At 43.9% G+C, this 72,089-nt stretch overlaps 1 protein-coding gene and 1 pseudogene across 2 annotated transcripts; both read right to left on the reverse strand.

The window, feature by feature from the left end:
* Positions 1–22,958: 22,958 nt before the first annotated feature.
* On the reverse strand, positions 22,959–54,122 carry DCTN6 (dynactin subunit 6). 2 transcript variants are annotated; one of them, XM_003938088.4, is made up of 7 exons: positions 54,022–54,122; positions 46,090–46,154; positions 31,865–31,970; positions 29,561–29,649; positions 27,390–27,437; positions 25,902–26,044; positions 22,959–23,428 (listed from the first exon to the last, which is right to left on the reverse strand). In XM_003938088.4, the coding sequence occupies exons 1-7, from the start codon at positions 54,042–54,044 to the stop codon at positions 23,330–23,332; spliced, it is 573 nt and encodes a 190-aa protein (XP_003938137.1). In that variant the 5' UTR covers positions 54,045–54,122; the 3' UTR covers positions 22,959–23,329. The 2 variants fall into 2 exon arrangements, with proteins under 2 accessions (XP_003938137.1, XP_074240012.1); XM_074383911.1 differs by lacking the exon at positions 54,022–54,122 and adding an exon at positions 52,695–53,636.
* Positions 31,979–41,962, reverse strand: LOC141580841 (large ribosomal subunit protein uL13 pseudogene; annotated as a pseudogene).
* Positions 54,123–72,089: the final 17,967 nt, after the last annotated feature.

Below are 72,089 nucleotides of genomic sequence, written 5' to 3' on the forward strand. Positions count from 1 at the left end.
TTAGAAACTCTACTCTCACCTGAAATTTACTGAGGATCTGTATAACAATATTAATAAATAGCAATTGTTGGCTGGGTGCAGTGACTTATCTGTGTAATTTCAGCACTTTGGGAGGCTGGGGCAGGAGGATTCCTTGAGGCCAAGAGTAGTCCCAGCTACTAGGGAAGCTGAGGCAGGAAGATTGCTGGAGCCCAGGATGGAAGTTGCAGGCTGTGGTAAGCTGAGATCACACCACTGCACACCAGCCTGGGTGACAGAGCAAGACTCTGCCTCAAAAAAGAAAAAAAAAAAAGTGTAGATACTAAGCAGACATTTTTTCTGAGCATGGCTTTGATCTTTTGGTAGGAACATTCCAGGAGAAAAACAAGAAAAAAGCTTCTTAAGGATCTGCTGTTCCTTGGCTGAAGGGTCAGGTATCAGGCTCATTGATGAAGGTCATGACGTTTAGCAGTTAGGGGGAAAAAGCCCTCTTCTCACTATCAGAAGAGCCACATGGCGTGTGTCAGCCAGTTGATATCCTGACTCCTTCAAGCTTAAGTACCTCTAAAAACTACCATTTGTCAGGTGGAAATTTTACTTAACCCAAGAAATAAGCAACAATATGTGATAGAGCCATAGAGTTCTGCAGCTACATTCAGATCATTTGCAGAATCATGTCTATTACAATTCTGAACTATGTACAAATAGACTTTTTAATGCATGGATCACATACAGTAGTCACCTCTAAAGATTTTTAATGTAGAAAAGTGATGGGGTGGGACTGGAGAATTTAACAATCATATTAACAACTGTACAAGTCATTGTCTCATTTTTCTACTTTTCATAATCATCATATAACTATATGTATGTTAGTATTAATGCTTATTTCTTCGGTTAAATAAAAATTCCAAAGGACACAGGGCAGATTTTGGAAGTTCTTAATCATGAATGAATCAAGATAGGGTAGTGATTAGCCTAAGATAAATCCCAAGAAAATTACAATCATTTGGGGGATTGAGACCAAATGTGAATTAAAATAATAATAATAATAATAAGGATGCTGGGCGTGGTGGCTCATGCCTGTAATCCCAGCACTTTGGGAGGCCGAGGCAAGCAGATCACTTGAGGTCAGGAGTTTGAGACCAGCCTGGCCAACATGGTGAAACCCCATCTCTACTAAAAATACAAAAGTTAGCCGGGCATGGTTGTGTTCCTGTAATCGCAGCTACTTGGGAGGCTCAGGCAGGAGAATTACTTGAACGCAGGAGGCGGAGGTTGCAGTGAGCTGAGATTGCACCATTGCACTCTGGCCTGGGAGACAGGAGTGAAACTCTGTCTCAAAAAAAAAAAAAAAAGAGAAAAGAAAAAAGAAATAATAAAATGAATATTTAATCCTCAAATTTGCTTTGAAAAATTCGTATTTTCTATTCAATTACTGATAGAAATTGACCATGTCCATATTCCCTCTGAGTTAGTCTGTTTGTGTTGTCATAAAGGAATACCTGAGGCTGGGTGATTTATAAATAAAAGAGGTACATTTTGGTTTGTGGTACCAACATCTGCTTGGATTCTGGTGAGGCCCCGGGGAGCTTACAATCACGGTGGACAACAAGGAGAAGGCAGGGTAACTTGGGAAGAGCGGGAGCAAGAAAGGCAGGGGGAAGGTGACACACTTTTTTTTTTTCTTTTTTAGACAGGGTCGTGCCATGTTGCCTCTGCTGGAGTGCAGTGGCGCAATCATAGCTCACTGCAGCCTCAAACTCCTGGGCTCAAGCCATTCTCCCATCTCAGCCTCCCAAAATGCTAGGATTATAAACACGAGCCAGTCCATATTCTTTTAAACAACCAACTCTCACGTAAACTCAGAGCAAGAACTCATTCATTACTACGAGGAGGGCACCAAGCATTCATGAAGGATGCACCTCCATGATCCAACACTTCCCACTGGGCTGCCTCTCCAACACCGGAGGTCAAATTTCACTATGCGATTTGGAAGGGACAAACATCCAAACCATATCGACCTTCCTTTTCTTACCAATTCGTAAGACAGAATATACTCCATCTGTTATTCCTCCCCTCACCCCAAATCCTCTTACTCTTATTAGGGCAGGGTTGCCAAATAATAACTATACATATACATATAATTATGTGTATATATATATAATTTATGTGTATATATATATATGTGAGACGGAGTCTTGATCTGTTGCCCAGGCTGGAGTACAATGGCGCAATCTTGGCTCACTGCAACCTCTGCCTCCTGGGTTCAAGCGATTCTCCTGCCTCCACCCCATGAGTAGCTGGGATTATAGGTGCCTGCCAATACATCCCGCTAATTTTTGTATTTTTAGGAGAGGCAGAGTATCGCCATGTTGCCCAGGCTGGTTTTGAACTCCTGACCTCAGGTGATCTGTCTGCCTTGGATTCCCAAAGTGCTGGGATTACAGGCGTGAGCCATTGTGCCTGGCCAACCAAATAATAATATTTGATTGTAGTTTCTGGTGAAAAAGAGAATTAGATAACTATATAGGCTGAGGGCACATCCAACAGATGTAGCCCAAGGGTAAGGTCATGTTTATAGGGAAATCTGTAAGATCTCATCTAGACATTTTTATTTTGACAATTCATTCCCTTATTTGAAGAGAGTAGTTTTCCAATGCCTCATGGCTGTAATATCAACATTTCTTCTTTTTTCCTCCTTTCTTTCTATGAATGGAATAATCCTAAAACCTTGGGAGGCTGAGGTGGGAGCACTGCTTGGGGTCAGAAGTTCGAGACCAACCTGGGCAACACAGCAAGACCCCATGTCTACCAAAAATTTTAAAATTAGCCAGGCATGATGGCAAGTGCCTATAGTCAAAGCTACTTGAGAGGCTGAGGTGGGAGGATCCCTTGAGACCAGGAGTTTGAGGCTACAGTGAGCTATGATCACATCACTGCACTCTAGCATGGGCAACAGAGGCAGACCATGTCTCTAAAACGAACCAACCAATGAACAAACAAAACAAAACAAAACAAAAAAGAAAAATCTCGACCGAACTCACAGAATTAGAGCCATTTTTATTCTGAATTGCTTTTTGGTTCTAATTGAGTTATTGAGTGCTTACTATGTACTATGCTGGGATACCTGGGGAAAGGCAAGGCTTTTCCACACTACCTTCTGATATTGTCTTGGTTAATCAAAGAATAAAATGGAACTGGGCATGGTGCCTCATGCCTATAATCTCAGCACTTTGGATCACTTGAGCCTTGGAGCTCAAGACCAGACCAGGCAACATAGCAAGGCTCCCTCACTACCAAAAATTTAAAAATTAGCCAGGCACGGTAGTGCACACTTATGGTCCCAGCTAGCTGGGAGGCTGAGGTAGGAGGACTGCTTGAACCCAGGAGTTTGAGGCTGCAGGGAGCTAAGATCGCACCACTGTACTACAACCTAGGTCACAGAGTGAGACCCTGTCTCAACAACAACAACAACAACAACAACAAAAAGAATGAAAGAGTCTAAGGATTTGAAGGGAGGCAAGAGGGAAGAGCTACTAGAGAGAATATAAAGAGAGCCTTGGCCTTTACGTCCAGATGAAATCTTGCTGGTTTTTTTTTTTTTTTTTTTTTTTTTGAGACAGAGTTTCACTCTTACTGCCCAGGCTGGAGTGCAATGGTGTGATCTCGGCCACTGCAATCTTTGTCTCCTAGGTTTAAGCACTGGCTAATTCTTTTTTTTTTTATAAGTAGAGACAAGGTTTCACCATTGCTGGCTAGGCTGTTCTCGAACTCCTTACCTCAGGTGATCCACCCGCCTTAGTGTCCCAAAGTGTTGGGACTACAGGCGTGAGCCACGGTGCCTGGCCTCTTGCTTTTTCTAAGGTCTGCATTTGTGCTATTGGTGCAAACCCCTGTCTGTTGTAGCAAGTGGGATTCCCTCTCCACGCCCCACACTTGGGCATTGCTAGGAGACTCTGGGACAGCTCTTGGGCCTTAGAGGTGTACAAGTTGGTTCCTGAGGGCAGTAATCTCAGATCCAGGTGTGCAGTGATAAGAGGAAAATCCTGTTTGGTTGGATTCTGCAGCCTCTCTGACCTACACTGGAAATAGTTTCGGAGGACCTTCTAGCTGAAAGCTTCCTTTATGTGTGATGAGAACAATAGCCTTACTCTTTTTTCTTATTTGTCATGGCTACCAAAAATCACAGAGATATTTCTCAGACCAATATACTGGGGACCTTATTGCCTCCAAATTTTTCAGGCAGAGAAGAAAGAACTAAACTTATGGTGAAAACATACTGTGAGTTTAATTATTGTTTGTTTTACTGAAAGACAAGCCTCAAAAGTTCCTGGGTGAAAAGAAGAATGCAGCCGGGCGTGATGGCTCACTCACGTCTGTAATCCCAGCACTTTGAGAGACCTAGGTGGGAGAATTATTTGATCCCAGGAGCTCGAGACCAGCCAGGGCAACATAGCAAAACCTCGTATCTATTAAAAAAAAAAAAAACAGGCCGGGCACGGTGGCTTGTGCCTGTCATCCCAGCACTTTGGGAGGCCAAAGCAGGTGGATCACGAGGTCAAGAGATCGAGACCAGCCTGGTCAACATGGTGAAACCCCGTCTCTACTAAAAATACACAAAATCAGCTGGGCATGGTGGTGTGTGCCTGTAATCCCAGCTACTCAGAGGAGGCTGAGGCAGGAGAATTGCCTGAACCCAGAAGGCGGAGGTTGCGGTGAGCCGAGATCTCGCCATTGCACTCCAGCCTGGGTAACAAGAGCAAAACTCCGTCTCAAAAAAAAAAAAAAAAAAAAAAAAAAAAAAACCAGGAATGGGCTCACACTGTCCAGTAGAACTTGAGGTTGGACTGGGCTGGAGGGTCCACCCAATGGTGTCTTGTTTCAGAATTGTTTTAAAACCTTAAGAATGGATGCACTGGAAACAGTGGCTCCAGCCTGTAATCCCAGCACTTTGGGAGGCTGAAGCAGGAGGATCACTTGAGGCTAAGAGTTTGAGACCAGCCTGGGCAACACAGTGAGACCTTGTCTCAGAAATTAAAATAAAAAAAAAAGAATGGGTGTAGCTGCAACTTCATTTGGTGACACAGCCTGGGTGAGAAGTATAACACTGGCTGTGAAATACTATTAGCCACCATTTATCAGCACCTCCTGTGTTCCAGGTTTTCTGCTAGCTGCTTTGTGTATCTTGTCTCAAAGTCAGATCATCTCATAATCAGTCACAGTGGTTAGTCAGTCCTCAGGGCTAGCACATCCACTTCTCCACATTCCCTGTTGCTCTGTTCATTTCTTTCTTTCTTTTTTTTTAGGCAGAGTTTTGCTCTTGTAGCCCAGGCTGGAGTGCAATCATGCGATCTCAGCTCACTACAACCTCCACCTCCTGGGTTCAAGCAATTCTCTTGCCTCAGACTCCCGAGTAGCTGGGATTACAGGCATGCACCACCATGCCCGGCTAATTTTTGTATTTTTAATATAGACGGGGTTTCTCCATGTTGATCAGGCTGGTCTCGAACTCCCAAAGTGCTGGGCTTATAGGCATAAGCCACTGTACCCAGCCCGCTCTGTTCATTTCTACTTTATTAACCTTGATGTATACACATTCTCAATCTTAAGCCACTGCAAATTACTGTTAGAAAGAGGAAGCATACAAATAAGGGAAACAAATGTTTGGCATGATTTTCTAAAGAGTGATCAATTGTGAAGGCTTTGTTTTTTCTTAAATTCTAAAGAATAGGAGGTGTATGTGTACTTCTTACTGGGAAGAAAACCACCACCATTCTTGTTATTCTGCTAATATTTACTTGTTGAAACAGTGGGATTTTATGCAAACAAAACAGAAAAGTCTTTATTTGGGCAGGGCAGAGGCTAAGGCCTTTTCTCTGTTACTAAGAATGGGTTGAGCATCCCTAATCTGAAAAATGCAAAATTCAAAATGCTCCAAAATCTAAAACTTTTTGAGCGCCAACATGATACTCAGAGGAATGGAGCATTTTGGATTTTGGATTTTTGGATTAGGGATGCTCAACTGGTAATTACATAATGTAAATATTTAAAAAACAAAAAAACAAAAACACTCTCAAATTCAAAACACTTCTGGTCCCAAGCATTTCAGAGAAGAGATACTCAACCTGTATTCTGGAAGAAGGCTTTGTCATTTCCATCACTGCCCATGGATCGTGATGGACTTGTGGGTGTCAAGTCTTCTAGAATGAAATCTGACTCACTCTCCTTTTCAATATAAATAATGTGTAGTCAAAGACACATAATCTTTTTACTTATCCTCAGGAACAATGTATGTAGGTATGTGTGTGTATAAATATGTAAACCAAAAATAGTATTCTAAGCCAATTGATGGACCCTTTCTCCCTGGCCAAGGGCATTCCAAAGTTAACCTGAAAACATAGTTCAGGGCATGACAGGAAGTGGATGTGTTAGACATGCCTCCTTATTCCCTCCTCCCTTTTGGAATTCAGGACCAGTTGACCAGCAATTAACATCACACAGAGAACTGAAGACTGATAGGACAGACTCTTTAAGTCTGATAAGAAGTATTTACAATCTATTCTCTCTGAAGCCTGCTACCCACAGGCTTCATCTACATGATAAAACCTTCAGCTCTACAACCCCTTATCTTCACCCAGACATTCCAGGTCTTTAGATAAGAACTCTTTCAACCAATTGCCAATCAGAAAAATCTTTAAATCTGCCCTTTAAATCTGCCTATTTAAACCACCTGGAATGCCATCCCCACCTTCCAGTCGTCCTACCTTTCCAGACCAAACCACGTCTTACATGTGTTGATTGATGTCTCATTTCTCCCTAAAATGTATAAAATCAAGTTGTATCCTGACTACCTTGGGCACATGTTCTTAGGATCTCCAGGTTCTGTGTCACAGGCCGTTCATTGGTCAGTCATATTTGGCTCAGAATAAATTATCAGGCCTCCATGTGCAAGCCTGGACCCAGAAAGCCTAAAGTCCTGCCTGCCTCAACCAATTACTGCCCCCCAGCCCCCACTACTGCCACCCCCCGACCCTGCCCCCCACCCCCACCTGTGTTCACCATTATATCTGATCGCCCAGCAGAGCTTCCCCCAGACATAAGCTTCCTCTCACCCCACGCTGCCATCTTAACTGTTATTACGATAATGTGAACACTCCTTACCCCACTCTACCATCTTAACTACTCTTATCTCACCACCATTGTAACTGAACTTACTGTAATGTATATTCCTTGCCCCTACTCCCACCACTGTAGCTGATTTTACTCTGTAACTTTCCACTGCCCACCCAAACCTATAAAACCAACTCCTATGCGACTGCCCTTTGCCAATGCCCTTTTTGGCCTTAGCCCACCTGCACCCAAGTGAATAAACAGCCATGTTGCTCACACAAAGCCTGTTTAGGGGTCTCTTCATTCAAAGCACACATTTTTAATATAAATCTATTCAAATATTTTGCTGAGTTGGACTCCTTTTGTTGACAAATATGTAGTGTATATGTAATCATTTCTTTTTTTATTTTTTTCTTTTATTTTTCAAGACAGTGTCTCACTGCACTGCCCAGGCTGGGGTGCAGTGGCATGATCTTGGCTCACTATAGCCTTGACCTCCTGGACTCAATTGATCCTCTCACCTCAGCCTTCTGAGGTAGCTGGGACTACAGGCTTACACCACGACGCCTGGCTAATTTTTGTATTTTTAGTAGAGACAGGGTTTCACCATGTTGCCCAAGCTGGTCTCAAACTCCTGGGCTCAAGTGATCCTCCTGCCTTGGCCTCCCAAAGTGCTGGGATTACAGGTGTGAGCCACCACTGTGCTTGGCCTGCATCATTTCTTTAAGCTGTTTCATTTCTCCTGAGTAGCCCTACAAAGTTATGCAAAATAGTTATGCACAATAATCTAATTGAAATATAAACTCTTTTTTTTTTTTTTTTGAGACGGAGTTTCCCTCTTGTTACCCAGGCTGGAGTGCAATGGTACGATCTCAGCTCACCGCAACCTCCGCCTCCTGGGTTCAGGCAATTCTCCTGCCTCAGCCTCCTGAGTAGCTGGGATTACAGGCACGCGCCACCATGCCCAGCTAATTTTTTGTATTTTTAGTAGAGACGGGGTTTCACCATGTTGACCGGGATGGTCTCGATCTCTCGACCTCATGATCCACCCGCCTCGGCCTCCCAAAGTGCTGGGATTACAGGCTTGAGCCACCGCGCCCGGCCTGAAATATAAACTCTTTAAAGAAAATTTAGATTTCCAGAGGAGGACAGCTGTTCATTGACAAGAACTCCTGTCACTGGGAAGCCATTTTTGAGGGGCCTTCCAAAATCTGAGAGAGACCACATGACACCCTCCCTGGAAGAGCAGGAAAAGCTGCTGTCAGCTGACAACTGGCTCCCATCCCTTGGGTGGGATTAAGTCCTGCCGTGCTCCCCCTGGGGCTGGGAACTTAGCTCCTATCCTGGTTATACCATCTTTGGGAGAGACTTTGGGAATATCAGTGTATGCTGGCCCTCAGAAATCAGGGGTATTGACTCACAAGTCCTCTCACAAGTTTCCAGGTGCCTCCAGGTAAGGTTTAAAAGAAACTACACTTTGGGAAGCCAAATCAGGAGGATTGCTTGAGCCCTGGAGTTTGAGATCATCCTGGGCAATATAGTGAAACTTCACTTCTACAAAAACCTTGAAAAATTATCCAGGCATGTGGCACACACTTGTAGTCCTAGGTACTCAGGAAGCTAAGGTGGGAGGATTGCTTGAGCCCAGGAGGTGGAGGCAGCAGTGATTCATTGCACCTAGGTGACAGAGTGAGACTCTGTCTCAATAAATCAAATTAAATTAAATTATGGGTAAGAAAAACACTAGCAGAAACACCATCTAGTAAGGTGGGGCAGGGCATGGTGGCTCACGCCTATAGTCCCAGTACTTTGAGAGGCCAAGGCCAGCAGATTGTTTCAGCTCAGGAGTTCAAGAGCAGCCTGGGATACATGGTGAAACCCCATCTCTACTAAAAATACAAAAATTAGCTGGATGTGTGGAGTGTGCCTGTAATCTCAGCTACTCAGGAGGCTAAGGTAGGAGAATCGCTTGAACCCGGGAGACGGAGGTTGAAATGAGCCAAGATCACAGCACTGCACTCCAGCCTGGGCAACAGAGCAAGATTTCCTTTCAAATAAAAAAAAAAAAGAAGGGAAGAAAGAAAAGAAAAAAGATGGGGGTTGGGCGTGGTGGCTCACGCCTGTAATCCCAGCACTTTGGGAGGCCGAAGTGGGCGGATCACAAGGTCAAGAGATTGAGACCATCCTGGCCAACATGGTGAAACCCCCTCTCTATAAAAGAAAAAGAACAAAGATAATGTACTAAAGTGGTATTGATAGTTATCTCTTTATGCTGGAACTGTGAATGTGTTTTCTTTTTCTTTCCCTTTTTCCCAAATTTCATGTACTGAATGCAACTTATATTTACAATAAAACTAAAATCTATAAAAATAAATTTTCTTTTTTTTTTTTTTCTGAGACGGAGTTTCGCTCTTGTTACCCAGGCTGGAGTGCAATGGCACGATCTCGGCTCACCGCAACCTCCGCCTCCTGGGTTCAGGCAATTCTCCTGCCTCAGCCTCCCGAGTAGCTGGGATTACAGGCACGCGCCACCATGCCCAGCTAATTTTTTGCACCTTTAGTAGAGACGGGGTTTCACCATGTTGACCAGGCTGGTCTCCATCTCTTGACCTCGTGATCCACCAGCCTCGGCCTCCCAAAGTGCTGGGATTACAGGCTTGAGCCACCGCGCCCGGCCTAAAAATAAATTTTCTAGCTTTGTTTTGCAAATTCAAATGTAATTATTTTTATCCTTGGTGAGGTATGTGCCACCCGGGAAACTTAGTTTTTCAGAGATTTTGAGGTCTGGCCTGGGGTGTCAATGCACAGCCAAGGTCAAGGGCTTCCACAGACTCTCTCATATCTGGGTGTAACTTCTGTGAGGTCCATGGCAAATGGGACCCCAGACTAGAATAATCACAGCTGAAGGGAGTGCTCACAGTCACCCACTGTACTGAGCGTCCTTGGCATAACTAACTCCACCTTAGAAAAAGACTCCATTTTATATTTCACAGCGCACTCTGCCAACAAGGACAAGATGTTTTGTGTAAAAACAAATAAAAAGATAAAGACTGCATCTAACCAGATTAAGACACAAACAGGCCCACTCTTCCACAATCAGTTCCCGCGAGAGGACTCTGTAACTTTAAAAGGTCAGGCCTTCAGCAGCTAGAAATGGCTGTTTTAGCTGGATCAACTGGCGGTCACTCGTGATAAGAACTTCGCACCTTCCTCTGAAGGCTCTGTCACCTCAAACACTCTTCACTGAAAGACCGACTGGGCCCATGCCCAGACTCCTCTTCTCTCCGCTCCCCCTGGTCTGATCCATTAACCCTTTCTCCTATCTCTTTTTCCTGAAATTCGAGAATACTTAGACAAGCTAATTCCTTTTCAGATGAGTGGAGTTGGAACTCGGATGATGTCTCTCAGCTCCTGCCCGTCTTTCCCGGGAGCTGCCCCTGCTCAGGAGCAGCAGTGGTGCTTGCAATACAGGACTGCACTCCCTCGATCCTGAGTTTCGAATTGGGGCTGTGGGATGCTAAGTCAGTTCTGCAGGGCAAGGAACAGAGGACGCATAAAGCCGGGAGCTGAGGGCCACCACGGTGGGTCTTGTGCATGCGTAAGCAGCGACCAAATGTGACTGCTGAGAGAACAATGGAGCAGACAGATTCCAGAGAGAACCAAAGTCCTGGTGGTGAGGCGGCTTCCCGGTCCAGTGCTCTGCGGGGCTGGCTGCCCTCTGTGCTTTTGGAATCCATTAGCTATCTCCAAAGCCTTCCAGAAAAGGCCTTTTTGCTTAAACTAGTTTGAAGTAGTGTTTTTACCTCTTGACCCCCAAATCCTTAATGAGGAAAAATGGTAACCAAGGCAAAATTCCTAACTTAATAAGCAATAATTAACACCGAGATAGAAATGTAAATGGAAGCAAACATTAAGGATGTATTAGCCAACGTTCCCTGTTAACATTTTAGAGAAATCATTCCTAGCTTTTTGAGGATGGCAGCAGTTCGATTTTTTTTTTTTTTTTTTTTTTTTTTTTGAGATAGGGTCTGGCTCTGTCACTCAGGCTGGAGTGCAGTGGTGCGATCTCAGCTCACTGCAGCCTCAATCTCCCAGGCTCAAGCCATCTTTCTGCCTCCGCCTCCTGAGCAGCTGGGACTACAGATGCCCACACCCGGCTAATTTTTTGTATTTTTAGTAGAGACAGGGTTTCAATGTGTTAGCCATGATGGTCTTGATCTCCTGACCAAAGTTTTGGGATTTCAGGCCTGAGCCAGTGTGCCTGGACTTTTTTTTTTTTTTGACAGGGCTTGCTCTGTCATCCAGCTGGAGTGCAGTGGTGTGATCACTGCTCACTGCAGCCTCAACATCCCAGACTCAAGCAATCCTCTTGCCTCAGCCTCCCGAGTAGCTGGGACTATAGGCAGGTAACAGGATGCCTGCTAATTTTTGTATTTTTTTGTAGAAAGGGCTCTTCCTATGTGACCCAGGCTGGTCTTGAACTCCTGGGTTCCACTGATCCTCCTGTCTTGGCGTCCCAAAGTGCTGCAATTACAGGCATGAGCCACTGTACCAGGTCAGTTATAAACTTCTTTATAAAGGAAAAGATTATTGTTACTCTGTAAATTTACTTTCTTTACCTGATAGCTCAATTAGAATTATTAATGATGCTATCATTTGTTCAGTAAATATAAAATTTTAATATTTCAGCCATTAAAATATAGGATTGTATAAAACTAGTTGAAATTTTATTAACATGTCCATAATTAGTTCACCAAAATGAATTTTACCTTGTGAACATTATTAAAATACTTTCCAAATGCAAATTATGATGTGTGCTCCAAACTTCATAAATGTCCTGTTAAGATGGATTATGGATAGTGCACATAGAAACTGAAGAACTTCTGTGGGTTACCCTTGGGTTGCCTCTACCGAACTTGTAATTTATCAAAGAAGGGCAAAGTAGGTGTCAATGAAAAGAGTCAAACTCTGCAAAATATTTGAGGAGATTTATTCTGAGCCAAATCTGAGTGACCTGAGAACATGTGGTCAGGGTGCAGCTTGGTTTTATACATTGTAGGGAGGCATGAGATAGCAATCAGATACATTTAAGAAATACGTTAGTGGCCAGGCACGGTGGTTCACGTCTGTAATCCCAGCACCCTGGGAGGCTGAGGCAGGCAGTTCCCTGAGGTCAGGAGTTCGAGAGCAGCCTGACCAACATGGTGAAACTCCGTATCTACTAAAAATACAAAATTAGCCGGGTGTGGATGTGCATGCCTGCAACCCAGCAACTCGGGAGGCTGAGGCAGGAGAATTGCTTGAACCCAAAAGGCGGAGGGCACAGTGAGCTGAGATTGTGCCATTGCACTGCAGCCTGGGCAACAAGAGCGAAACTCCACAAGAAAGAATAGAAAGAAAAGAAGGAAGGAAGGAAGGAAAGAGGGAAGGGAAGAAAGGAAAGAAAACAAAGAAAAGAAGGAAAGAAAGAAAAGGAAAAGAAGGAAAGAAGAAAGACAGACAGACTTTAGTTTGGTCCAGAAAGACACAAAAGTAGTGGCTCCCGGGCTAGAAGTAAATTTAAATATTTTCTGGTTGACAGTTGGTTGAGTTTGTCTAAAGACCTGGGATCAATAGAAAGGAAATGTTCAGGTTAGAATAAAAAATTGTGGAAATCAAAGTCCTCTTGAAGTCTTCAAGTGGCTGCCCTGAGACACAATAGATGACAAATGTTTCCTATTCAGATGTTTAAAAGGGGCTAGAGTTTTAGTTAATCTCTTCAAGATTGGGAGGATCTGGAAGAAAAAGATCTAGCTATGCTAATAGAGATTCTTCACAGATGCAAATTTTCCCCCAGAAAGAATAGCTTTGCCAGGTCATATCAAGATACAGCAAAGAAACGTGTTTTGGGTAAAATATTTTGATTTTCTTCCTTGTCTTGTGATGTTATGCCTGAGTCAGGTCGGAAAGTAAGTCATGATATAGAGGGTTAAATAAAACACAGCTGATGAGAATTAATGGTTTGTAGGGCATGACTCCCCAGGTCTCTTACATAGGAATTTGGGCAAGATTAAAAAAAAAAAAAATCAAAGCTTAGTCTTCATAGGTATTCAAGTCAGACTGTCTGTATTTGAATCCAGGCTGTACTACTCACCACTTAACCCTGGGCAAGTTATTATATTTGATCCCCTGATACGATTTCCCCATTGGAGAATCAGATATTAGTGGTATCTAATCATAAGGTTTTTGTGAGCTTTTAGTAAGACAATCCATTTAAAGAACCTAGGAAAATGCCTCGCACACAGTAGGTAACCATAAATTTCTTATCTCGATGATTAGTATAGAACATTAGTAACTATTGTTAAATTGCTTCTTTTGGTTGAAAGACCCTTTTCCTGCTGGGTGCAGTGGCTCACACTTGTAATCCCAGCACTTTGGGAGGCTGAGGCAGGGGGATCACCTGAGGACAGGAGTTTGAGACCAGCCTGACCAACATGGAGAAACCCTGTCTCTACTAAAAATACAAAGTTATCCGGGTGTGGTGGTACATATCTGTAGTCCGAGCTACTCGGGAGGCTGAGGCAAGAGAATCACTGGAACCCGGGAGGCAGAGGTTATGCTGAGCCAAGGTTGTGCCATTGCACTCCAGCCCGGGCAACAAGAGCGAAACTCTGTCTCAAAAAAAAGAGACCCTTTTCCAGACTTTTATTAGTCAGGGCTCTCTAGCAGGACAGAACAGGATAGATGTATATACAAAAGGGATTTTATTAAGGAGAATCGACTCACACGATCACCAGGTAGAGTCCCATGATAGGCCGCCTGCAAGTTGAGGAGCAAGGAAGGTAGTGGTGGTTCAGTCTGAGTCTCAAAACCTCAAAAGTAGGGAAGCTGACAGTGCAGCCTTCAGTCTGTGGCCAAAGGCCTGAGAGTGCCTGGCAAACCACTGGCGTAAGTCCAAGTGTCCAAAAGCTGAAGAACGAGGTCAGGAAGCATCCAGCCCGGGAGAAAGATGGAGGCCAGAAGACTCAGCAAGTCTGCTCTTTCATCTTCTCCTGCCTGCTTTATTCAGCTGGCAGCTGATTAGATGGTAGTTACCCAATTAAACCTCTTTCCTTGATAAATTACCCAGTCTCAGGTGTGTCTTTTTTTTTTTTTTTTTTTTTTTTGAGACAGAGTTTCTATCTTGTTACCCAGGCTGGAGTGCAATGGCGCGATCTCGGCTCACCGCAACCTCCACCTCCTGGGTTCAGGCAATTCTCCTACCTTAGCCTCCAGAGTAGCTGGGATTACAGGCACGCACCACCATGCCCAGCTAATGTTTTGTATTTTTAGTAGAGATGGGTTTTCACCATGTTGACCAGGATGGTCTCGATCTCTTGACCTCATGATCCACCCGCCTCGGCCTCCCAAAGTGCTGGGATTACAGGCGTGATCCACCGCGCCCAGCTCAGATATGTCTTTATTAGCAGCACGAGAACAGACTAAAACCTCTTCTGTGAAACTTCCCTCCTTTCTCAAAGTGAGTATCCTCTCTGGGTTCCCTCACCATTCCTACACACTGAATTGGAATCAGCTGTTTAGCTGGGCTAATTGAGAGGCTGAGGTGGAAGGATCATGTGAGCCTGGGAAGTCAAGGCTCCAGTGAGCCATGATCGTGACACTGTACTTCTACCTGAGCCACAGAGTGAGACCCTTTCTCAAAACAACAATAACAAAAATGCCGTCTGGGATTCAGTATGGTCATTTTTTTTTTCTGATTACGAAGTCTATTGAACATGATGGGCCAGGTGCAGTGGCTCACACCTGTAATCCCAGCACTTTGGGAGGCCGAGGCGAGAGGTTGAGGTTGGGAGTTTGAGACCAGCCAGACCAACATGTAGAAACTCCGTCTCTACTAAAAGTACAAAATTAGCCGGGCATGATGGCACATGCCTGTAATCCCAGCAATTTAGGAGGATGAGGCCTGAGAATTGCACAAACCTGGGAGGTGGAGGCTGTGGTGCGCCAAGATTGTGCCATTGCACGCCAGCGGGTCAGCAAGAGCAAAACGCCATCTCAAAAAAAAAAAAAAAGAAAGAAAGAAAAGAAAAGAAAAAAGAAAAAGAACATGATGGCAAAAGTTTGCTGGTTATAGAGAACCTAAAGTGGAAGTCTTCCCTTTCATGCTAAGCATTTAAGCAAAATATATTACACATCTACAGCTGTGCCAGGTAGCTTTAAGTAAAAAGGGAACACATTTTAGGCACAGTTGCAGGACAAGTTGAAAGACTTGAAATTGTTCTTTAACAGAACAATTTATGTGTCCCCACCTAAATCTCATCTTGAATTGCAGCTCCCACAATTCCTACATGTTTTGGGAGGAACCTGGAGGGAGGTGATTGAATCATGGGGGTGAGTCTTTCCTGTGCTGCTCTTGTGATAGTAAGTCAGTCTCAAGAAATCTGATGGTTTTAAAAACAGGAGTTTCAGGTGGGCGCAGTGGCTCACACCTGTAATCCCAACACTTTGAGAGGCCGAGGCAGGCGGTTCATGAGGTCAGGAGATTGAGACCATCTTGGCCAACATGGAGAAAACCCATCTCTACTAAAAAAAAATACAAAAAAAATTAGGTGGGCATGGTGGCATTCGCCTGTAGTCCCAGCTACTCAGGAGGCTGAGGCAGGAGAATCACTTGAACCTGGGAAGTGGAGGTTGCAGTGAGCTGAGAGCCTGCCACTACACTTTAGCCTGGGCAAAAAAGCAAAACTCCATCTGAAAAAAAAAAGGGAGTTTCCCTGCACAAGCCTTCTTCTCTTGTCTGCTGCCACGTGAGACGTGCCTTTCACCTTCTGCCATGATTGTGAGGCCTTCCAGCCATATGCAACATGTTAAGTCCAATAAACCTCTTTCTTTTGTAAATTGACCAGTCTTGGGTATGTCTTTATCAGCAGTGTAAAAACAGACTAATACAGATAGAATAATGATGATTAAGTTCTAAAAAATCTGTTCTGTTACAATCAAGCACAGCTAGCCTACAGATAAAGGACTTTCAAGTGTAATCTTCACAAAACTGAGGATATTTATTTGAAAGTATACATGTGTCACTGACACTCAGGATATGTTGCGGCCCAGGCAATTCACTTCCTTATACCACTGTTTGGCAGCTCCTGGAACTGTACTTTAGAAATCCTGATTCTTGGCCGGGCAAGGTGGCTCACGTGTGTAATCCCAGCACTTTGGGAGGCTGAGGCGGGTGGATCATGAGGTCAAGAGATCGAGACCATCCTGGTCGATGTGGTGAAACCCCGTCTCTATTAAAAATACAAAAAATTAGCTGGGCATGGTGGCATGTGCCTGTAGTCCCAGCTACTCAGGAGGCTGAGGCAGGAGAATTGCCTGAACCCAGAAAGCAGAGGTTGTGGTAAGCCAAGATCGTGCCATTGCACTCCAGCCTGGGTAACAAGAGCACAACTCTGTCTCAAAAAAAAAAAAAAAAAAAGGGCCGGGCGTGGTGGCTCAAGCCTGTAATTCCAGCACTTTGGGAGGCTGAAGCGGGTGGATCATGAGGTCAAGAGATCGAGACCATCCTGGTCAACATGGTGAAACCCCGTCACTACTAAAAATACAAAAAAATTAGCTGGGCATGGTGGCGCGTGCCTATAATCCCAGCTACTCAGGAGGCTGAGGCAGAAGAATTGCCTGAACCCAGGAGGCGGAGGATGTGGTGAGCCGAGATTGCGCCATTGCACTCTAGCCTGGGTAACAAGAGTGTAACTCCTTCTCAAAAAAAAAAAAAAAAAAAAAAGAAAGAAATCCTGATTCTTCTTTTTTTTTTTTTTTTTTACAGAGATGAGGTCTCACTATGTTGGCCAGGCTGGTCTCAAACTCCTGGGCTCAAACAATCCACCCAACTCGGCCTCCTAAAGTGCTGGGATTACAGGCATGAGCCACTGCACCTGCCACAGTCAGAATCTATACTTGGTTCAAGAAAAAAGTCAGCTATGTGGGGCTTCATAAAATTTTAATATATATCTTTAAATTTTTATTTTTAATTTAAAACATAAACAGGTGTATCTACCCGCCATTCCTTTGATGTCAGGCTAAGACCTTTTCTTTGAGTGTGGGTCTGATAATGGGGGCTGCACAGAGGACATTGATTAGCACAGCAAGTAGCATTATCAATTTCAGCTTCAGTAGAATGAGGACTCAAGACTCTTCTGAAGCAAAATGAGGGCAAAGTCCTATATTTTGACACTTCTCTCTCTCTCCCAAACATTCATGGTTGCTTTGCCCACACCTAATTTCACAGCATTTTTTTCTTTAATAACATGTCTTTATCAGATCTTTCCCAAGTTTTCAATTTATTTTCATAGAGATTACTCTCTTCACACTCATAATTGTTTGATTTTGGTAATATTGAATTAAATTACATAGCTATTAAGTACAACTTGCATAAACAAGTTTTGGAACAAATTCAACTAATTTTTTTTTTTTTTTTTTTTTTTTTTTTTTTTTTTTTTGAGATGGAGTCTTGCTCTGTTGCCCAGGTGGGAGTGCAGCTCTGCAATCTCAGCTCACTGCAACCTCCACCTCCTGGGCTTGAGTGATTTTCCTGCCTCAGCCTCCTGAGTTGCTGGGATTACAGGGGCCCATGACCATGCCCCACTAACTTTTGTCTACTTAGTAGAGACAGGGTTTTATCATATTGGCCAGGCTGGTCATGGACTGGCATCAAGTGATCCACCCACCTCACCCTCCCAAAGTTCTGGGATTACAGGTATAAGCCACCACACCCAGACAAATACAACTGATTTTTAGGAAAACATACAACTCAAGGAGGGCAGTGATTAGCCCACTAAGAAGCAGACGACTTCCTAGTAGGGGAAATTTGGGCTCTGAGCATCAGCCATTAAGTCTGGCTCAAAAGTCTGAACTATACAGGTAGCTAATGAAAACTAAGTTCGTTTAAGAAATGGAAAATCTAGGCAGGGCGTGGTGGCTCACACCAGTAATCCCAGCACGTTGGGAGGCTGAGGCAGGAGGGTTACTTGAGCCCAGGAGTTCAAGACCAGCCTGGTCAACATGGTGAGTCCCTATCACTAAAAATTTTAAAAAGAAGAAAAGAAAATCTAAATTCAGGAATCTAGCACCACTCGAACTTGCATGAAGGTGAGCAATACTGAAACCCTGTGAGAGGAACGCTGACAACGAAGGCTTGGCCAATCCATTCTTGGCCAGGATTCTAGCAGGCCTGACAACGCTTCTCTTCTCAGAGCCTGATCCTGTATTTGCATGTATTTAGTATCATGAACCTAGTCCCAGCTAAAGGGTCTAAAATATTAAATACAACACCCTTTAAAGTAGACAGGAAAGGAACTGCTCCTAGTTTTTTGTTTTGTTTTGTTTTTTGAGATGGAGTTTCGCTCTTGTTACCCAGGCTGGAGTGCAATGGCGTGATCTCGGCTCACCGCAACCTCTGCCTCCAGGGTTCAGACAATTCTCCTGCCTCAGCCTCCCAAGTAGCTGGGATTACAGGCACACACCACCATGACCAGCTAATTTTTTGTATTTTTAGTAGAGATGGGGTTTTACCATGTAGACCAGGATGGTCTTGATCTCTTGATCTCGTGATCCACCCGCCTCAGCTTCCCAAAGTGCTGGGATTACAGGTGTGAGCCACCACGCCTGGCTGCTCCTAGTTTTTAAAAATAAAGTATTAAAGTCTAAAGGATCCTTAAAATGGGTCAGAAGGAGCGATGACTCATGCCTGTAATACCAGCACTTTGGGAGGCCCAGGCAGACAGATAACTTGAGCCCAGGAGTTTGAGACCATCCTGGGCAATATAGGGAGACTCCCATCTCCACAAAAAAATTAAAAATTTACCTGGGCTTGGTAGCACAAGCCTGTGGTCCCAGCTACTCGGGAGGCTGAGGCAGGAGGATTGCTTAAGCCCAGGAGGTTGAGGCTGCAGTGAGTAGTGTTCACACCCCTGCACTCCAGCCTGGGCAACAGAGCCAGGCCCTGTTTTCAAATAAAAATAAATGAAATTCTCCAAGAGCACCCATTTGCTACATACTGTTAGGGGGACTAGCCTGTCTACTGGCGCCCTCTTGTGTTAAAACAGCAGGTCTACATGGGGATTATGAAGCTTGAAATGCATGTGTGTCTGAGATCTTCATTCACCTTGGATTGTACATATAAATTGGCCCCAAAATGATTAGAGTGGTGTTGCTTGATGTGGGCCCATGGAATCAGAAGTGTTTTCTCCTCATCTCCTGAATTGTGTAAAATGAAATTATTTATATATATACATTTTTTTTGTTTGTTTGAGATGGAGTTTCACTCTTGTTACCCAGGCTGGAGTGCAATGGCGCAATCTCGGTTCACCGCAACCTCCGCCTCCTGGGTTCAGGCAATTCTCCTGCCTCAGCCTCCTGAGTAGCTGGGATTACAGGCATGTGCCACCATGCCCAGCTAATGTTTTGTATTTTTAGTAGAGATGGGGTTTCACCATGTTGAGCAGGATGGTCTCGATATCTTGACCTCGTGATCCACCCGCCTCGGCCTCCCAAAGTGCTGGGATTACAGGCTTGAGCCACCATGCCCGGCCTTAATATATTACTTTTACCAGTATAACACACACAAAAATACAGACCAAAACATCACCGCAAATTACCACTACAGTTAATTAGTTGTAACAAGCAGACCCAGACTGGGCACAATGGCTCACACCTGTAATCCCAGCACTTTGGGAAGCTGAGACAAGAGGACTGCTTGAGGGCATGCATTCAAGACCAGCCTGGGCCATATAGCAAGACCTGCTCCTCTACAAAAATATGGAAGATTCAGCTGGGCATGATGGCACAGGCCTGTAGTCCTAGTGTCTTAAAAGGCTAAGGCAGGAGAACTGTGTGAGTCCGGGTGTTTGAGACTGCAGTGAGCTATGATCGTGCCACTTGCACTCCAGCCAGGGCAAGACAGCAAGACACTGTCTCTTTTTTTTTTTTTTTGAGACAGTTTCACTCTTGTTACCCAGGCTGGAGTGCAATGACGCAATCTCGGCTCACCGCAACCTCCGCCTCCTGGGTTCAGGCAATTCTCCTGCCTCAGCCTCCTGAGTAGCTGGGATTACAGACACGTGCCACCACGCCCAGCTAATGTTTTGTATTTTTAGTAGAGACGGGGTTTCACCATGTTGATCAGGATGGTGTCGATCTCTTGACCTCGTGATCCACCCGCCTCGGCCTCCCAAAATGCTGGGATTACAGGCTTGAGCCACCGCGCCCGGCCTAAGACACTGTCTCTTTAAAAAAATAAACAAACTGGCCGGAAGTGGTAGCTCATGCCTGTAATCCCAGCACTTTGGGAGGCCGAGGCAGGTGGATCACGAGGTCAAGAGATCGAGACCATCCTGGTCAACATGGTGAAACCTCATCTCTACTAAAAATAGAAAAATTAGCTGGGCGTAGCGGCACGCACCTGTAGTCCCAGCTACTCGGGAGGCTGAGGCAGGAGAATTGCTTGAACCCAGGAGGCGGAGGTTGCGGTGAGCTGAGATCGTGCCACTGCAGTCCAGCGTGGGTAACAAGAGCAAAACTCTATCTCAAAAAACAAACAAACAAACAAACAAACAAAAAACCAAGCAGACCCAATTTAAAGTTTTGTATAAATGACCTGGAGCCCCAGCATGGGGTCCCCCTTTGGGTAATTCTTATTGAATTCAATGGGAAGATCAAAGAACTCTTTTTAAATTTCCCTATTGTTTTGCCTTGTAGGGGTGAAGAGTACTTTCCCACAGCCCTCCGAAGTTTCAATTAATCTGAGTCTATGAAATGAACTGAGAAGAGATTAAGAGGAGAAAAGGCACACACATTTAGTACATGTGTTACTGGAAAGGGATCCCAATCCAGACCCCAAGAGAGGCTTCTTGGATCTCGCACAAGAAAGAATTCAGGATGAGTCTATAGAGGAAAGTGAAAGCAAGTTTATCAAGAAAGTAGGCCGGGCGCGGTGGCTCAAGCCTGTAATCCCAGCACTTTGGGAGGCCAAGGCGGGTGGATCACAAGGTCGAGAGATCGAGACCAACCTGGTCAACATGGTGAAACCCTGTCTCTACTAAAAATACAAAAAATTAGCTGGGCATGGTGGCACGTGCCTATAATCCCATCTACTTGGGAGGCTGAGGCAGGAGAATTGCCTGAACCCAGGAGGCGGAGGTTGCGGTGAGCCGAGATCGCGCCATTGCACTCCAGCCTGGGTAACAAGAGCGAAACTTCGTCTCAAAAAAAAAAAAAAAAAAAAAGTAAAGGACTTTGGGAGGCCGAGGCAGGTGGATCACAAGGTCAGGAGTTCAAGACCAGCCTGGCCAAAATGGTGAAACCCCATCTCTACTAAAAACACAAAATCAGCCGGGTGCGGTGGCAGGTGCCTGTAATCTCGAGAGGCTGAGGCAGGAGAATCGCTTGAACCCAGAGCACAGAGGTTGCAGTGAGCTGAGATCTTGCCACTGCACTCCAGCCTGGGCAACAGACTGACTCCATATCAAAAAAAAAAAAAAAAAAAAAAAGAAGAAGAAGAAGAAGAAGAAAGTAAAGGAATAAAAAGGAAAAAAGAATGGCCACACCATAGGCAGAGCAGCATCATGGGATTTCTTGATTATGTACTAAACAAGAGGTGGATTATTCATGAGTTTTCTGGGATGGGGTGGACAATTCTTAAAACTGAAGGTTCTTCCCCTTTTTAAACCAGAGGTAATTTTCTGATGTTGTCATGGCATCTATAAACTGTCATGGCACTGGTAGGAGTGTATTTTAGCATGCTAATGCATTATAATTAGTGTATAAGGAGCAGTGAGGATGACCAGAGGTCACTTTGGCCACCATAAGCCAGGCATGGTGGCTTATGCCTGTAGTCCGAGCTACTTAAGAGGTTGAGGGCCGGGCGCGGTGGCTCAAGCCTCTAATCCCAGCACTTTGGGAGGCCGAGGCGGGTGGATCACGAGGTCGAGAGATTGAGACCGTCCTGGTCAACATGGTGAAACCCCGTCTCTACTAAAAATACTAAAAAAAAAAATTAGCTGGGCATGGTGGCACGTGCCTGTAATCCCACCCACTCAGGAGGCTGAGGCAGGAGAATTGCCTGAACCCAGGAGGCGGAGGTTGCGGTGAGCCGAGATCGCGCCATTGCACTCCAGCCTGGGTAACAAGAGGGAAACTCTGTGTCAAAAAAAAAAAAAACAAAAAAGAGGTTGAGACAGGAGGATCACTTGAGCTTGAGGAGGTCAAGTGATCCATGTGAGCCAAGATTGTGCCACTGCACTTCAGTCTGGGTAACACGTAACATCCTTGTCTCTAAAATAAATAAATTAAAATTAAATTTTGAGAAAATATCTTAGTGTTTTACTAACTTAGTATTAGTCAATATCTACTAATTAAAAAGCTGAGAAGTATGTTCCAGTAAATATATACACTTGAATTATTTTAAAAATTTGGAATTATAAAATACTCAACATTTTGCTCACTACATAATTAGATAAACAGAATAATAAAGTTCAATGATTAGTGATTAGTGTGATGCTAAAATATTAATAATTTAATGAATTTATATAAATTTCAAAATCTCTTTTAGTTTCATTGTCCTCAGAAGCCCAAGAATGCCACTAATTTGTATTCTACTGAGGACATCTTTCCCTGATTATTTTTGTTTTACCAAAAAGAAAAAACTGTGTTTTTCTTAAAAACAAAATGAAGTCTAAATTAATCAATAGCTACTAAAATTTCACCTGAAATTTTAAACAGTTACAAATCCATAAGAGGAAAAGTTTAACACATTAGCTTTAATACAACTAGTACATAATAAAAATTAAGAGAAAAGATTAATTCAAGTAGAAAAACTGATTAAAGTATGCTCATTAAAGATTGTTATCAGCATTTTTATTCAGTTTAGTCTATGCTAGAATGTAAATACATGACAATATGTCCTTTCTTGTCATGGGTAGTCTTTTACATAACTAAAATTTGTGGCTAGCAGTTTATATAACGAAAGAAAAGCTAAATCTGTAAATTATCAGAAAAGAAGCAAAGATATAGGAAAATAATACATTTTATATAAATTATAAAGGACAGTTACAATGAAAATCCATTACTTTCCTCTCAACCCAATTTTACAAAATAAAGTCAACATGTATTATCCCGTGAGTTGCTAAGAGTACATAAACACTGTGGCCCATTCAAAAGACAGTGGTCAAAGACAAAAATGTTATCTTCATGTCATCTACTGTTCTTAGTTCTTTACTGGAGTTGAGCTTCCTTTCATAGTCTTCTTTAGGTGGTGGTAATTTGGCAAGATTTTCATCAAGAAATCCAGCTGTAGTGTCTGGGGCTAAAAAGATAAGACAATTAAGACTGACTGGTAGAAAGCAAAGTCAAAAGTACCACGCAGGAACCAGGCGTGCTGGCTCATGCCTGTAATCTCAACACTGGGAGGCCCAGACAGGAGGATGATTTGAGCCCAGGAGCTCCAGACCAGCCTGAGCAACATAGGGAGATCCCATCACTACAAAAAATTTAAAAATTAGCTGTGTGTGGTGGCATGCCCCCTGTAGTCATAGCTACTTGGGAGGCTGAGGTGGAAACAGGGTGGTGGGGGTTGGAGGTTGATTGTTAGAGCCCAGGAGGTTGAGGCTGCAGTGAGCCATGATTGCACCACTGTACTCCAGCTTGGGTGACAGAGCCAGACTCTGTTTCCAAAAAAAAAAAAAAAAAGTTGCAATGGTTATTAATAAGCTGTGGAATTATAGGTGACTTTCACTGATCATTTTGGCTTACTTGCTTGTTTTTTTTTTTTAATTTACAATGAACACATACTAAGTTTGGTTACAAGAAAAAGCCAACAGACTTTATATATTTATATAAAAATATACAGAAATCAGTTTTCAAACTCGCTTTTGTAGATTTCATCCTGGCTTCTGAAAAGTTAAAAGTTCCAACACAGAAGACCACGTAAGTAAAACACCCAGAGTATTTTGTTTTCCACATGACTTACAGAGCCACACAGCTGTGGTGTACTTGGATACACCTGTCTAATCTTCACTCTTCATATACCAGTATTGCCCAAATTTTCCTGATTGTAAAACTCACCACAGTACTTGTGAAAAATACGGATTTTTAGGCTCCTGCCCTAGCACAGTGACTCAATAAGTCTGGGGAATCTTTATTTTTAATAAAAACCTCTATGTAATCCTTATGATCAGTGAAATTTGGAAGATAATATTGTGTACTATGAAATATTAAATTTTGGATATTCTTGCTCACTTAATTCTAAACTCCCTTCCCCACACCAACTTCGTTTCCCAGTCTTCAGTCATTTTTGCTGTTATGTAGAAAGACGGTAAAAAAATGACTGGATTTATCTTATTTCCTTTTTAGTCTATAGAGTAACACTTGCTTATTATAATAATAATAATGAAGCCAAACATTACAGAAGTAGAGTAACCCAGAAATAACTGGAGTTTTGATTTCTGATAAAATATGGCTAAGAATCAGAGGCAAAGCTATAAATGTCTTGAAACTACTCTTTTTTTTTTTTTTCTTTTTTTGAGACAAAGTCTCACTCTGTCACTCAGGCTGGAGTGCAGTTATACAAACAGAGCTTACTGGAGCCATAACCTCCTGGGCTCAAGCGATCCTCCCACTTCAGGCTCTCAAGTAGCTGGGACTACAGGTGAATGCCACCATGCCCAGCTCATTATTTTTTATTCTTTGTAGAGATGGAGTCTCACCATGTTTCCCAGGCTGGTCTTGAACTCCCTTCTGGGCTCAAGTGATCCTGCCTTGGCCTCCCACAGTGCCTGAAACTATTTAGTGGAAGGAAAAGGAGACTAGGTAACTAAAGGAATATATATTGAATGTGCCCAGCAACGAGGCTCAAAACTGCCATACAAATGTCTTATGTCCAAAGGAAGCCCAAATCTCCTTTTTTTCATCTCCTACTCTAATATTAAACTCCAAATATGCATTCTGCATTATTCTGGATCTGGGTTTGTAGGAGGAGATAATTTCTCAAGCCAGAAAAATATCCAAACACACTTGCTTATTCACAAGCTGTGTTTATTATGAAGCTATGACAATAAACTAAATAGACACACTCCAGTCAGAGGCACAGCATAAACGTAGTATGGTCATTCCTTACCCTTGAAGACTGATATTTTAGGAGTAAATCAATATGGCTTGTACAATTTGTTGACGGATTGTCAGTGAAAACACACAAGATCAAGAGTAACATTTCTGGACCTTTTCTAATAGCTGATTTGTCATCAACATCCTTTTATATATTTTTGATATTAACTTAAAGACTGAATAATTGAACTGTAATTAAATTCTGGTTTTAGGGATTGAACTGCAATTAAATCCTGGTTTTCGGGATGTTTCTCACTGTTTCATTTTTATTTATTTATTTTTTTGAGTTGGGGTCTCTGTTGCTTAGGTTAGAATACGGTGGCATGATCATGGCTCATAGTAACCTCACACTCATGTGTTATCTTCCCACCTCAGCCTCCTCAGTAGCTGGGACTATAGTCGTGCTCCACCATACCTGGCTAAGTTTTTCTAGTTTTTGTAGAGAGAGTCTCACTATGTCGCCCAGGCTGGTCTTAAATTCCTGGCCTCAAGTCATCCTCTTGCCCCAGCCTCCCAAAGTGCTAGGATTGTAGGCATGAGTCACTGAGCCTGGCCTCTTTGTTTTATTTTAATTGCGTTCTTCTTAAATAGCGTACTGCTGCTTCATGAAGACAATTACATTCCATTTTGGGAAAATCAGCAGATAGAACTCTATTTTTAAAGAGAGGTTCTAGTACCTGTGGTCGCTCAGTCTGCACCCGACGAAGGCAGTCTGCACCATAGATCACTGTATTCTCAGGGATGACTTCAAAAGTATTTAGGTTGCAACAAGCCCCAATGATGCAGCCACTTGTCAATATTACATTTCTGCCTACATATGCTGCAATAAAAACACAGAAAGAATTGCAACTTAAGACATCAAATGATAACAACACTTTTATTTCCTAAGATGATTTAGGTATAAAAGTGTAAACTGGCCGGGCTCAGTGGCTCAAGCCTGTAATCCTAGCACTTTGGGAGGCTGAGGCGGGTGGATCACGAGGTCAAGAGATCGAGACCATCCTGGTCAACATGGTGAAATCCCGTCTCTACTAAAAATACAAAAAAATTAGCTGCGCATGGTGGCGCATGCCTGTAATCCCAGCTACTCAGGAGGCTGAGGCAGGAGAATTGCCTGAACCCAGGAGGCGGAGGTTGCGGTGAGCCGAGATCGCGCCATTGCACTCCAGCCTGGGTAACAAGAGCGAAACTCCGTCTCAAAAAAAAAAAGTGTAAACTGGCCTTAAGAAAAAAGTTAAAGAAAATACTCTGTTTGGAGTTTATATGGACAACACAGAGGCAGGCAGTACATGCCAGGGTGAGATGGATTCAAAATGGAGCTCTGCTGCCATCTGTGTGACCTGGGGAAAGTCACTGCAAAGTCTCTAAGCTCAAGTTTATCTATAAAACGAAGAGGCCACTCTACTTCACAGTTGAAGGAATAATGAGATAACAGATGTAAAGTGCTGACCACAGGTTTGATGCACGGTAAGCATACAATTAAAAATGCCCGTGATGAAAGCAGGGATATTAACTGATGATCCAATTTAAAATAAAAGCCATTAAGTAGATTAACAAAAAGTATAATTTTATTATTTAAAAAAGAAGTATTTTCTTTCATGCCACTCAGGATCAAGAAAGATAACCCACTATTCTAAAGAAGTGTCATCATTCAGATTCTTTCTGGACCTCAGCGGGACAAGCTCTTAAAGTGGCTTCCCAGTAGTGACAGTGACTTTATGTAATCTTCTGTCTGGTCCCACTCACGAGCACATGATGCTTGTTTCTGCTTGGCTAGGGTAAAGTATTCCTGAAACTAAAGAAAGCAACTGCTAGAGAAACTGTAACTTTTTTTTCCCCTTTAATTCTACAACAACTCTAACCAACTAAAATTCCAGAGATTAGTATTCAGTAGAAATCTTTTCCAAATCTTTCATTTAAACTTTATGGTTTAATTCAATCCTTAAATGTACACAGCTGATTTTAAATGTAATGTATTTAACCACATTACCAGATAACCACATAACCAGATTAGGTTCCTTAGTGGCAAAGAATTAGTTTGCCAGCGATTGCAGGTCACTTCCAGGCACACCACCTTGCCACCGTTTGTATTAGGTTGCTTCCCAGGACACCACAGAGAGAAAAGAGGTCACTGCTTTGACGACAAAACTCTGAACGTAGCTTACCTTTTGATTCAATGACATTATTATCTCCCATCTTCATGGCTTGGGAATCTGTAAAGCCAGAGTTAGGGAAATACTATAAATATGTTCATCTTTAGTCCCTACTAACATAGTATGTCCTTATACTGCACTGGGACAGAGGACGGGGCGTCAGATGGGCCGTGCAGGCTCACCCTTGCCAGAACTCTTTGCTCTGGGTAATCCCTGGTAAGGGTTTAATCTTTAAACAAATATCTCTAGGTATAAATAAATGACTTGTGTTTTTTAAAGAAATGAGTACCTTATACCCTGATTTTATGAGTAAAATGTTTTCACAATTATTTCAAGATAATTAAAACTATCCATCACCCAGTCACTTAAACGCTGTTAAAAGTTTGATATATCTTTATATAAACATACAGAATTTCCTGTATGTAAGTGGGAATCAAACTGTATAAACTTTTATAGATTATTCAGTTCACTTAAATTTTCAAGCATTACTCCATGCTATTAAAATCTTTAGGCCAGGCAGGGTGGCACACATCTGTAATCCCATCACTCTGGGAGGCCAAGGTGGGAGGATCACTTGAGCCTAGGGATTCAAGACCAGCCTGGGCAACACAGTGAGACGCCATCTCTACCAAAAATAAAACTAGCTGGGCACGGTGGTATGCACCTATAATCCCAGCTACTTGGGAGGCTGAGATGGAAGGACTGCTTGAGTCTGGGAGATGAGGCTGCAGTAAGCTATGATTGTGCCACTGCACGGCAGGCAGCCTGGGTGACAGAGCAAGACCCTGTCTCAAAAAAGTTAAAGTAAAATCTTTAAAAATATAATTTAAAATGACTGCTTAATGGTCCTAGTGGTTTTCAATTTATTTAAATATCTTGCGATTGCTGACCATTTAGATTTTTCCTTCTAAATATTTTCTACTATATATTTTATGTTTTGCGGACAAGATAAAATTTTACTATCTTTTTAGAGTACTAAATCAAACAAAAGAACTGGAGACATTCATGGGGGAAAAAAGACAACAAACAAATAATGGACTATTTTCACCCCTACACACCATTTTCTGGAATCAGACAATGGATTATCTAACCTAAAACTATACAGGAACCATGCTGACAAAGCTGGGGCTCTTGAATCAAGAAAGAAGTTGGCATTGCTGTCACTCAGCAACTGCTACCTGTCAACACGCTGTAGAACCAGCAAAAGTGGTTACTTTCAAAATGCTGAGCTAAAGATATGTGTTCTGTGTTTGTCTAAAAACAGCATACTTTACTCTATTATTTACAGGAACGGAAAGGACCATTTAAAAAATATATACTGTCGCCGGGCGCGGTGGCTCAAGCCTGTAATCCCAGCACTTTGGGAGGCTCAGGCGGGTGGATCACGAGGTCAGGAGATCGAGACCATCCTGGTCAACACGGTGAAACCCCGTCTCTACTAAAAATACAAAAAATTAGCTGGGCATGGTGGTGCGTGCCTCTAATCCCAGCTATTCAGGAGACTGAGGCAGGAGAATTGCCTGAACCCAGGAGGCAGAGGTTGCGGTGAGCTGAGATTGCGCCATTACACTCCAGCCTGGATAACAAGAGCAAAATTCCGTCTCAAAAAAAAAAAAAAAAAAAAATATATATATATATATATATATATATGTATACTGTCAATAAGTCTGTTCAAAGAGCTGGATGATCTACTTTTATTTATTTATTTATATTTATATTTATTTATTTATATTTAGATGGAGTCTCACTCTGTCACCAGAGTTGGAATGCAGCGGCACAATTTTGGCTTACTGTAACCTCTGCCTCCTCCCAAGTTCAAGTGATTCTCTTGCCTCAGCCTCCCGAGTAGCTGGAATTACAAACGTGTGCCACCGTGCCCAGCTACTTTTTTGTAATTTTTTTTTTTTTAGTAGAGACGGAGTTTCACCATGTTGGCCAGACTGGTCTTGAACTTCTGCCGTCAAGTGAAGTCTGCTTGAGATTTCCAATGTGCTGGGATTACAGGCATGAGCCACTGCACCTGGCCTGGCCGACCTACTTTTAAAAATGTAATTATAATATGTATTATGAATATAAGTATATTTGATAGACAGATTATGACAATTTGACAATTTCTACAGGAGAAGACTTAGGTACTAAAGGATAGCCAGGAATTATTTATGGTAGATTACTGTAAAGGATACAACAGCCAACTTCAAACACATTATTGGTGCCAATGATCATAGGTTTTGGTTCTGGATCTTCAGTGTCAGGAGTGATATTATCCGGGTAACTGTAAAAAGAAGAGAGAAATCATCCAAAAAAGCAATCACACAATAAGCAATTTTCTTCCCATTTCAAATTTGGGTTAATTCTTTCAATTTTACCTACATCAAGCCTCAAAGACATGACTATGTAAGTTACTTCTTTCTTTAGTCTCACTCTATCGCCCAGGCTGGTGCAGTGGCACCATCTTGGCTTACTGCAAACTCTGTCTCCCAGGTTCAAGCAATTCTCCTGCCTTAGCTTCCTTGAGTAGCTGGGACTACAGGCATGTGCCACCAAGCCTGGCTAATTTTTGTATTTTTGTAGAGATGGGGTTTCCCCATGTTGCCCAGGCTGGTCTCTAACTCCTGACCTCAGGTGATCCACCCACCAGGGACTTCCAAAGTGCTGAGATTACAGGTGTGAGCTACTGTGCCAGGCCTATGTAAATTCTTTCTTTTTCTTTTTTTTTTTTTTTCTTTGAGGCGGAGTTTCGCTCTGGTTACCCAGGCTGGAGTGCAATGGTGCGATTTCGGCTCACCGCAACCTCCGCCTCCTGGGTTCAGGCAATTCTCCTGCCTCAGCCTCCTGAGTAGCTGGGATTATAGGCATGAGCCACCATGCCCAGCTAATTTTTTGTATTTTTAGTAGAGACGGGGTTTCACCATGTTGACCAGGATGGTCTCGATCTCTCGATCTCGTGATCCACCCGCCTTGGCCTCCCAAAGTGCTGGGATTACAGGCTTGAGCCACCGTGCCCGGCCAATTATTTCTTAATTCAAGTGATTCATTCATCCTATATGCTAGAGAAAGCTTGATTTTGAATTGAAGAGAGCTACTGAAAAGTGAAGGAGTCATGGTATGTAGAGAAGAACAAGCTACCTTAGTTTATTTTTAAAATTCAAAGTCCAGAGGATCTTCTCCAGGACAAAGGAAAAAAGATGCTAGCTATATTTTTAGGCTGTTAATTAGAATAAAAATCATGCCTAACTTGAAAATTTTCCATCCTTAATAATCATTTGAGATTGTGAAACATAAACAGATATTCACATGAAATAATTATTTGCTCTTAGCTAGTTGAAATATTTGGGAGATAAAATGTTTGTGTTCCAAGAGGAGGAAGCCATTTTTAAATGGTGATTTATCTCTGACAGTTGAGTTACTGCAGAATATAGCTGCTGTTAATTGACTTACACTGAAGGTGCCAAATGTATTTTAAATCCTAAGTAAGCATTAAATCAGTCTTTTTCTGACAGTTAAATATTTTCCCAAGGTCCTTCTTACAAATTCCATATGTGGTTGCTATAAATTAGGTATAAGCTTGAATTTCTTGCCAAAATTTTATCTAGAAAGAACTTATAAATGTTCGTGAAAAATTCATAGGTATTACAGTCTAGTTCACTATGATCATGTACATGTTCTAGTTTTTTTTTTTTTTTTTTTTTTGAGACGGAGTTTCGCTCTTGTTACCCAGGCTGGAGTGCAATGGCGCGATCTCGGCTCACCACAACCTCCACCTCCTGGGTTCAGGCAATTCTCCTGCCTCAGCCTCCTGAGTAGCTGGGATTACAGGCACGTGCCACCATGCCCAGCTAATTTTTTGTATTTTTAGTAGAGACGGGGTTTCACCATGTTGACCAGGATGGTCTCGATCTTTTGACCTTGTGATCCGCCCGCCTCGGCCTCCCAAAGTGCTGGGATTACAGGCTTGAGCCACCGCGCCCGGCGTATTTTCTTATTTTTTAAGCTTTATAGTTTAAAAATTGCCTCTAGGACTCCACATTTTTCACCTATAATTCTGGGTATCACCTGTGTAAAACATTTAAAGATATATATTAGAGTTAAATTCATGTGTTTAAGGCATGAGTGATAACATTTTGGTCAGAACCAATCCCAAAAAAAACCTCTCTGCAGGGTGGTGAGCGCAGCACTTGGAGGTGGAAGTGCTCAGGAAATGTTTGCTTGAGGAATGGGTGAGAAAGCCACATATAAGGGAAAGATGATCAGACCCAGTGTCAGAGATTCTAGGCAGCTACTCAGATCTCTCATCTTGGACAAGTCTTTTCCCCCATCTGGTTTTCAGTTTGGTCATTTACTTACAAAAGAGACCCTTAATGTTTCTCTAGCTCTAAAATAGTAGGCCTTCTGGATATCAGTTGAAAAGGTTCTTACAGACAGCTGAAATTAACAAAAAACATTACCCATGGTACTTGGTTCACAGTAAGTGTAAGAGTCTTACTCACGCATTTATGATAAGGGCCTGCTCTTCTATCAGGTTCCCTTCACCAATCACTATTGGCCCAGCTTCCGCAATAATTCGTGCTTTAGGGTGGACCACTGTCCGAGGTCCTGTTAAAAATAGTTGGAGAAGAAATTATTGGTGGAGGCTATGCTTCTAACAGGAGGGTGGGAGGTGCTGAGGATGGGTGAGGCTGTTGGGAGAAACATTTTCTAAGTATGTGCCAGGCACCAAGCTAGGTACTTCATAGATATTATCTCCTGAGCTTATTATCAGTAGTCCGGGCCAAGTTGCAAGCCAATGTGAGTAGAATGGCACAGGCACTAGAGCCAGACAGCTCTGGCTCAGCCTTCTCTCAAAGGCTTCCCGTGATCTCAGCAGTGAAACAGAGGTGATGACAACACCAGTCCCACAGGGTTGCTGCAAGGGTTAGGGGCGATAATGCTGGAGATACAGTATGTAACACAAAGTTGGCAATAAAAATTCCTCTTTTCCCTTGGAAAGGGAAGGCTCTCTTTGCTTAAGATGTGCTGCTTTCTTATGTGAGAGTACCTCAGAATTAGTCTTTTTATTGAGTAATTAAGAAGAAATATGGAGATGAGGTGGGCAGATTGCTTGAGGCCAGGAGTTCAAAACCAGCCTGGCCAACACGGCAAAACCCCATCTCTACCAAAAAATACTAAAATTAGCTGGGTGTGATGGTGTGTGCCTATAGTCCCAGCTACTTGGGAGGCCGAGGCAGGAGAATCATGTGAACCCAGGAGGCAGAGGCTGCAGTGAGCTGAGATCATGCCACTGTACTCCAGCCTGGGTGACAGAGCAAGAATCTGTCTCAAAAAAAAAAAAAAGGGAGAAATATGGGTGGACAGAAGTCAGAAACTACGGGATCTAACAGCTTTGTTCCTCTGTCAGTGTTCCTATTATGAGCACACCCACTGAAAGGAGGCAGAGTTTCTGCTGTCTGGCCTAGGATATGATTTAAACCAATGAAAGCTGAAAAGGTTAAAGGGAGGCAGCAGAAGGACCCAAAGGTGATCACTGGAGTCCTAAGACTTTGGCGTGGGCAGCCCTGAGGCGATGCCTCCAGTCTCAAATCAAAGGGCACAGCCAGAGCCCTCATTACTCCCACTTCACCAGCACCACCTACCCCACCCAGAGCCTGGAATGCTAACACACTCCCTCCGAGCTTTATCTAACCATAGGCTGAGGGTTCTGGTGATAAGGAAACCACTGATGATAAAACACACCCTCCTTTAGCCTCTCCCCAGTATCCATCCCACGCACCCCTCAATACCAATGCAGTTTTTATGGGTAAACAAGTGCAGATGAAGTAACTGACTCTGAAAGTAAGGGAGGGTGCACAGAAGTGTTGATAGAAGGGGTGGGGGATTAGGAAAGTGACATTGTCCAAGAAATTCAGTATTCAATTGTGTAAATTGGTTTTGTTTTGTTTTTTTTTTAGAGACAGGGTCTCATTCTGTCACCCACACTGGAGTGCAGTAGCGTGATTATAACTCCCTACAGCCTTCAATTCCTGGGCTCAAGCAATCCTCTTGCCTCAGCCTCTCAAACAGCTGTAACTACAGGCACACGCCACCACATCCAGCTACTTTTTAGAGATAGGGTCTCATTCTCACTATGTTGCCCAGGCTGGCCTTGAACACTTGGCCTCAAGAAATCCTGCTGCCTCAGCCTCCCAAAGTGCTGGGATTACAGGTGTGAGCCACTGTGCCCCACCTAATTATATAAACTATCAGTTCATAATTATTATCTGCCTATGACAGCTGAGATGCCTCACTATATGTTATGAGCAACAAAAATAAATACACGTTATTTTTGTCCTTTTGAGCTCGTTATCTTGAAAACTGAGAATGCTTAATATACACTCATTCACAAATGTACTAAAATAAATAAAGAGGTGTTTCTGATGCCCAGAGACTTGGAGAGAAACTCAGGGACACTTATTATTTTTCCTGACAAGGAATTGCTGGGGGTTGATTAAGGAGGGTGGGGGCCTAAAACAGGATGCTCACTCCAACATCTCATTTCTTACCAGGATGCACAGTCTGGTAAGAAATAACAGGAGAGTGGCCTTGGCATCTCAGTCACTTCTGGCCCTCCAAATCTTCAGCTGTTAAAGTAAAATTTCCCAGGGAAATTCTCCTATTCAGGATGGAAGATTTCAGGATAGAAGATGGGATGGATCTCTGATATCCCTGGGAAGCTTCTGAAGTTGAACATGAGTATAAATGTGTGCATCTGATCTTTTCTTTAAAACAAACAAAAAATATATATGCATACATACACACATATTCACACGGATATACATATGCTTATTTATATAACACATGATTATTACAAAAAATTCAAAGCAAAAAGTGAAAGATCTTCTTAGGCTAATTTCATTCCCTAGAGGTAAATATTCTTAAAAGTTTGGGGTATATTATTCCAGATGTGAGCTCCACTATATATTTAAGATCTGTAAATATTGCTGAGAGCAGTAGCTCATGCCTGTAATCCCAGCACTTTGGGAGGCCAAGTGACCTCACTTGAGGTTAGGAGTTAGAGAACAGCCTCGCTAACATGGTGAAACCCCATCTCTAAGAAAAGTACAAAAAAATTAGTCAGGCGTAGTGGTGCACGTCTGTGGTCCCAACTACCCGGGAGGCTGAGGTGGGAGGATCACTTGAACCTGGGAGGCAGATGTTGCAGTGAGCCAAGATCACATGACTGCACTCCAGCCTGGGTGACAGAACGAGACTCCATCTCAAAAAAAAAAAAATCTGTGACTATCACTCCACATAAGCTATATCTCATTAAAATCTTAAATTAATAAATACAGCCAGGCACGGTGGCTCAAGCCTGCAATCCCAGCACTTTGGGAGGCCGAGGCGGGTGGATCACGATGTCAAGAGATCGAGACCATCCTGGTCAACATGGTGAAACCCCGTCTCTACTAAAAATACAAAAAAGTAGCTGGGCATGGTGACACATGCCTGTAATCCCAGCTACTCAGGAGGCTGAGGCAGGAGAATTGCCTGAATCCAGCAGGTGGAGGTTGCGGTGAGCTGAGATCGCGCCATTGCACTCCAGCCTGGGTAATAAGAGCGAAACTCCGTCTCAAAAATAAATAAATAAATAAATAAATAAATACAATTTAAAGAAAAATATGCATTTCAAGCACACACTTCTTTCAAACCAAGAAACAGTACTTCTGCAATTTGCTTATTTCATGGTACTTTTTCCACATATCTAGATAGATATTCTTTTTAATGTCTGAAAAGTATCTCATATTGTATTAATATGCCATATTTTATTTCACAGATCCTTTAATAATGGCATTTATTAGACATCACCACTTTTGGGGCTGAGGCCCTAAACAACAGGGAAACGAGCAATGGATTTCTTTTAAAGGAGAAACTGTAAGGCTTCCAGCTGTGGGAACCAACTGAAATTTGTAGTTTGCACCATACCAGGTTTATATTTTACGTCAAAATATTCTATGATAACAGAACACAATCTGCCTCTTTTAGGTTCTTTGTAATCAAAGCCCCAGCCAGCCCCACACCCCCCTGTCTAGAAAGTCTAGACACTGGACTCTAACACCTAAAGGCTACGTGCTTACTCTCACAAAGGTTTTTCTCATCTATAAAAAGAAGAGATTTGTAACAACCCACTTCATTGGGTTGAAATGTGGATTATATGAAATAACGTTTGAAAGAGAGATCGTGGGGTCTAGACCATGGTTCCTAAAACTGGGAGATTTATCATATTTACTACTAAGAGCTAACACATCACTTTTTTCTTTTACTTGTTTTTGAGGAATTAAGTCTTTACTGGGCTCAGACCAGGAGTCCGTGGGTCCTGACTTCTGCATATTTGTCAGTTTTCTTCTCCACGTTCTTCTCGGCCTGTTTCCGTAGCCTCATGAGCTGTTTCTTCTTCGCATAGTGGACCTTGGCTTTCTCCTTCCTCTTCTCCTCCAGGGTGGCTGTCACTGCCTGGTACTTCCAGCCAACCTCATGAGCCAGGCGCCCCAGATAGGCAAACTTTCTTGTAGGCTTCGGACGCACGACCTTGAGGGCAGTGGGAACCACCACCTGCTTTTTCTTGTTGCAGGGCGGTGGGATGCGGTCAAACACCTTGAGGCAGTCCAGGGTGGCCTGGCCTTGCTTGGTCTGGTGGGAAAGCATGCCTGCTACGGTCCACCAGAAGACGTGGCTGGGGGCCTGGAAGTGGTGGGGGCTTGGAAATGGTAGGGGCCTCGGGAAGGGTTGGTGTTCATCCTCTTGCAGAGGAAAGGTAGGTACTTCAACTTGTTTATATAGAAATTGCCAGAAATGTTGATACCCTCCAGCGCACGACCACCATCTTCTGGCCCAGCAGTACCTGCTTAGCCACAATGGCCACCAGGCAGCCCAGGAGATGGCCTCGACCATCAAGCACCAGGACCTGCACCTCCGCCATCTTTGGCAGCTGCCCGGGAAACAGCTTTTTCATAGTAAGCAAAATAACTAATTCTGGTCTGGGACACAGAAGAAAAAGAACTGCTTTGCTGCTCTACTCAGGTATCAGGGTAATACCTCTGTTAGCCAAGAGGAAAAATTCCATACCACATGATCAGACAGTAAGATCAATGAAAGTATTTTCCATAACTAGCTTTAAAAATCTTAGATACAGGGCTGATCGCAGTGGCTCACACTTGTAATCCCAGCACTTTGGGAGGCTGAGGTGGGAGGACCACTTAAGGCCAGGAGTTTCAGCCCAGCCTGGGCAACAAGTCAGAACCCCTTCTCTACAAAATGGAAAACTTAAAAAAAAAATTGGCCAGGTGCACCTGTGGTCCCAACTACTTGAGAGGCTGAGGCAGGAGGATTGCTTGAGTCTAGGGGTTTGAGGCTACAGGGAACTATGATTGCACCACTGTACTCCAGCCTGGGTGACAGAGCGAGACACCATCTCTAAGAAAAAGAAAAAGAGAGGAGGAAGTGATTGTCATGTCTGTGACAGAAAGCAGATCCTCTGCCACTGCTAGATAATTGGCCAGAGATACTAGATATTCTGCCAGTCATCAAGCTGTAGCTCTTGACAAGACAAAAATATCCCCAGGACCTGTGTGTTTCTTTAGATGTTCTTCTATAGTGTACTTCTGAAAATGAGTGATGGTTTCATTTCTCCCTTTTAAAAATGACTAATACATGTTTATTATATAAAGAGCCCAAACAAAGAAGCACACTTAAATTTTTTTTTTTTAAATTTTCACAGAAGATACCAGAAACACACGTTTTGTTTTTTGGTTTTTTTTTTGAGACGGAGTTTTACTCTTGTTACCCAGGCTGGAGTGCAATGGCGTGATCTCGGCTCACTGCAACTTCCGCCTCCTGGGTTCAGGCAATTCTCCTGCCTCAACCTCCTGAGTAGCTGGGATTACAGGCACGCGCTACCATGCCCAGCTAATGTTTTTTATCTTTAGTAGAGACGGGGTTTCACCATGTTGACCAGGATGGTCTCGATCTCTTGACCTCGTGATCCACCTGCCTCGGCCTCCCAAAGTGCTGGGATTACAGGCTTGAGCCACGGTGCCCAGCAGGAAGCACACATTTTTAAAAATTAAAAGAGGCCAGGTGTGGTGGCTCACACCTGTAATCCCAGAACTTGGGGAGACCGAAGCAGGTGGATCACTTGAGCACAGGAGTTTCAGACCAGCCTGGGCAGCATGGCGAAACCCTATCTCTACTAAAAACACAAAAATTAGCCGGGCATTGTGGTGGGCACCTGTAATCCCAGCTACTTGGGAGGCTGAGGCAGGAGAGCCACTTGAACCCAGGAGGCAGAGGTTGTAGTGAGCCAAGATCACGCCACTGCACTCCAGCCTGGGTGAGAGGGGGCAATACTCAGTCTCAAAAGAAAGAAAGAAAGAAAAAATGACCCCAAGTCCCATAATATCTTACACATACTTAGAAAATAATGTGAGCTATTTTAAGTAGGTATTTTGTTATTGTTATTACTGTCTTTCTCATTGTTAATAATTACTAAACAGGTAACTGGAAAACGCCTGGTTAGAAATCTGAGGGCTTTGTCCAGGGAGGGAGAGAAAGCACCGCCGCACTTAGGTGAGACCAGTGATTTAGACACCACCTCCACCTGCTGGCAGTATTGCCAAACTACAGGTCCCGGTGTTAATGCGACTGAAATAAGTTGAGAAACGATCAACTTTAAATTCTGAGGGGACAGTAATACACCAAATAGCTTCCCTCAACTTCTTCCGGGTCTTTTTTGGGGCATAGACTGGAGTGGTTAGCCTAAGTGTACTTCAGGATATGTAACCACTAAGATTTAGTTTTTTTTTTGTTTTTTTTTTTTTTGAGACAGAGTGTTGCTCTTGTTACCCAGGCTGGAGTGCAATGGCGCAATCTCGGCTCACCGCAACCTCCGCCTACTGGGTTCAAGCAATTCTCCTGCCTCAGCCTCCTGAGTAGCTGGGACTACAGGCACGCGCCACCATGCCCAGTTAATTTTTTGTATTTTTTAGTAGAGACGAGGTTTCACCACGTTGACCAGGATGGTCTCGATCTCTCGACCTCGTGATCCACCCGCCTCGGCCTCCCAAAGTGCTGGGATTACTGGCTTGAGCCACCGCGCCCGGCCGATTTAGGTTTGTTGAACTTTTTTTTTGGATACAGAGTTTCATTTTGTCGTCCCGGCTGGAGTGCAGTGGCGCAACCTCGGCTCACTGCAACCTCCGCCTCCCAGGTTCAAATAATTCTTCTGCCTCAGCCTCCCTAGTAGCTGGGACTGCAGGCACCCACCACCACGCCCCGCTAAGTTTTTGTATTTTAGTAGAGACGCGGTTTCACCGTGTTGCCCAGGCTAGTCTCGAACTCCTGGGCTCAGGAAATCCGCTAGCCTCGGCCTCCCAAAGTGCTAGGATTACAGACGTGAGCCACTGCACCCGGGTTGGTGAACTTCTTTTTTTTTTTTAGATGGAGTCTTGCTCTGTCGCGAGAGTGCAGTGGCGCCATCTCAGCTTACTGCAACCTCTTCCTCCCAAGTTCAAGTGATTCTCCTGCCTCAGCCTCCTGAATAGCTGGGATTTCAGAAGTACGCCACCATGCCCAGCTAATTTTTGTATTTTTAGTACAGATAGGGTTTCACCATGTTGGCCAGGATGATCTCAATCTCTTGACCTCATGATCCTCCCGCCTTGGCCTTCCAAAGTGCTGGGATTACAGGCTTGAGCCACTGCGCCCAGCCCAGTTTGTGTATTTTCTAACCAAATGTGCTGAAGCCCTATTTGGCTTATCTTCTTGTTTGGATAAATGTTTCTAGAGTTGGAGCTGCCTTACTGGCTGATGAATTATTTTTCTAAATGGTTGGCTGGGCTTGGTGCAACATAGCCAGAAAGATATTCCTCACATCCAATTTCCATTTCCCTCATTTGGTAAAGGACGGTTTTCCTGCCTATCTTTGTCAAGGAAAGCAATCTTTATGTACATTTCAAGTTGTCAATAAATAGTTCAAAAGGCTACAAGCTCTGTTTTTTAACAACTAAACCATTTTCTTGACCTGTAAGCTGAAGTTCCTGTAAGAGTGCTTTATAGGTGATAATTTCTCAAGTCAAAGCCACTGTTCTGCCTTACTGAAAAAGACTGCTACAATAAAATGGAGGCTTTTGTCTGTATTACAACTCTCCTAAAAAGACTGAGTAAGTAGGACAAAGCATTTCTAACACAAAACATTTCCACTGTGCCGAATTCTGCCTTCCCATACTGATGTCCTGATGAGTCCTGGCCTGGCCTCTTGCCCTGTACTGGACTATGGGACTATGCTTCATGGTACCTTTCAGAAGTGTTTTCAGGTCTCAAAAGAAAGATTTATAGGAAATAATTCATGGCCCATGAATTAAGGCAGACTAACTAAAAACAGTCTTGATGCTAGGAAACCTTATTTACCCAAATTGTAATTAACAAGAGAGCTGTGACTTTTCCTAAGCTCTGTCTCTGAGCAGCCTTGACTGAGGGGGTCAGGCTCCAGCACAGCTTCAAGTTATAAGGTTTCTGGTTAAGGACCATACTTCCAAGCGTCTAGCTCATTTCTCTGAAAAAACAAACAAACAAAAAAAAAACAAAAAAAAAACCAAATACCTGCTTTTCTAGGAAAACAGATTGGGTTTAAAGTTCCATTAGCCTGAAACATAGCAAAGGAAAACATTACTTTCTTCCTGAAATATTTCAGAATGGAATAATTTGTAAAAGTATACATGACTAGAAGATGGAAAAATCTATGTATTAAACTACAGTTTATTGCTACTTAACTCAGATAAACTAAGCAAAAACAACGATAAAAGCCCTAAAATGAAAAATAAAGCAGGGTGGGGAGAGTTGTATTCAGATGATTTATCTGCACTCTTCGCTTTGATTTTACTTCTATATCTCCCTAGAGCTTCTTAATCTGATGCATTACATCAGAAAAATGAGCTAATAGAAGCCAAAAGACTTAAGACATTTTATACCAAATATAACAATGACTGAAATGATTATCTAAATACTAATTCTGGAAAATTCCCATATTATACAGTTGAAGTTAAGAAACATACATAACAAAAACGAGACAAGAATTGTAGAAGACAGAACCTTAGGTAACTATATCACTCTTCTGAACCTGCATTTCTCCTCAAATTTTCCTTAACTTTTCAAATCGAGTTGTTTCACCTCAGTATTTGAGCAAATTTTCTTGTTTCGAAACACTGGTCAGAATAAATATAACAAATACTCACTTGAAGCCCGCCTGCCCCACCTACTGTGATAAATCACTAGAGATTTCTTTCCTTAAAAATGTATTACCACAGGCCGGGCGTGGTAGCTCAAGCCTGTAATCCCAGCACTTTGGGAGGCCGAGGCGGGTGGATCACAAGGTCAAGAGATCGAGACCATCCTGGTCAACATGGTGAAACCCCGTCTCTACTAAAAATACAAAAAATTAGCTGGGCATGGTGGTGCGTGCCTGTAATCCCAGCTACTCAGGAGGCTGAGGCAGGAGAATTGCCTGAACCCAGGAGGCGGAGGCTGCGGTGAGCCGAGATCGTGCCATTGCACTCCAGCCTGGGTAACAAGAGCAAAACTCCGTCTCAAAAAAAGAAACAAGTATTACCACTTCTAGCCGGGCGCGGTGGCTCACGCCTGTAATCCTAGCACTTTGGGAGGCCGAGGCAGGCGGATCACCAGGTCAAGAGATCGAGACCATTCTGGTCAACATAGTTAAACCCCGTCTCTACTAAAAATGCAAAAATTAGCTGGGCGTGGTGGCACATGCCTGTAGTCCCAGCTACTTGGGAGACTGAGGCAGGAGAATTGCTTGAACTCGGGAGGCGGAGGTTGCAGGAAGCCAAGACTGCGCCACTGCACTGCAGCCTGGCGCCTGGCAACAGAGCGAAACTCTGTCTCAAAAAAAAAAAAATGTATTACCACTTCTTATGATATAATCCATCATTGAAAATTTGTGTTAACTTTGGGAGGCCAAGGCGGGTGATCATTTGAGGTTAGGAGTTTCAGATGAGCCTGACCAACATTGTAAAACCCTGTCTCTACTAAAAATACAAAAAAAAAAAAACCCAAAAAGCAAAAAACGAACAGTAACAAAAAACAAAAAGGCTGAGTGTGGTGGCACACACCTGTAATCCCAGCTAATTGGGAGGATGAGACACGAGAATCACTTGAACCCAGGAGGTGAAGGTTGCAGGGAGCCAAGACTGCACCACTGCACTCCAGCCTGGGCAACAGAGTAAGACTCTGTCCAAAAAAAAAAAAAGAAAAAAATCTGTGTTAACATGTCATTTTAGCCGGGTGCGGTGGCTCAAGCCTGTAATCCCAGCACTTTGGGAGGCCGAGGCAGGTGGATCATGAGGTCAAGAGTTGGAGACCATCCTGGTCAACATGGTGAAACCCTGTCTCTACCAAAAATACAAAAAGTTAGCTGGGCATGGTGGCTCGTGCCTGTAATCCCAGCTACTCAGGAGGCTGAGGTAGGAGAATTGCCTGAACCCAGGAGGCGGAGGTTGCGGTGAGCTGAGATCACGCCATTGCACTCCAGCCTGGGTAACAAGAGTGAAACTCCGTTTCAAAAAAAAAAAAAAAAGGCCGGGCGCGGTGGCTCAAGCCTGTAATCATAGCACTTTGGGAGGCCGAGGCGGGTGGATCACAAGGTCAAGAGATCGAGACCATCCTGGTCAACATGGTGAAACCCCGTCTCTACTAAAAATACAAAAAAGTAGCTGGGCATGGTGGCACGTGCCTGTAATCCCAGCTACTCAGGAGGCTGAGGCAGGAGAATTGCCTGAACCCAGGAGGCGGAGGTTGCGGTGAGCCGAGATCGCGCCATTGCACTCCAGCCTGGGTAACAAGAGCGAAACTCCGTCTCAAAAAAAAAAAAAAAAACATGTCATTTTAGCTATCAAAATTGTGCACCACCAGCTAGTGGTCAAAAACTAGGTGAAGGGCCAAGGGCGGTTACTCACACCTGTAATCCCAGCACTTTGGTAAGCCAAGGCAGAAGGATCAATTGAGGCCAGGAGTTTGAGACCAGCCTGGGCAAAAATACAAAAATTAGCCAGGCATGGTGGTGTGTCACTGTAGTCCTAGCTACTTGGGAGGCTGAGGTGGGAGAATCACTTGAATGCAGGGGTTTGACACTGTAGTGAGCCATGATCACACCAGTGCACTCCAGCTTGGTCAACAGAACAAGACCTTGGTTCCAAACAAACAAACGAACTATGGAAAGTAGATTTAAATAATGCACTTCCTTATATAATTTTTTTTTTTTTGAGACAGGGTCTCACACTGTCATCCAGGCTGTAGTGCAGTAGCGCAATTATAGCTCACTGAACCCTCCCACTGGGACTACAGGCCTGCGCCACCACGTGCAGCTAGCCCTCCCCTCCCTTCCTTTCCTCTTTTTCTCTCCTTCCTTCCTTCCTTCTTTCCTTCCTTCCTTCCTTTTCCTTCCTTTCCTTCCTCCTTTCCTCCCTTCCTTCCTCCCTTTCTCTTTCCTTCTTTCCTTCCTTTGCTTCTTTCTCCCTCTCATTTCCTTCCTTCCTTTCCTTCCTTCCTCCCTCCCTTTCTCTCCTTTCCTTCCTCTCTCCCTTTCTCCTTTTCTCTCTCTCTCTCTCTTTTTCTCTCTTTCTTTCTGATGAGTTCCCATATTTTCCACACTGGTCTTGAACTCTTGAGCTGAAGTGATCCTCCCACTTCAGCCTCCCAAAGTGCTAGGATTACTGGCATGAGCCAAGGCACCTGACCTGTACTTCAGTAAATAATTTCAACATGTAGGGAAGGTAGGAACATAAGAGGGATAAAGGAAGGGAAGGAGCACAATGTAGTGAAAACCAGAGGGAGAAACAGGAAAGTGAATACTGATCCCTGATACCCCTAAAACTCAGTCCGAGGCAGTGCTCCCACCAATCACTGGCAGCTACCTTCCTTGCATAGGATAAAAGCCTTTACAGCCCAGAAAAGCATCTGTAAAAGATGTTATTTCAAATCTGAAATACACCCTCCAACATATCTGTGTATATTTACACCTGCAGATATATCTATACTATCTACATATCTACCTTATAGTAGACATTACATACTTATTTAAAATGGGGTTGTTGTTGGGCCAGGTGCGGTGGCTCATGCCTGTAATCCCAACACTGGGAAACCGAGGTAGTAAGGACTGCTTGAGTCCAGGAGTTTAAGACCAGCCTGGCAAAATAGCAAGACCCTGTCTCAAAAAAAAAAAAGAAAAAAAAATGTGTTGTACATTGGGGCATTAAAAAAAAAAAAAAAAAAGAAAGAAAGAAAGAAAAGGAAAAATGTAAAATGGGGAAGAAGTAGAAATGTACATAATTAATTATATTACTTCAGTCTTACTTTGCTTCTAACTAAAGAATGCATTGTCAACTACTATAAGGTATTACTCCTAGAATATCATGATAATAGCCATAATAATAATGCAGTAAAATGATGAGTAAAAAGAATGCAGAGGTGCATTTTGATAAATATGTGGTCCCAGTCTGCAGTAGAGATTGTAGAAAATTAAAAATCATGGCCCTCCTCATTTTGTTTCATAAACACTTTGCAAGTGGTTTAGATAATACAAAAGACAAAGAGTTAACACAGCACCGAAGAGAAACAGAGTCGTTTTCTACATTTCTAAAGTATCTCCATTTAAAATAATTAAATAAACCTACCTGGCAAATTCGCCACTGGCACAATCGCCACTGGTTTTATAAGACAAGATCCCTAAATTGTTTGGAGGCTTAGGTTTTTTAGGAAAAAAAAAAAAAAAAAAATGACGTGGCCAGGTGAGGTGGCTCACGCCTGCAATCCCAGCACTTTGGGAGGCTGAGGTGGGCAGATTACGAGGTCAGATCAAGACTAGCCTGGCCAATATGGTGAAACCCCATTCTACTAAAGATACAAACAAATTAGCCAGGCATGGTGGCTCATGCCTGTAGTACCAGCTTCTCAGGAGGCTGAGGCAGAAGAATTGCTTGAACCCAGGAGACAGAGGTTGCAGTGTTGAGCCAAGATCGTACCACTGTACTCCAGCCTGGGCAAGAGTGCAAGATTCCATCTCAAAAAAAAAAAAAAAAAAAAAAAAAGATGTCACAGGTTTTTTTTTTCTGTTAAAGAAACTTCATTTAAGCAAATAAAGCGTATTTGCTCTCTGAAAGTGTAATAGTTCACTGAACGCACTAGTCTGGTAGCATCCAAGTAACATGTGGCTGCTGTTAAGAATGAGCTTCCACCAATCAAGCTGCAAGGGCACCATACTCAGGTAAAAGAACAGAGTAAAACGTTTGAGGAACTTAGTCAAGTTCATGTAAGTAAAATGCTGGACTTGAGCTCTGGCAAGGCTACAATGAGAAGATCTGACAGTGGTAACAGCTAACATGTATTGACAGCTTACTACTCAGTTTTCACGTTCTCCTTCAAGAAACCTAGGAGATAGATACTACTATTTTGCATGTTATGAAAATTGTTCATTGCCATTCAATATCTCTTCTCATCTTTTTCCTTGTAATAGAATCCTGATCTGGCCGGGTGCGGTGGCTCAAGCCTGTAATCCCTGCACTTTGGGAGGCCGAGGCGGGTGGATCACGAGGTCAAGAGATCGAGATCATCCCGGTCAACATGATGAAACCCCGTCTCTACTAAAAATACAAAAAAATTAGCTGGGCATGGTGGCGCGTGCCTGTAATCCCAGCTACTCAGGAGGCTGAGGCAGGAGAATTGCCTGAACCCAGGAGGCGGAGGTTGCGGTGAGCCGAGATCGCGCCATTGCACTCCAGCCTGGGCAACAAGAGGGAAACTCCGTCTCAAAAAAAAAAAAAAAAAAAAAAGAATCCTGATCTTATTAGGGGCTGCAATGCAACCAGCTAAGACTACATCTCCCAAACTCCCCTGCAGCTTGATGTGTCCTTGAGACTGTCTTAGCCCTAAGACACACAGAGAAGGGTCGTGGGGAGCTTTCAGGAAGGCTATTTAAAGGGAGCTGACTCATAGCTGGGACACATACCCTTTTGCTTCCACTCCTCCCTTTCTCATCCAAGATGATGCTTGGCGCATTAGCCATCACTTCCTGGCCTGCAGGGCTGGAGCTCCATGCTGGACAGTCAACCGATCAGCGCTGCATTACTTACCTAGAAACTTTTTATATGAGAGAATACACCTCTGCAGGTGTAAGCCACCCCTACATGCAGCCAAACCAAATCCTGATATACACAATTATATAGATGGGAAAAAATCAAGGTTAGAGAGGTTGAGTAATATGTCCAAAGTAAACCAGCCAGAAAGGAGAAAAGAGCAAACTAGCCCGGGTCTGTTCATGCCATGGCCCACACTCTCCATGAAGCTCCACAAAGCAGCACCTTTGTCTGCTGTGCTTACTGTCATGTCCCTAGCACTAGCACAGTGCCTGGCACATCGCAGACACAACAGAGCTCTCTCAAATCCATGAATGACTTTGTTATACAGCCTCAGTAGTATTTCAGATAGGAGTTAAAACACAGCCTCCATCACACTATAGTCTCTTAGAAATTTTAAACATAGGAGAAAATACATTATTTTGTCAATAAAACCAGGACATCAGTGACATAAACATGGAAGACAGTATCTAATTGTAAAGCATTAAAATAGATTAAATCACATAAATTCTTGAGAAACAGTAAATAAACTATTTTCTTACCGATAGTTACATCTCCTCTGATTTCACTTTCTACACATACAACAGCTCCAGGAGCAATCTTCACACTGCAGTGAGATAAAGGTAACATCAGGGGTAAGATTAAAAGTATTGTTGGAGAAGCTACCCTGATAGTGTAGTGAAAACAGGGTTAAAAAAAAAATGATAGAAGGGGCCGGGTTTGGTGGCTCACGCCTATAATCCTAGCACTTAGGGAGGCCAAGGTGAGCAGATTGCCTGAGCTCAGGAGTTTGAGACCAACCTAGGCGACATGGTGAAACCCTGTCTCTAAAAAAAAATTTTAAAAAGATGGAAAAAATGGAAAGTCAATGGGAAAAGGGTAAAGTTTTATTAGACCATAAATTTCTCAATTGGTATACTGTCCATCATCCCAAATCACATGTGCTATACTATTAAAATGCCTGAGAAGAGTTTTAAATTGTTTCTTTTAATACCGGCATGTTTCTGAACAGCAAAAAGCTGAAAACAACCTAGATATTAATCAGTGGAAGACTAGTTAATAAATTACGGCACACTATGGACTATTACACGGCCATCAAAAAGAATGAATAATCCCTTGTCAAGGTTTTGGAATGGCCATGCACAGTGGCTCACACCTGTAATCCCAGCACTTGGGAAGCAAAGGAAGAAGTGCTTAAGCCCAGGAGTTCAAGACCAGCCTGGGCAACATAATGAGACCTCATTTCTTAAAAAAAAAAAAAAAAAAAAAAAAAAAATTATTTTAATGAACTCCAAGCTATACTGTTAAAAGTAAAAAAAAAAAAAAAAAAATCAAGTGAGAAAATGGACAGCATATAATATGCCATTATTTTTGTAAAGACAGGGAGAAGAAAATATACATTCAAACTATTTAACAACCAGCAAGGTAATATTAACTTAGAACTTTGAAATTTATAAATAATCCTATTTATTCTCATATATATACACACACACATATATAAATAAACTTTTACCAAGTAATATAAATTGTAGTACAAATTGTTCAAAAGACTCCAATAATTTCCATATCATTGATGCTTTCCATATTGATGTTTTTTGTACTCTGCTGTTACCTTCTGTTTGACAAAGCTGTATCTAAACACTGACTCCAGCTGAACCATGAGCTGACATGAGGAACTGCATCAAATGACTTCTCCATTAAGGTGATAGCTATTAGAAAACTTATTTTCATTAAGAAAAGAAGTTTTATAAATGGCAATGACATTCACGGTGTTAAATCTGCTCTCAGCTACTACGAAATAACACTACATTTTAGATATTTTGTCTTTGTAATTTTGTTTGGATTTGTCCAAATTTTTATTTCCAATTGTTCATTGCCAGTATGTGAAATACAGTAGTTTTGGGCTGGGCACAGTGGCTTACACCTGCAATCCCAGCACTTTGGGATGCTGAGGTAGGCAGATCACTTGCGGTCAGGAGTTTGAGACCAACCAGTCCTGGCCAACATGGCAAAACCTAATCTCTACTAAAAATACAAAAATTAGCTGGACATGGTGCCGGATGCTTGTAATCCCAGCTGCTCGGGAAGCCGAGACAGGAGAATTGCTTGAACCTGGGAGGTGGAGATTGCAGTGAACCGAGATCGCGCCACTGTGTTGTAGCCTGGGTAACAGAGTAAGACTTCATCTCAAAAAAGAAAAGAAAAGAAAACTGTAAATGTTTGTGCAAGAATGCTTATGTAAAAAGACTAAAACACAATTTTATCTATTCTATGTATTTTTAAATACCATATGCATATATCTAGGCAGAGACTGGTAAGCAATAAACTAAAAACCTCTTTTGCCCTCCCAGGTTGGATATCACTGAATGAATAGAAGCACGAAGGTCATGAAGAGAAAGGGAGCAGGTAAGGCGGGGAGGAAAAGTAAGACCAGCCCATGAAAACAAATTTGTACACCATGACAAGGTATTTGAATTTGCACTGAAGGCAAGCAGTCACTGAAGGATTCCCATTCCCACACCAACAACATCACCAACTGGTATGCAGATAATTGGCACTTGTTGAAGAAGTACTTGAACATCCAAGGATTGGTCCTGGAACCAATCTCCCACAGATACTGGATACTGAGGGATGTGACTGTACATACTTTGTGGTCCACAGGGCCTGTAACAAGGAATGGGAAGTACCTACCTTCAACATTGCCTAGAAACCAGATTTTAATTAAATGTGTTTTACTAAATTTGTTTGGTGGTAGGGGGTTCAAGGAGGCAGATGGTCTAATCCTACAGAGATAATGCAGGCCTGAAATGCTGTATTAGTCCGTTTTCACACTGCTATAAAGAACTTTCCTGAGAATGGGTAATTTATAAAGGAAAAAGGTTTCATTGACTCACAGTTCCACATGACTGGGGAAGCCTCAGGAAACTTACAATCATGGCAGAAGGTAAAGGAGAAGCAGGTACATTCTTCACAAGGCAGCAGGACAGAGAGAATGAGAGCACAGGAAAAACTACCACTTATGAAACCATCAGATCTCCTGAGAATTCACTCACTATCATGAGAACAGCATGGGGGAAACCACTCCCATAATCCAATCATACTTGGATTATGGGTCCCTCCCTCAATAGGTTGGGATTACAATTCAAGATGAGATTTGGGTAGGGACACAGGGCCAAACCATATCAAATACACTGGCAGCACATAGGAAAAGCTGCAGGTATGTTTAGGAAACAGAAACAAGACATGGCAACAAACACATTTAATAAAAATCTGGTTTCTAGGCAATGTTGAAGGTAGGTACTTCCCATTTCTTGTTATAGGCCCCGTGAACCACAAAGTGTGTACAGCTGCATCCCTCAGTATCCAGTATCTGTGGGAGACTGGTTCCAGGACCAATCCTCGAAATGTTCAAGTCTCTGATATAAAATCCTGCAGTATTTGCATAAAATCTATATACATCCTCTCGTACTTTGTCATCTGTAGACAATTTCTAATACCTAATACAATTTAGATGCTATGTAAATAGTTATACTGTATTGTTTACAGATACAATTTTTTATCCTATTTTTGATCTGAGGTTGGTTGAATTCATGGATGTGACACCTATGAATATGGAGAGCAAACTATATTTGCTTTCTTCTCTGTGCAGGGGAAATAAATTTGACTCCTATATTAGTCTGTTCTCATGCTGCTAACAAAGACATACCTGAGACTGGGTAATTAATAAAGGAAAGAGGTTTAATTGACTCACAGTTCGGCATGCCTGGGGAGGCCCAGGAAACCTACAATCATGGCAGAAAGGGAAGCAAACACATCCTTCTTTACATGGTGGCAGGAAGGAGAATGAGTGCCCAGTGAAGGGGAAAGCCCTTTATAAAACCATTAGATCTGGTGAGAACTAATTCATTATCATGAGAACAGGATAGGGAAATGGCCCCATAATTTAATTATTTCCACCTGGTCCCTCCCACAACACATGGGAATTATGGGAACTACAATCCAAGATGAGATTTGGGTTGGGACACAGTCAAACCATATCAACTACAGAGGGATGGAGGTGAGGCACATGGAGTAAAATAAGGAAACTGGTGCCATCCTGCACCCTTCCTGGGAAGGGATGATTCCAGATGGAGCGGGAAGCTCAAATTCCAGGGCTCAAAATCAGCTGCTCTGACTCAACTTCATTTATGCCAGAAAACCAACCAAAACAAGCCTGGGCCACATAGTGAAACCCCGTCTCTACAAAAAATACAAAAATTAGCCAGGTATGGTGGCTTGCGCCTGTACTCCCAGCTACTTAGGGGGCTGAGGTGGGAGGATCACTTGAGCCCAGCCAGGAGGCAGAGGTTGCAGTGAGCCAAGATCATACCACTGCATTCCAGCCTGGGTGATGGAGTGAAACCCTGCCTCATAAAAGAAAATAAAAAGAAAGCTAACCAAAAGTCAGGAGTCAGGGAGCAAGGTCAACGCCTCTAGGTTTCTGATCTGGAAAACTAACAGCACCATCTGAGAATAGCACATGGGAGGAGGGGTAGATTTCAGAGGGAGAAGTCAACTGACTAAATTTTAGATAAACTCAGTCTGAGGTATCTATGGAATAGTCACCAGATATGCCCAATAAGCAACTGAAAATACAGATTCTGAAGCTCATGAGAGAGTTCTAAAAATACAGCTCTGAGAGTCAGAAGGGTAAAGGTTCTTTCATTAACATGTCTCTCCACCATTTCTATGCCAGAATCTCCCCCCAAATATTCCTTAACATACATGCAAAGTAAGATGAAAACTATTAGACAAAAACTATTTTTAAGATTGTACCAACTTCCCTAGTCGTGTGATCAACTATAAGAAAAGAAGACGCCGGGCGCGGTGGCTCAAGCTTGTAATCCCAGCACTTTGGGAGGCCGAGGCAGGTGGATCACGAGGTAGAGAGATCGAGACCATCCTGGTCAACATGGTGAAACCCCGTCTCTACTAAAAATACAAAAAATTAGCTGGGCATGGTGGCACGTGCCTGTAATCCCAGCTACTCAGGAGGCTGAGGCAGGAGAATTGCCTGAACCCAGGAGGCGGAGGTTGCGGTGAGCCGAGATCGCGCCATTGCACTCCAGCCTGGGTAACAAGAGCGAAAACTCCGTCTCAAAAAAAAAAAAAAAAAAAAAAAAAAAAAAAAGAAAAGAAAAGAAGACATACACAATTTTTTCTTCCACAAATTAAGAGTGGAGAAACCTTCATACTGCAATGTAGTTTTAAAGCTCTAAGAAAGCCGGGCACGGTGGCTCAAGCCTGTAATCCCAGCACTTTGGGAGGCTGAGGCGGGCGGATCACGAGGTCAAGAGATCGAGACCATCCTGGTCAACATGGTGAAACCCCGTCTCTACTAAAATTACAAAAAATTAGCTGGGCATCGTGGCGCATGCCTGTAATCCCAGCTACTCAGGAGGCTGAGGCAGGAGAATTGCCTGAACCCAGGAGGCGGCGGAGGTTGCAGTGAGCCGAGATCGCGCCATTGCACTCCAGCCTGGGTAACAAGAGCGAAACTCCGTCTCAAAAAAAAAAAAAAAAAAAAAAAGGTCTAAGAAAAAAATGCATCAAATAGAAAAAACTAATGATCCCTGAGGCTATCTTCAAGAAATGGTTGTGAGAACAGACATCACTCCAGCATTTTCCATCATTTCTTCAGGCTCTGACTTTTTACAAGGCATAAGTCAATGAAATCTTACTAGTGGTTCTTCTGGGTGATATAGCCGTCAAGAGTCAATCTAAGCCAGCTGCAGTGGCTCATGCCTGTAATCTCAACACTTTGGGAGGCTGAGGTGGGCAGATCACTTCAGGTCAGGAGTTTGAGACAGGCCTGGACAACATAGTGAAACCCTGTCTCTACTAAAAATACAAAAATTAGCTGGGTGTGGTGGTGGGCGCCTGTAGTCCCAGCTACTCCAGAGGCTGAAGTAGTATGATTGCTTGAATCTGGGAGGCAGAGGCTGCAGTAAGCTGAGATCACATCACTGCACTCCAGCCTGGGCAACAGAGCAAGACTCCATTTCCAAAAAAAAAAGGAACCAGGAATGGTGCAAAGATTTCACTGCATTCCAGCCTGAGTGACTCCATCTCAAAAAAAAAAAAAAAAAAAAAAGTCAATCTGCTGAAATCACAGAAAATATGTAACCCTCTTACTGTATCAGAGGAGAAAGATTTTAGTAAGATTAGAACAAAGTAGGAGAAAGATAAATTTTAGTAAAAGCAGAAAATCACCTGGTCTAACCCCCCCCATTTTATGGAAGAAGAAACTGAAATTCAGAAACTAGAAATTTCTTCGAGCAGAGTTCATTGCTGGGGCATTGCTGTCCTGAAATCAGTCATCTCTCTTCTAGTTGAAAGTCTTCTGGAAACAGCCTGTCACTCCAGATGTTTTTCCATAATAAATGAATGACACTGTCCTTGAATGTATCACCATCTATAAATGTCATTTCTCTGATACTTTTCATTTAAAGTAGGTTTTTGTGTTAAAATATGCAATTTTATTAAGCCCTGGTCAAATAAATTGGCCTCTATAAAATGTATCTTTAGACCTTATTTCTCATTACAATTTTCCATTTTCTCAGCTTCCTTCTCATTATGAAAAGAGCATTATCTAACATTTAACTTGTCCTGGGCAATTGAGAGTAGGAGAGACTCACCAGTGCCCCCTGCCTTCAGTTTTATACCCAAGGGAGAGATCCCAAGGGAGAGATCCCAGGTAATGCTTGCGTCACAATCAGCATACTTCTCACTGGGGCAGGGAAGAATTAATTCATCACTAGGCCAACTAAAACGTGGTCCCAATATCTCTGCAAGGGCCTCTCTGTATCTCGGAGTGGTGGGGGAAGAGAGGGGAGCCGGCAGATGGGAGGGCAAGACTTAACCTCAGATCTGTTAAAGTAACAAGTCAACAATACCTTCATCTTCACTGTAAATATTATCTACTGCACGTAATATTTATAGTCCATCTGTTCCTTTTTAGCTTACAAAAAAAGATTACAGATTATCTGCTTCCGTGGAAGAAAAATCTAAATTTTAATTTATGGCACCAGAAACAATGAGTTTTCTTGTCAAAAACAGTCAACAGAGGGAGCTCAACACTTCTGCTGTTCGAAAGGGCTTTACTTACGCACTTGTCTCATTCCAGCCACCAACAGCCACCAACAGCCCCAGCAATGAAAACTGCCAGAGAAGCAGCCACAATTCCTGTCCCCACATGTTTACAAAGGAGCTTGTCCACTCGACGCCTGGCAAAAAATGTCACAGTTCTAAGCTTATGCACTGTTGGTGGGAATGTAAATTAGTTCATCTATTGAAAATAATAAGGTTATTTCTCAAAGGACTCAAGATAGAAGTACTATTGGACCCAGAAATCCATACAGAACTACCAATCCGAATGGAACTACCATTCGATCCAGGATCTACTCAAAGGAAACCACTGTATTAAAAAGACAATTGCACTCCTATGATTATCACTGCACTATTCACAATACCAAAGTATGGAATCAACCTAAGTGTCCATCAACAGATGACTGGATAAAGGAAATGTGGTGTATCTAGACTATGAAATACTACAGAGCCATAAAAAAGAAAGGAATCATGTCTTTTGCAACAACATGGATGAAACTGGAGGCCATTATCTTATGAAATAACTCAGAAAATCAAATACGCATGTTCTCACTTTTACCTGGGAGCTAAAATGATACACATGGACATAAAGAGGGAAATAACAGACACTGGGGAATCTAAAAGCGGCAAGGGTAGGAGGGGTGTGAAGGCCGAAAAATTACCCATCGGGTACAATGTTCACTATTTGGGTGATAAGTATAGAGTCCAAACTTCACCGTTACACAATATATCCATGCAACAAATCCACGCATGTACTCCCTGCATCTTAATGTGTGTGTGTGTGTGTGTGTGTGTGTGTGTGACTGCTCAAATCCAGGCGCGGCCCCCCCTTTTGACAGCGACTGTAAATCCCTTCACACACTCTGCCCTCCAGAAACAGGAAGGGCCTGGGGTGCGGCCAGCCCTGGCATGGGGGTCTCACAACACGCAGCAGAGAATCCAGCGCTAAACCGTGTGTACAGCCGCGCCAGGCACCGCAGATGATGCGGGAGAAGGGGCCTAGCTTCCCCCTGCGCCCCAGGAAAGGGCTGACGTCACCCTCCCCTCGCAGCCCCGCCGGGGGACCCCTTCTGCGCAGGCGCGTGCGGGGAGGGACAGCAAGATGGGAACAACATCCTTCCAGCCCGCGACTCCGGGTCCCCTCTCAGCCCTCCCCGCCCCCATTCCGTCGCCCCCTCCCTCAGCGCACGCCAGGTCTGGGCTTCAGGTACATTCAACTCGAAGGGTCCAGGATGAGACACCCTCTGAGACGCCACCATTGGCGAGCAGAAACAGGTTCCACCCCTACGGAGAGGAGAGAAAGGGCTTTTCTCAGACAGCAGACCCACCTCTTTTGAGTCTTCTCCGCCATCGTACGGCCCCAATTGCAGCGGAGATCTACACCACCGCCTGGGTAGAGCGATAATTCCACATGCGATTGGAGAGCCTGGCAGAGTTGGGAGAGGGGTGGAGCCGGGGCGGGGCGGAGGACCCTGGGGGCGGGGCCAGGGAAGCTCGCGGCTCTGGTTTGCGTCGAGTCTGGGAGCGCAGGACTGTGAGCAGGAGCGGTGCAGGGCCGCCCGCGGATTGTAGCCCTGTCCTGGAGTCTGTAGACCCTAATTTGGAATAGTGTTTGGCCGGGCGCAGGCCAGCACTCTGGGAGGCCGAAAGGCCGAGGCAGGAGGATCGCTCGGGAGTGCGAGACTAGCCTGGGTAACTAGTGAGACCTTCGCTCCCTTGAAAAAAAAAAAAAAAAAAAAGCCTGACTTGGTGGCCTGCCCCTGTACCCGCAGCTACTAGAGAGGATCGCTTGAGCCCAGTGAAGCTGCAGCGAGCTATGCCCACGCCACTGCACTCCAGCCTGGGCTACAAAGCTAGACCGTATCTCTGATAAAAGAAAAAAAGCTGTTTATTGCCATCAAACGCGCGTTTTTATGCCCTCATTTTTACCCACTCCCTTCCATAGGCATGATCACATCCTAAAGGTATTCCTCTGACCTCGCGGATGCTCCTTTTCAGCCTCTGCCTTTCTCTACACATGAGGGCTCCTCCTGGCCCTTTTCTCGCTCTGTGTGAGCGCATCCTCCCCATAGGTTAAGTGCCCTCCACCTGCTTGCTCTCAAATGAATGTCTCTGGTTCTGCCCTCTCTGCAGATCTTCACACCTGATACTCGGTTGACTACTTAGCATCTCCACGCAGAGTCATATCAAACCTAAAACTTCCAGAACGGGACTTTCCATTAGCATTCCCGTCCTCCCTCCAAACTGCGGCTTTTTCGATCCACGCCATTTGCCCAGTTTCTCAAGCTGAACACTCGAGTGCCCCTGGCACTCGTCACCCCTACATCTGTAATAGACCTGCAAGTTTTGCTGGTCCTAGCTCGGGTCTCCTGCTTACGCTTTACACTGTCAACCCTACCATCTCTAACCTTAGCCGATGTGTCTCTCCCTATTGTTTGCTCCTTCCATTCTTGGCCTCTGAAATCACACCCCCTCATCTCCCACCCCCAATCCTGATCCAAGTCAAAATCATCCTTTAAAAGAAAATTTGAGGCCGGGCACAGTGGCTCACACCCGTAATCCCACTACTTTGGAAGGCCGAGATGGGAGGATTGCTTGAGGCCAGGAATTGGAGACGAGCCTGGTCAACACAGCAAGATCCCATCTCTGTTTGTTTGTTTGTTTTCTATAATGTATAATAAAAAAATAAAAACTAAGAGCCAAATTCAAAATTTAAGGGAAATTTTATTTCCCTTACCTCTTAAAATCCAAACTGCTTTCCATAACCTGTCTCTGCTAGATCCAGTGCCTGCCTACTTCTCTCATCTCTCATTTCGTGTTCCTCTTCCTCTTTCTCTGTGTTCAATCACACCCTCATTCTCCAAAAAGCAAAGCTGACTCTCCGCCCCCAACTGCTTCCACTCGCCCCAACACTAACACCTTCTGACCGTTTATGTCTCAGATGTCACATACTCAATTTTCAACCAGAGAAACAGAACTAATAGGAGATGTCTATTAAGAGGTTTGTTGTAAGTAATTGGCTTACATGATTGTGAGGGCCCAGCTAAGCAAGTCCAAAATCTGTAGACTAAGCTGGAACTCTCATGCAGGGAGTGAGGCTGTTGTTGACAGGAGGAATTTCTTCAGGGGAGTCCAGCTCTGCTCTTACAGCCTTCAGCTGATTGAATCAGGCCCACCCAGATTAGGATAATCTCCCTTCTTTAAACTCAATTTATTATGGACTTTAATCACATCCACAAAATACTTTTATAGGAGCACCTAGATTAGCGTTTGACTAATGACTTGGGAATGTAGCCTAACCACATTGAGACAAAAAACTGACTATCACATTCAGGGAAACCCTCCTTGACCATCTTAGTTCTTTCTGGCTGCTATAACAAAATGCAGTTGGCCCTTTGTATCTGTGGGTTTGACATTGGCTATTCAGCCAACGTTGGATCAAGAATTTGGGGGAGGCCGGACGCGGTGGCTCAAGCCTGTAATCCCAGCACTTTGGGAGGCTGAGGCGGGTGGATCACGAGGTCAAGAGATCGAGACCATCCCGGTCAACATGGTGAAACCCTGTCTCTACTAAAAATACAAAAAAGTAGCTGGGCATGGTGGCACGTGCCTGTAATCCCAGCTACTCAGGAGGCTGAGGCAGGAGAATTGCCTGAACCCAGGAGGCGGAGGTTGCGGTGAGCCGAGATCGCGCCATTGCACTCCAGCCTGGGTAACAAGAGCGAAACTCCGTCTCAAAAAAAAAAAAAAAAAAAAAAAAAGAATTTGGGGGAAAAAATTACACAATTTTCCAAAAAGCAAAACTTGACTTTGCTGCATGCCCAGTACTACATTGAAGCCACGTGAATGGAGTGATATGTAGGAATTATATTAGATACGAGTAATATAAAGATGATTCAAAGGATAGGGGAGGATATGCATTTGTTAGTTATATGCAAATACTGCACTATTTTATATCAGGGACTTGAGCATCTGCAGATTTTAGTATCAGGGTGTCCGGGAACCAGTTCTGCAAGAATACTGAGGGACAGTTATACCTTAGACTGGGTACAGTATTCTTTCCTTATCCTCAGGGGATACATTCCAAGACCCCCAGTGGATGCCTGAAACCACAGTTAGTACTGAACCATCTAGATACGATGCACACATTTCCTTTTTGTCCTTCAGTTTCATGGATAAAAGATTTACTCTTACCATAGATCTTAGCAACCTCAGCGTACAGTTTTTTTTTCTTTCCTTTTAAGTCAAGTTTCACCTTTTCACTTAAAGAAAGCATTTTACAGCTTCTCTTTGGCAGATCCAAATCACCAGCATCACTACTTTTGTGCTTTGGGACCATTATGAGGTAAAATAAGACTGACTTGAACACAAGCACTGTGATACTGCAGCAGAATATCTGATAACTGAGAAGGGTTTAATGAGCAGGTAGTATCAACAGTGTGGATACGGAGGACAAAGGGATGATTCACGTTCTGGCCCAGAGAGAGCAGGATGGTACGAGAGTTCATCACACTACTCAAAATGGTGCACAATTTAAAACTCTCAAATTATTTCTGGAATTTTCTGTTCAATATTTTTGGACTGACATTGACTAGAGGTTACTGAAACCACAAAAGATGAAACCATGGATAAGGGTGACTACTGTAATTTATGAACAAAGACACTTACTGCTCACAGTTCAGAGGCTGGGGAGTCCAAGATCAAAGCATGGGAGATTCTGTATCTGGTAGGAGCCCTTATCACCTAATCACCTCCCAAATGCCCCACCTCTTAATTGCCCAGTAGTCAATCACATATCAGATATGAAGCTTGGCAGAGAGGACAGAACCTTGAAGTTTTTATTTTAACATATGAATTCTGGAGGACACAAACATTCAGACCGTAGTACCATCTAATAAAAAACAGGCTACGCTTCCTATTCTAATTATTTTCTCTGTGGGATAAGGATTGCACTCATCACCAGCTATACTTACTTATTTTACCATTTCCCCCAAAGACTTAAGTTCCACCAAGATAGGACCATATGAGTTTTGTTCTCACTCTTTACTCAGCACCAACCACAGCACCTGGCATGTGGTTGATACTCCCCTAAAACTTGTTGAATGAGGATACGAATGAATTTAGAATATTCTGTTGCTGCCAACCATGTAAACACCTATCCATTTTCAAGTACTATCTAAATAAATTTGAAAGACTTCTATGGCGTACTGATAAAGAACCATCTTCTCAGTTTTAGGTATAGTGTATAGGGCCTATAGGCTTTTCAGGGATCAACGATCTGTTTGAACCCTGAAAATAAAATGTACTGATTACAGAGTGCAAAAAGTACAGGTAGGAAAGCATTAATACAAAGGCTAGGCACAGTGGCTCACACCTGTAATCCCAGCACTTTGGGAAGCTGAGTCAGGTGGATTGCTTGAGTTAGGAGTTCAAGACTAGCCTGGGCAACATGGCAGAACCCTGTCTCTCCAAAAAATACAATAGTTAGCGAGGTGTGGTGGCACATGCCTGTAGTCCAAGTTACTTGGGGGCCTGAGGTGAGACGATCGCTTGAACCCAGGAGGTCAAGGCTGCGATGAGCAGAGATTGCACCACTGTACTCCAACCTGGGCAACAGAGTGGCAACCTGTCTCAATAAATAAATACACACAAATATACCTTTTTTTTTTTTTTTTCGAGACAGAGTTTCACTCTTGTTACCCAGGCTGGAGTGCAATGGCGCGATCTCGGCTCACCGCAACCTCCGCCTCCTGGGTTCAGGCAATTCTCCTGCCTCAGCCTCCCGAGAAGCTGGGATTACAGGCATGCGCCACCATGCCCAGCTAATTTTTTTGTATTTTTAGTAGAGACGGGGTTTCACCATGTGGACCAGGATGGTCTCGATCTCTTGACCTTGTGATCCACCCGTCTCGGCCTCCCAAAGTGCTGGGATTACAGGCGTGAGCCACCGCGCCCGGCCCTTTTTTTTTTTTTTTTTTTTAGACAGAGTTTCACTCTTGTTGCCCAGGCTAGAGTGCAATGGTGTGATCTTGGCTCACTGCAGTCTCTGTTCCCCAGGTTCAAGCGATTCTCCTGCCTTAGCCTCCCAAGAAGCTGGGATTACAGGTGTCCACCACCATGCCCAGCTAAATTTTTGTATTTTTAAATAGATACAGGGTTTCACCATGTTGGCCAGGCTGGTCTCGAACTCCTGACCTCAGATGATCCACCCACCTCAGCCTCCCAAAAGTGCTGGGATTACAGGCGTGAGCCACCACGGCTGACCTCCTCAAAATCTTTTAAACTGAAACAAATATTTACTGAGTATATAGTATGTATTCAGCACTGTTCTGTGTGCTAGGGATATAGTAATCTACAAAACAAAGCCCTTTCCTTGTAGAGCTCACATTGTAAAGGGGGCAGGCAAATAAATTGAGAAATAGATACATAAGGAGTACTGACAGAAAAAAATGAGGAGAATTGTGGTGAGGAGAGAGAATCTTGTTTTTTCCTTAAAACCTGCCTCCAGCTGGGTGCAGTTCCTCATGCCTGTAATCTCAGCATTTTGGGAGGCTGAGGCAGGAGGATCACTTGAGCTCAGGAGTTTGAGATCAGCCTGGCCAACATGGCAAAACCCTATCTCTACAAAGAAATATAAAAATTAGCCAGGTGTGGTGGCACATGCCTGTACCCCCAATTTCTTAGGAAGCTGAGGTGGGAGGATCGCTTGAGCTGGGGAGGTGGAGGTTGCGGTGAGCCGAGGTTGCACCACTGCAGCCCAGCCTGGGTGACAGAGCCAGACCCTATCTCAAAAAAAAAAAAAAAAAAAAAAAAGAACAGAACTTGCTTCCTTTCCTCCTGATCACATTCCTGTTTCCCCCTATCAGTCCAGGGAGTGGTCTGTCCATAGTAGGGAAATGAGATTTTTCAGTAACTTAGTGAAGAAAATATGACAGCATAATGACTGGAAAGGCAAATAAATAGTATGCTAGGTAAACGAAACACAATCACAGCTTCCAAAAGCAATGGTCTTAGTGCATGCCATTATTAATGTCACACCAAAATGGGTTTTTGTTTCCATAGTGCAGTTCCTCAATCAGAAGGCCAGTTTTTATTCTGCTTACCTCCAGAGCTTTTGTTTGCCTTTTGCTCACCATAGCCCCCGTAAACCAGATAAAAAGACCAGAGAGAGCCTGGTTGAGATTACTCTTGGAGGAAGTCATCCTATAAGGACACTGGAACAGGCAGGATCTTTTGCTCTGGTTCATAATGGAGTGGCTTTGGCTGTTCTTTCTCCATCCTGTATCATTTTATCAGGGGGCTGCATTTCCTTTTGCACTTCTGTTCAATTATCTCTGCATCATGGATTCATTCTCCATTCGTGCGAGGTAGGCTGGATGGCTATTTTTACTCCTTCATTCAGAAATACTATAGTGGCCAGGCGCAGTGGCTCTCGGCTGTAATCCCAGCACTTTGGGAGGCTGAGGCGAGTGGATCACTTGAGGCCAGGAGTTTGAGACCAGCCTGGCCAACACAGCAAAACCCCATCTCTATTAAAACAAACAAACAAAAGAAAAAATTAGCCAGACGTGGTGGCTTGGGCCTGTAGTTCCAGCTCCTCGGGAGGCTGAGGCAGAAGACTTGCTTAAGCCCAGAAGGCAGAGGTTGTGGTGAGCCGAGATTGCGTAAGGCTGGGTGATGGAGCCAGACTGTATCCCTCCCCACCAAAAAACCACAAAAACCCAGAAATGCTATAGTAGGGCAAAAAGCACAGTAGACTGCAGATGTGAAGACTGTGATATATTACTTACACTTGCTTTTAACTTACTATCACTGTCACTGATTATCGATTGCTTGATAATTACTAGGTATAATAGAATAAAACTAAATTGGAAATTTACATCCTATCTGCATTATGTAAGGTTTGCTGGGTTCACATTAAATGGCAAATGGATGAAAATAAACTCTCAGGAGAGATGGGGTTGTAATGGTACAGGAATTCTCCCAATGGATACATCTCTGTCAACCATAGATCTCAGATATTCTTGAACAGTCGTAATTTCATGGAATTTTATCATTTTCAGTCAAATTAAATTTTATATAAAGTTACATCAGCATAAGTTATATTATAAATAAATGTGATTTTTAAAGTGCCTGTATATGAATTCTCAGAGAAATGAAGCCAAAATGAATCTTGTTATATCAGCTATATGATAATTTGAAGTTCAAAAATTATAGAGATGTGACGACTTGATGATGATGATTTTTTGATATCAAATAATCTCAACACATTAGAGACAGTACCTTTTTTTTTTTTAAGATTGCTCATATAATGCCGGGCGCGGTGGCTCAAGCCTGTAATCCCAGCACTTTGGGAGGCCGAGGTGGGTGGATCACGAGGTCGAGAGATCGAGACCATCCTGGTCCACATGGTGAAACCCCGTCTCTACTAAAAATACAAAAAAGTAGCTGGGCATGGTGGCACGTGCCTGTAATCCCAGCTACTCAGGAGGCTGAGGCAGGAGAATTGCTTGAACTCAGGAGGCGGAGGTTGCAGGGAGCCAAGATCGCGCCATTGCACTCCAGCCTGGGTAACAAGAGCGAAACTCCGTCTAAAAAAAAAAAAAAAAAAAAAAAAAAGATTGCTCATATAAGATTTTATTTTTTAACATAGTCAGAAGGCAAGAACTTAACTGACTATAGAACAGATATGGTGAGTGTACTATTAATGTGACTACATGATTTTCCATTAAATTGAAAAGTCTCAGATCCCTTTTTTATTTTATTTTATTTTACTTACATATATTTTTGAAGATAGAGTCTCACTCTGTCACCCAAGCTGGAGTGCAGTGGCACGATCTCAGCTCACTGCAACCTTCACTTCCTGGGTTCAAGGGATTCTCCTGCCTCAGCCTCCCCGGTAGCTGGGACTACAGGCATGTGCCACAATGCCCAGCTAATTTGAAATATATTTTTAAAAACTATTCCAACTTTTATTTTAGATTCAGGGGGCACATGTGTAGATTTGTTACATGGGTATATTGTGTGATGCTGAGGTTTGGGGTACGATTGATCCTATCAGCTGGGGAGTGAGCACAGTACCTGAAAGCTTTTCAACCTTTTTTACCTGACAGTCCTGTTTTTAAAAAGATTTGGTGGAATTATTTTTTGTCCTTTTATAAAGTGAAAATCTGTTGCCAAAGGGCCGCTTCCTAATAATTCACTTATTTTGGGAATTAGAATTTTTATATATGGGGATTCTTAAATAAAATATAGCTGTATCTGATGATCAGTTAGGATTGCAGAATTTGATTAAACTATAGTATGATCACATGTTAACAACTGTCTGATGGCCCTTATCTTCATTTATGGGAGATTGGAATTGGGGAACAACTGTAAAGAAGTTTCCTTTTGAGAAAGAATCACAAAGCAATAAAGCAAAGTGAGTGCAAAAATAAGCATTAATCCTCATGGAGTTACCTTAGGGTGAAGACAGCTCAGTTTCTGGCTGGATGCAGTGGCTCATACCTATAATCCGAGTAATTGAGAGGCTGAGGCAAGTGGATAGCTTGAGCCCAGGAGTTCGAGACCTGCCTGGGCAACATGACAAAACTCCTGTCTCTACAAAACGTACAAAAAATTAGCCAGGTATGGTGGTACATGCCTATAGTCCCAGCTACTTAGGAGCCTGAGGCAGGAGGATCCATTGAGTCCCGGAGGTTGAGGTTGTAGTAAGTCGTGATCATGCCACTGTACTCCAGCCTGGGCAGCACAGCGAGACCGTCAAAAAAATAAAAATAAAATTAAAAAGACTGCTCACTTTGGATTCAGCCTGTTGAGTCTTAACTCCCTCACCTAACTGAGTGTCCTTGTGCATGTGAATATACTTCTCCCAAGTGTCCTTATCTGTAAAACAGAAAGCATAATGCCTATTTCATGGGGTTATTTTAAGTATTAAATATATTTCTTATAAAGGATATTGGCACAATGCCTAGAATGAAATATGCAATCTCTAAGTCACACATTCTACATTGCTCATGTACAGACTATTTAATATTTATAAATCTCCTAGGGGAGCTGCCTCTGGGTGGGAAGGTTGCTGGGTAAAGGATAAATGTTTCCCTTTTGTTTTCCCATAGCAGGGAAGTGAAGCCTTGGACCACAGTATTAACTGGAGTGTTGAGCAGGGAAGTCACCCCATGCATAGGCTCAAAGGGAAGCACAGGAATGGTCCAGGCTTTTGAATAATATATCCTCTCACACTGAGACACCTAATGCTGTCTCCCAAGAAAGAAAGTGGTTCTTGTTAACCTGTGCCTTGCACTGTGCCTGGAGCCGTAACACACATTTGCCCTGCAATGGTGTTTCCTGGTTCTGAGTTGGTAGAGAAATCACAGGCTTCTTTGACTCGCTTTCCCTGACCAGTCCCTTTTTCTTTCTTTTTTGCTTTTTTTTTTTTTTTGGAGTTTCTCTCTGTCACCCAGGCTGGAGTGCAGCACTGTGATCTCAGCTCATTGCAACCTCTGCCTCCTGGGCTCAAGCAATTCTCCTGCCTCAGCCTCCCAAGTAGCTGGGATTACAGGGGCCTGCCACCATGCCCTACTAATTTTTTTGTATTGTTAGTAGAGATAGGGTTTCACCATGTCGGCCAAGCTGGTCTCAAACTCCTGACCTCAAGTGATCTGCCCACCTCAGCCTCCCAAACTGCTGGGATTACAAGCGTGAGCCACTGCACCCAGCTATTCCACACTTTTTCTGACCCCTTCATTCAGCTTTATTAATTTGGCACCAATTAAAAAATAAGCCTCCATATAATGCAGATGGAAGAACCAAGTGTGCCTAGCGTGCACCTGCCCAGGCCTCTGCATAGCCACATCTCCTTGGCTTCTGAGAGAGGCATGATTCACAAACCATTCCATCAATGTGGGCATTTTACAACATTTAAAAAAACACACTGGCTGGGCACACTGGCTCACATCTGTAATCCCAGCACTTTGAGAGGAAGAGGATCGCATGAGTCTGGGAGGTCAAGACCAGCCTGGGCAACACGGTGAAACCCTGTCTCTACAAAAAATACAAAAAAAAAATTTAGCCAGATGTGGTGGTGCGTGCCTAAAGTCCCAGCTACTAGGGAGGCTGAGGTGGGAGGATTTCTTGATCTGGGGAGGTCAAAGCTGCAGTGAGTCATGATCGTGCCACTGTACATCCCGGTACGCTGTACATCTAGACTAGATGTACATCCCGGTACGCTGTACATCTAGACTAGATGTACATCCCGGTACGCTGTACATCTAGACTAGATGTACATCCCGGTACGCTGTACATCTAGACTAGATGTACATCAGCTCGGCACGCTGTACATCTAGACTAGATGTACGCTGTACATCTAGACTAGATGTACATCAGCTCGGCACGCTGTACATCTAGACTAGATGTACGCTGTACATCTAGACTAGATGTACATCAGCTCGGCACGCTGTACATCTAGACTAGATGTACGCTGTACATCTAGACTAGATGTACGCTGTACATCTAGACTAGATGTACGCTGTACATCTAGACTAGATGTACATCAGCTCGGCACGCTGTACATCTAGACTAGATGTACGCTGTACATCTAGACTAGATGTACGCTGTACATCTAGACTAGATGTACATCAGCTCGGCACGCTGTACATCTAGACTAGATGTACGCTGTACATCTAGACTAGATGTACATCAGCTCGGCACGCTGTACATCTAGACTAGATGTACGCTGTACATCTAGACTAGATGTACGCTGTACATCTAGACTAGATGTACATCAGCTCGGCACGCTGTACATCTAGACTAGATGTACATCAGCTCGGCACGCTGTACATCTAGACTAGATGTACATCAGCTCGGCACGCTGTACATCTAGACTAGATGTACGCTGTACATCTAGACTAGATGTACATCAGCTCGGCACGCTGTACATCTAGACTAGATGTACGCTGTACATCTAGACTAGATGTACATCAGCTCGGCACGCTGTACATCTAGACTAGATGTACGCTGTACATCTAGACTAGATGTACATCAGCTCGGCACGCTGTACATCTAGACTAGATGTACGCTGTACATCTAGACTAGATGTACGCTGTACATCTAGACTAGATGTACATCAGCTCGGCACGCTGTACATCTAGACTAGATGTACGCTGTACATCTAGACTAGATGAACGCTGTACATCTAGACTAGATGTACGCTGTACATCTAGACTAGATGTACATCAGCTCGGCACGCTGTACATCTAGACTAGATGTACGCTGTACATCTAGACTAGATGTACGCTGTACATCTAGACTAGATGTACGCTGTACATCTAGACTAGATGTACATCAGCTCGGCACGCTGTACATGTAGACTAGATGTACGCTGTACATCTAGACTAGATGTACATCAGCTCGGCACGCTGTACATCTAGACTAGATGTACGCTGTACATCTAGACTAGATGTACATCAGCTCGGCACGCTGTACATCTAGACTAGATGTACGCTGTACATCTAGACTAGATGTACGCTGTACATCTAGACTAGATGTACATCAGCTCGGCACGCTGTACATCTAGACTAGATGTACGCTGTACATCTAGACTAGATGTACATCAGCTCGGCACGCTGTACATCTAGACTAGATGTACGCTGTACATCTAGACTAGATGTACGCTGTACATCTAGACTAGATGTACATCAGCTCGGCACGCTGTACATCTAGACTAGATGTACGCTGTACATCTAGACTAGATGTACATCAGCTCGGCACGCTGTACATCTAGACTAGATGTACGCTGTACATCTAGACTAGATGTACATCAGCTCGGCACGCTGTACATCTAGACTAGATGTACGCTGTACATCTAGACTAGATGTACATCAGCTCGGCACGCTGTACATCTAGACTAGATGTACGCTGTACATCTAGACTAGATGTACATCAGCTCGGCACGCTGTACATCTAGACTAGATGTACGCTGTACATCTAGACTAGATGTACATCAGCTCGGCACGCTGTACATCTAGACTAGATGTACGCTGTACATCTAGACTAGATGTACATCAGCTCGGCACGCTGTACATCTAGACTAGATGTACGCTGTACATCTAGACTAGATGTACATCAGCTCGGCACGCTGTACATCTAGACTAGATGTACGCTGTACATCTAGACTAGATGTACATCAGCTCGGCACGCTGTACATCTAGACTAGATGTACGCTGTACATCTAGACTAGATGTACATCAGCTCGGCACGCTGTACATCTAGACTAGATGTACGCTGTACATCTAGACTAGATGTACATCAGCTCGGCACGCTGTACATCTAGACTAGATGTACGCTGTACATCTAGACTAGATGTACATCAGCTCGGCACGCTGTACATCTAGACTAGATGTACGCTGTACATCTAGACTAGATGTACATCAGCTCGGCACGCTGTACATCTAGACTAGATGTACGCTGTACATCTAGACTAGATGTACGCTGTACATCTAGACTAGATGTACATCAGCTCGGCACGCTGTACATCTAGACTAGATGTACGCTGTACATCTAGACTAGATGTACATCAGCTCGGCACGCTGTACATCTAGACTAGATGTACGCTGTACATCTAGACTAGATGTACGCTGTACATCTAGACTAGATGTACATCAGCTCGGCACGCTGTACATCTAGACTAGATGTACGCTGTACATCTAGACTAGATGTACATCAGCTCGGCACGCTGTACATCTAGACTAGATGTACGCTGTACATCTAGACTAGATGTACATCAGCTCGGCACGCTGTACATCTAGACTAGATGTACGCTGTACATCTAGACTAGATGTACGCTGTACATCTAGACTAGATGTACATCAGCTCGGCACGCTGTACATCTAGACTAGATGTACGCTGTACATCTAGACTAGATGTACATCAGCTCGGCACGCTGTACATCTAGACTAGATGTACGCTGTACATCTAGACTAGATGTACGCTGTACATCTAGACTAGATGTACGCTGTACATCTAGACTAGATGTACGCTGTACATCTAGACTAGATGTACGCTGTACATCTAGACTAGATGTACGCTGTACATCTAGACTAGATGTACATCAGCTCGGCACGCTGTACATCTAGACTAGATGTACGCTGTACATCTAGACTAGATGTACATCAGCTCGGCACGCTGTACATCTAGACTAGATGTACGCTGTACATCTAGACTAGATGTACATCAGCTCGGCACGCTGTACATCTAGACTAGATGTACGCTGTACATCTAGACTAGATGTACATCAGCTCGGCACGCTGTACATCTAGACTAGATGTACGCTGTACATCTAGACTAGATGTACATCAGCTCGGCACGCTGTACATCTAGACTAGATGTACGCTGTACATCTAGACTAGATGTACATCAGCTCGGCACGCTGTACATCTAGACTAGATGTACGCTGTACATCTAGACTAGATGTACATCAGCTCGGCACGCTGTACATCTAGACTAGATGTACGCTGTACATCTAGACTAGATGTACATCAGCTCGGCACGCTGTACATCTAGACTAGATGTACGCTGTACATCTAGACTAGATGTACATCAGCTCGGCACGCTGTACATCTAGACTAGATGTACGCTGTACATCTAGACTAGATGTACATCAGCTCGGCACGCTGTACATCTAGACTAGATGTACGCTGTACATCTAGACTAGATGTACATCAGCTCGGCACGCTGTACATCTAGACTAGATGTACATCAGCTCGGCACGCTGTACATCTAGACTAGATGTACGCTGTACATCTAGACTAGATGTACATCAGCTCGGCACGCTGTACATCTAGACTAGATGTACGCTGTACATCTAGACTAGATGTACATCAGCTCGGCACGCTGTACATCTAGACTAGATGTACGCTGTACATCTAGACTAGATGTACATCAGCTCGGCACGCTGTACATCTAGACTAGATGTACGCTGTACATCTAGACTAGATGTACATCAGCTCGGCACGCTGTACATCTAGACTAGATGTACGCTGTACATCTAGACTAGATGTACATCAGCTCGGCACGCTGTACATCTAGACTAGATGTACGCTGTACATCTAGACTAGATGTACATCAGCTCGGCACGCTGTACATCTAGACTAGATGTACGCTGTACATCTAGACTAGATGTACGCTGTACATCTAGACTAGATGTACATCAGCTCGGCACGCTGTACATCTAGACTAGATGTACGCTGTACATCTAGACTAGATGTACGCTGTACATCTAGACTAGATGTACGCTGTACATCTAGACTAGATGTACATCAGCTCGGCACGCTGTACAGCTCGGCACGCTGTACATCTAGACTAGATGTACGCTGTACATCTAGACTAGATGTACGTCAGCTCGGCACGCTGTACATCTAGACTGGATGTACGCTGTACATCTAGACTAGCTGTACGTCAGCTCGGCACGCTGTACATCTAGACTGGATGTACGCTGTACATCTAGACTAGCTGTACGTCAGCTCGGCACGCTGTACATCTAGACTGGATGTACGCTGTACATCTAGACTAGCTGTACGTCAGCTCGGCACGCTGTACATCTAGACTGGATGTACGCTGTACATCTAGACTAGCTGTACGTCAGCTCGGCACGCTGTACATCTAGACTGGATGTACGCTGTACATCTAGACTAGCTGTACGTCAGCTCGGCACGCTGTACATCTAGACTGGATGTACGCTGTACATCTAGACTAGCTGAACGTCAGCTCGGCACGCTGTACATCTAGACTGGATGTACGCTGTACATCTAGACTAGCTGTACGTCAGCTCGGCACGCTGTACATCTAGACTGGATGTACGCTGTACATCTAGACTAGCTGTACGTCAGCTCGGCACGCTGTACATCTAGACTGGATGTACGCTGTACATCTAGACTAGCTGTACGTCAGCTCGGCACGCTGTACATCTAGACTGGATGTACGCTGTACATCTAGACTAGCTGTACGTCAGCTCGGCACGCTGTACATCTAGACTGGATGTACGCTGTACATCTAGACTAGCTGTACGTCAGCTCGGCACGCTGTACATCTAGACTGGATGTACGCTGTACATCTAGACTAGCTGTACGTCAGCTCGGCACGCTGTACATCTAGACTGGATGTACGCTGTACATCTAGACTAGCTGTACGTCAGCTCGGCACGCTGTACATCTAGACTGGATGTACGCTGTACATCTAGACTAGCTGTACGTCAGCTCGGCACGCTGTACATCTAGACTGGATGTACGCTGTACATCTAGACTAGCTGTACGTCAGCTCGGCACGCTGTACATCTAGACTGGATGTACGCTGTACATCTAGACTAGCTGTACGTCAGCTCGGCACGCTGTACATCTAGACTGGATGTACGCTGTACATCTAGACTAGCTGTACGTCAGCTCGGCACGCTGTACATCTAGACTGGATGTACGCTGTACATCTAGACTAGCTGTACGTCAGCTCGGCACGCTGTACATCTAGACTGGATGTACGCTGTACATCTAGACTAGCTGTACGTCAGCTCGGCACGCTGTACATCTAGACTGGATGTACGCTGTACATCTAGACTAGCTGTACGTCAGCTCGGCACGCTGTACATCTAGACTGGATGTACGCTGTACATCTAGACTAGCTGTACGTCAGCTCGGCACGCTGTACATCTAGACTGGATGTACGCTGTACATCTAGACTAGCTGTACGTCAGCTCGGCACGCTGTACATCTAGACTGGATGTACGCTGTACATCTAGACTAGCTGTACGTCAGCTCGGCACGCTGTACATCTAGACTGGATGTACGCTGTACATCTAGACTAGCTGTACGTCAGCTCGGCACGCTGTACATCTAGACTGGATGTACGCTGTACATCTAGACTAGCTGTACGTCAGCTCGGCACGCTGTACATCTAGACTGGATGTACGCTGTACATCTAGACTAGCTGTACGTCAGCTCGGCACGCTGTACATCTAGACTGGATGTACGCTGTACATCTAGACTAGCTGTACGTCAGCTCGGCACGCTGTACATCTAGACTGGATGTACGCTGTACATCTAGACTAGCTGTACGTCAGCTCGGCACGCTGTACATCTAGACTGGATGTACGCTGTACATCTAGACTAGCTGTACGTCAGCTCGGCACGCTGTACATCTAGACTGGATGTACGCTGTACATCTAGACTAGCTGTACGTCAGCTCGGCACGCTGTACATCTAGACTGGATGTACGCTGTACATCTAGACTAGCTGTACGTCAGCTCGGCACGCTGTACATCTAGACTGGATGTACGCTGTACATCTAGACTAGCTGTACGTCAGCTCGGCACGCTGTACATCTAGACTGGATGTACGCTGTACATCTAGACTAGCTGTACGTCAGCTCGGCACGCTGTACATCTAGACTGGATGTACGCTGTACATCTAGACTAGCTGTACGTCAGCTCGGCACGCTGTACATCTAGACTGGATGTACGCTGTACATCTAGACTAGCTGTACGTCAGCTCGGCACGCTGTACATCTAGACTGGATGTACGCTGTACATCTAGACTAGCTGTACGTCAGCTCGGCACGCTGTACATCTAGACTGGATGTACGCTGTACATCTAGACTAGCTGTACGTCAGCTCGGCACGCTGTACATCTAGACTGGATGTACGCTGTACATCTAGACTAGCTGTACGTCAGCTCGGCACGCTGTACATCTAGACTGGATGTACGCTGTACATCTAGACTAGCTGTACGTCAGCTCGGCACGCTGTACATCTAGACTGGATGTACGCTGTACATCTAGACTAGCTGTACGTCAGCTCGGCACGCTGTACATCTAGACTGGATGTACGCTGTACATCTAGACTAGCTGTACGTCAGCTCGGCACGCTGTACATCTAGACTGGATGTACGTCAGCTCGGCACGCTGTACATCTAGACTGGATGTACGTCAGCTCGGCACGCCGTACATCTAGACTAGATGTACGCTGTACATCTAGACTGGATGTACGTCAGCTCGGCACGCCGTACATCTAGACTAGATGTACGCTGTACATCTAGACTGGATGTACGTCAGCTCGGCACGCCGTACATCTAGACTAGATGTACGCTGTACATCTAGACTGGATGTACGTCAGCTCGGCACGCCGTACATCTAGACTAGATGTACGCTGTACATCTAGACTGGATGTACGTCAGCTCGGCACGCCGTACATCTAGACTAGATGTACGCTGTACATCTAGACTGGATGTACGTCAGCTCGGCACGCCGTACATCTAGACTAGATGTACGCTGTACATCTAGACTGGATGTACGTCAGCTCGGCACGCCGTACATCTAGACTAGATGTACGCTGTACATCTAGACTGGATGTACGTCAGCTCGGCACGCCGTACATCTAGACTAGATGTACGCTGTACATCTAGACTGGATGTACGTCAGCTCGGCACGCCGTACATCTAGACTAGATGTACGCTGTACATCTAGACTGGATGTACGTCAGCTCGGCACGCCGTACATCTAGACTAGATGTACGCTGTACATCTAGACTGGATGTACGTCAGCTCGGCACGCCGTACATCTAGACTAGATGTACGCTGTACATCTAGACTGGATGTACGTCAGCTCGGCACGCCGTACATCTAGACTAGATGTACGCTGTACATCTAGACTGGATGTACGTCAGCTCGGCACGCCGTACATCTAGACTAGATGTACGCTGTACATCTAGACTGGATGTACGTCAGCTCGGCACGCCGTACATCTAGACTAGATGTACGCTGTACATCTAGACTGGATGTACGTCAGCTCGGCACGCCGTACATCTAGACTAGATGTACGCTGTACATCTAGACTGGATGTACGTCAGCTCGGCACGCCGTACATCTAGACTAGATGTACGCTGTACATCTAGACTGGATGTACGTCAGCTCGGCACGCCGTACATCTAGACTAGATGTACGCTGTACATCTAGACTGGATGTACATCAGCTCGGCACGCCGTACATCTAGACTAGATGTACGCTGTACATCTAGACTGGATGTACATCAGCTCGGCACGCCGTACATCTAGACTAGATGTACGCTGTACATCTAGACTGGATGTACATCAGCTCGGCACGCAGTACATCTAGACTAGATGTACGCTGTACATCTAGACTGGATGTACATCAGCTCGGCACGCCGTACATCTAGACTAGATGTACGCTGTACATCTAGACTGGATGTACATCAGCTCGGCACGCCGTACATCTAGACTAGATGTACGCTGTACATCTAGACTGGATGTACATCAGCTCGGCACGCCGTACATCTAGACTAGATGTACGCTGTACATCTAGACTAGATGTACATCAGCTCGGCACGCCGTACATCTAGA

This window comes from Saimiri boliviensis, chromosome 13, assembly GCF_048565385.1.
Source record: "Saimiri boliviensis isolate mSaiBol1 chromosome 13, mSaiBol1.pri, whole genome shotgun sequence".
NCBI lineage: Eukaryota > Metazoa > Chordata > Mammalia > Primates > Cebidae > Saimiri > Saimiri boliviensis.

Bases quoted from the DNA above. Each gene is read 5' to 3' on its own strand.
- DCTN6 (XM_074383911.1), bottom strand. From the start codon at position 52,783: ATGTGGGGACAGGAATTGTGGCTGCTTCTCTGGCAGTTTTCATTGCTG. The intron at 31,971-46,089 runs GTAAGAAAATAG...TATTTTTAACAG, and splicing joins CAGAGGAGATGTAACTATCG to GACCTCGGACAGTGGTCCAC. The intron at 27,438-29,560 runs GTATCCTTTACA...CTGGCTTTACAG, and splicing joins TGTGTTTGAAGTTGGCTGTT to ATTCCCAAGCCATGAAGATG.